Here is a 72,089-nt window from a genome sequence, read left to right on the forward strand (position 1 = left end):
CTGTACTTATATTTATTATAGCGTATACACCACCTTCTAAGCTAAATTGAAGGTTTCTGTATTGAAGCTACTGTTGATGCTTCAATTGCACAGGCCCATGCTTCTTCAGACGTTGCCATTCCTCCATTTCTGATTTTCATAAAGTTCTTGGGAATGTTCCAACAGAGCAGAAGCAGCACTTGCAGGCCCAGTTATAGTAACTGAATCACTTTGAACCACACCCATCAATTGCTTGAGTAATTTCCATTCCTGAGCCAATCTATAAGCAACATTAAATTAAAAATCCAGATTTTTTTTTATTGACCCTGAATTCAGAATGCAATTTTGGAGAACCAACCTATGCAGCTTACGTAGACCTCTCTCACATATGAAGCTTTGCTTTACCTTTGCCTGTTTAGGAAAAGCTCTGCTTACAGCATTGTGATCCCTGAAAACATCTACATCATTAAAAACCAGCAGTTTTGCTAAGGCCCATAGTCTGCCTGATTCTCTTACATTTATTGAGAGCTGTGCCTTTGCTGAGGTCACTGTGTTCTCATTTCTGCTTGCCAGGCTACCTGTGCCTGCCCATTGGCCAATGTCAGAGGAGTTTTTATTTTCTCCGTGAAATTTTTCTCTCTGTGATTTATTTTTAACTAAAACCAAAATGTTGAGATTTCCTAGGGGGACTAATAAATTGAGAGTTTAAAAAGGAATATTAGATGATGGTCAAATATCACATTTTTTATTTGGTAGAAGATGGAGTTGAGGGAGAAAGTCAAATTCACTTGCTGATCTTTTCCCACAATTAGGTAGATTTACCTACCAAGACACAAGTAATACTAAGTTTCCCACAGGCGGAGTAGAGTGGTAGGCAGCCCATTAGCAAGAGAGGAAGTAACCTAAAGGGCATTCCTGGGTTACATTTTTTAAATTTACAGATCAAATAAGTCCTTTCCCTCCTATAAGGGAGGATGAATAAAGGGACAGGGTTGGGTGAAGAGTGTTACAACTTTTGAATTCTCTTTATATGGAAGGAAACATCAGGAGTAAAGATCCCTGCCCAAATAAAATAAATAATTTTATTTGTCCTAATATTAAATAACTAATAAAAGTATTTAAGATTACAGTAAAAGTAGAGCTCAGGGAGCTAATAGAACTTTTAATAAAGGACTTGATCTATTCTCTTGATCATTATTTCTCAAGGAGAATCATTTGCATTTTGAGAGAGACAATATTTTTGTGTAAAATCAACCTCACATGTGGATAATTTAGCATTCCTGGTTGCTGAGCATTCAACAGCAGTATCACTTTCCTGGAGCCACTCTTACAATAAAAAATATTTCTGCATGTTCTTGGACATTTTCTAAGTGGTGGCAACTTCCTTAATCACTAACCACTATTCTAGGTGATCCAAAAGAATTCTCATACTTCACTTGGAATTCTGAAATATGAGTAAAAATTGGACTAGTAAAGAGGCAAGAAAATTGTATATCAAGCAGAGAAAACATGTTAGATGATGGGGAGGAGCACTGCCTGTTGAAGTAATAAAAGAACATCTTTGAGCCTAGAGCCCAGACAGTGGGAGAAGTACTGGCAGAGGAGGCTGATGAGTCAGGTGTTGTTAGTATAAACCACTGAAGGGGTTTTTTGGGTTTTTTTTTTTTTTGGTTTTGTTTTTTTGAGTCAGAGTCTCGCTCTGTTGCCTAGGCTGAAGTGTAATGGCACGATCTTGGCTCATTGTAACCTCCGCCTCCTGGATTCAAGCAATTCTCCTGCCTCAGCCTCCCGAGTAGCTAGGATTACAGGCATCTGCCACCACCCTCTGGCTAATTTTTGTGTTTTTAGTAGATAGGGGGTTTCACCATATCGACCAGGCTGGTCTGTTGGCCAGACCGGTCTCGAAGTCCTGACCTCGTGATCCACCTGCCTTGGCCTCCCAAAGTGCTGGGATTACAGTCATGAGCCACAGTGCCTGGCTGAAGTATTTTAATAAGGGAATGGATGGCATATTGAATTTTTTGTTTTAAAGGGAATCATTTCATTGCATGATTCTTATTTGCAATAAGCTTATTTTGAGTTGATATTCATTGTATTAACTTGAGCACCTTTCTAATTCACATGGGGTGTGTGTGTGTGTGTGTGTGTATGTGTGTGTGTGTGTTTGCTTTTTGCTCATTCATTGATTGGGGGGATTTTTTTAAAAATAGAATAAGAACCTTTCATATAAAATGATAACAAAGCATGTTTTAATTACCCATGCTTTCAGTCCTCATTGATTTCCACACTACGTTATTGCATATAAGATGAAAACAAATCCTATTGTTCCACACAGCACATACTGCACATGAGTCTCATTTTCACATTGCTTAGCCTTTAAAACTTCAGGAAACAAAGCTTTATAGATCTGCTAATGAAGGTGTTCAGTTAATTAGTAAATACTAAAGTAAGAAAGACTTGTTTTAACTACCACCCTGAGGACAGGTCCTTTTCATAAAAGAACATAGGTGCTGACAAAAAGGGAAAAAAGAAACCATAAATGATATAATGACTCCAGAGGAAATGTGAAGAAATAGACTGGATATTGCCATTTCTTCATTTAAACATTTAATGGAGATTAAAAATTCATTTTATTTTTAAGACAGGAGACAGAGATTAACCAGGAAACAGTGTATACCTTTATATAATATGTGTAGCAACGTCCCAGTTAATGCAGCTTATAGAATAAAGTCATTATGCTTAATCGAGAGACTATAATTTCAGTACATCTGGTATAACATAGCAAGTCCAAGGTTAATTTTTTTTCCCTCCATTTAACTAAATTTATCCTAATTGTCTGTAATATTCCTCTTGGAGTTCCAGAATTCAGCCTTTTACTAAGTCATTAGCTAAAACAAAGAATTTCCCAAAGTGTACAATGCTATTTTCAAATAAATACCTGACATAGCCTTCAGTATTCATTATATCAGTTTCTAGGAAACCAAACATATAATTATGCAGTAAATTTAGAGTCTAAACTTAAAATATTTTAATTTCTGATGTATGTTTCCTCCATAGTAATTACATAGTGTATAGAAAACTTACAAAACATATATTTTGGAATTCTTGTTTTGAGATGATTTGTATATTGCAAAGGAAATACCTAAGACAGCATCATGCTAAATAGATGCCTGAAACCAGCAGCAAATGAGATCCTTGGAGAACATGAGCAATTATCATTTTATCTGAGGAATGCCTCAATACAACTCCTACATAGCCTTTCTGAGAATTCTGAAAATATAATAGATTCAAAAGTTTATTCATATAACACGTATTGAGAGGATACTATGTGGAAGGAGAAATAATCAGAGAGGGAACAGGCTGTCACTAAACACTGCAGATTTTGGATTTTATTTTTAATAAGTTGAAGTTTCCAAAAAGTTTTAGGAGCAAAGTGACAAGCTAAAAGTTTAAGAAGTATATTTAAACTATTGCTTATAATAAGCTTTCAATATAAAATATAAATTGATGTTGATTGGAAAAGAATTTATTCTTGTAATTACATATGTATGCTGCACATATGATAAAGAGCTACTGTTTTGTTACTCTTGGAAGTAAAACAAGATAAATCATTTCTTTATTCAAATTAACAAATATCATAGCCTTGACCTCTGCCATATATTTTAAATAGAACTGTTTTTTTTAATTGTTTATAAGTTCGTCTAACAGTGTTTAATAATTAGAACTACCAATTTGAAATTTTTTTTTACATGTCAAGAACTATTCCAACAACTTCACAGTTTAGAGGGAGGAATAGTTAAAAAAAAAAGCAGTTTATTAATATTCACTATGAAAATGGCTTTAGAGAAGGTATGCACCTGATTCTGTGAGTGTTTGAGTGGTTTTGTCTTTGAGTAATCTTTGCGGTTTTGTCATTGGGTAGTCTTCTCCAAGACTTTGAGCTAATTTTGAAGAAATTGAAGAAGCAATTATATTTATCCATGTATTTATTCAATAGTGTTGTATATATGAGTGTATTGAAAAAAGGTGGAAAGAGAGAAAGTTAATGAAGTTGATAAAGGAAATGGGAACTAGATGACTGAGCAATGTGTGCAAAGGCATGGAGGCTGGTATATATGAGACTGTGACATTGTATTTATGGCAGTAGAGTTGAAGATCCTGGCTGGCCAGAAATTAAGGTAGAGTTGCAAACTGGATATGAAGAGATTTCTGTTACAGACTAATGAATTCTGGACTTATCCTTAAAGATTTGATGACTCATACAATATGAAAAAGAAGTGGCATGATACTATTTGAATTTTAGGAAGATCATTCTGCCATTATGATGTCTTGGCATGAACAGCCTAGAAGGTGGAAAATAAACAATCAGCCAAGTAAGACATTATAAAGACTTTAATTAAGGCTGTCTGGTAAAGAGGATGGAAAGTAATGGACACTAAGGAGAACTACCAAAGATGCAAAACTGACGAGAGAGGGTGCCTGTACAGTGAGGGCAGGTGTTATCAAAGCTGGACATTAATGCTTTATTCAGCTAGGTGCATAGTGGTTTCATTAATTGAGGTAGGAAGTAAACAGGGAAGGAAAAGTGTCCAGCTATAAGGTCAGTAAAATTAAGGATTTGATTTTACACATAAGTTTGAAGTGCTGTGAATCAGCCTGTCCAGTAGGCATCATGTCTCGAGAAAGATTTGAGCTGAAAATATAGACTTGAGTTTAACAGCCTGGGCATGGAAACTATATGAAAGTGTATGCCATAAAAAAAAGAAAACTGGGGCCAGAAACTTGGGACAAGTAACATCAAAAGGTCATGAAAAGAAGACAAAATCCTGAAGAAAAGCAAAACAAACACAAAGACCATGCATGCCAGGAGTAAAAAGGCAGAACGATATATTGCTTTATAACCCCAGGAAGATACCAAAGGGCGGAAGAGGATCAACACACTCACATGCTATCGGCAGGATACAAGCAGTTGTTCTTAAATCAGAATCTTGTATTTCTAACTGAAGCCTAGGAGTCTGCTGGTGGCCAGGGATCTTGTTTTTATAGCTTCCTTTTATTCTATGGAAAGCCTAGTGTATTATGTATGTGTTTAAGTGCTTTATGTGATGATAAGTGTAAGATAGTCTGCATTTATTTTTAAACGCTTTAATTAATGATATTACTTTTGTGTATATAAGTAATATATGGCACAAATACATTATGATTTTTAAGATTTTTTAAAATCTATACATGTGTTATATGGCAGGGCAGGCTAGTTACATTTATCTTAATAATAACTTGTTCCTAATTAGTCATGATTCTTATTGATATATTAAGTATGCTTTTTCATATTTATTCCTTATATTCAGATATACATGGATTCTTCATTTTGTAGTACAAATATGGTAATTTTAGGAGCTGAATATATTCTACTTACTTACTAAATAAATATTAACTACAAATTGACAATGGTTTGGGCAGACTTCCCAGCAGATAATCAGGAAGTTATAATTCATCAAGTTGACTTGTAATAACAACTTAATAATATCAAATAGAATGCTAACTAGTAGCAAAAACTTCACTAGCATTCTTAAATTAATATTTAAATCTGCATGGCTTATTCCTACAGGTCAATTATTATTAACAGTATTAAAAGTGACTATTTAAAATAACTTTCAGACTTACTTTGTTCTAAATATTGCTGCTCTTGATTTGGGTAATGGAAATACAAATGACATTTTAAGATGGGATTGCAATCATAATTTGTAATCTCAATTGCTCAAATGAAACTTCTGAGAACAAAGCAGTCTGGGTTTAACACGAGGCTGTGGATCCAATGTGCCAAGGAGATCATGTCTAGCTGACAAAGGAGCTACCATTCAGCTCCAGGCAACATTTTTGTCCCCATGCTACGTTTTTAAAATGCTGTATATAAAATACATTCCCTAATGGTTACCATGGAGAATAGGAGTATTTCTTTGGGGTATAATTCATATTTATACATAATGTCAATTATTAGACATATGATTTTGTCTTCTGTCTTCTGTGCTTCTGGTATACTTGGTTTTTCCTCATGGCATTTGGTATTTTAATGAAATAATGCCTTTCTTCATTCTTTGCAAACATGAAAAAAGTTTGACTATGTAATTGCAGGGTTCCATTTTATTTTCCTTGTTTAGACTACCACTTTATTTTAATTGTATATCTTGCAGAAAGAATTATAAGCATAAGTTTGAGATAGTTATAATTATAGTGGCAGTTAGGTTAAATAGTGGATAATGTATTTTCCAAGTTTAAAAGCACACTTAGTTCTCCTAGTTTGGCGATTCAGAGCATTGGCCTGAAATGGGTGCTGTACTGAGTGAGTTGTTATATTTTTGCTCAAACTTTTTAAAGGACCAATGAAACAAGCGTGCTTCAGGAAGAAAAATTTTTGAGCACATAAGTTTAAAATCTTTTTTAATATGTAAACCAAAATGTGGAGCTTCAGCAACCTCTAAGTCACTTATGTATGACTTTAAATGTCTAGTACTCCTCATGAGTTCATCTGGCACTCATCTGTACAGGAACCCTCAGCTCCTTGGGAAAGGACAAAGGGGAAAGTGCTTTTCTATTTTAGTGAGGCTGTTGCTGAGTCTAATTGGTAAGTGATGGGGAAAAGTTCTGTTTTGTAGTTCACAAGATGGAATTGTCTACTGGGAATTGTGCGTAAGGCTAGAAGGAGTCTTATTCACCCACTGTGCCCGTTTCTTAGGTTGAAGTTAAAAATTGAAAGGCCGTCCTTTATTAGAAAATAGTATCCTTAGAGATTTTTCCCCCAGAGGCATTTTAAAGTTCAATGTTTAAGAATTTGGTTTTTGCATTTGTGTGAACCGGGGTTCTTTTCAGCACCTTCCAGTACGAAGTGCAGGACACATGTCCTTGGATATTACCCACATTATTTTTCAGCCCAAACCTTGATGTAACCTGTATCTTTGTAGTTTTCCTACACTCACTCAACTCCAAGTATTACAAAAAAATGCAGATGCTCAGACTCTTCAAAATTCAGCCTTTGTTCTTCAGAATTTTTCGAGATAATCTATTCACACTTGGGATTTTGGAGAGTAGATGGATTTTGGAATTAATCTCACAAGCCCAGCCTACTCCAAACCCAGAAAGCTATATAGGCATGCTTACCCCCACCCTCCTTTCTCCCTTCCTTCCAGTAATGAGGACCTGCCAGAGAAGTGGGTTTCTTCCCAATCACTGATTAGTGTTTCGTTCCCCTGCTAAGACAATACACTTCCCATGAAGCTTAGGCTTTTTGCTGTGGCTTTCACAACCTAGTTCGTATCTCAGTTTTTCTGTGGGGAATATTTATTGTGCCCATAGTCAATGCCTCTGGGTTTGCTTTGAACAGGAATGAATTCCTGGAAGAAAAGTACTTGCTGCCTGACTCTTATGTATGATGTAAGTGTGTTGCCAGGAGATTGCTGTCACAAAGGCCCAGCCCCAGATCAGATGCTGTAATTAATAACAAGCCTGGAAGATTCTAAGTCCACACTGCCTTGTCAGCCTTCAGTTGAATTGGTAGCACCCCTGCGATCACCAATGCCAGTCCTATAGGTGTGGTAGACCCCTCATCACTGACCCATGCCCATTCCTATTTAATATCCTGCATATTGTCTGCTGAAAATATACCCGACAGACTTGGCTGAGGCTTCACTGACTATGACACTATCAGCCACCTGAGATTTTAATAAAAAATAAATCACTAGCTGAAAGAGCAAACTAATAGGACACATAGATATGAGCACTCTGTCAATAGGAAACAAACTTATAGAAATATACATAATTTAACATTCCAGAGCTCTCCAATATGGCAGTAAAGTCATTATCTTCCCTTCCAAATCTATCTCCATCTTCCCTCATTTCAGCTGCCAGGGGATTCCTCAGCTTCTCCTTCTATCCCAAATCTGAAGTGATTTTACTTTTTCACATGTTTACTACACATATTTTTTCTCTCCTATCACAAATGTATACTTAAAAACAACAGACATAATAAAGCCTAGAATCTTCTTTGGTACCCATTTTCAAACGCCTTCCTCTGAGGCATCCTATTTTTAATAGAGGAGTTTGCCCTTTGCAAATAGATATGGGTCCAGAGAAACTGATGGCCAACCTTAGCTGATTGCAACCCATGCTCCTAACTAAATTCTGCTTGTGGATGCTTACTTTTCACGTGGCAGCCTCACAAACTCAATGGTGAATTAAACTGAAGAGAACACTGCTTTATTTGGTGGAGAAACAGAAATAAAGCAAATGTTAATAAATGCCTCAAAAATATCTGTCTGTGTATCTGTATTTATCTAAATCTCTATACCCTGTATTTAATCTATGTACCTATATCTATACCAGAAACTTCTAGAAGATTATGTAGTTATTGTCCATTATCAGAAATAACACTGTTCACAGTCAATAATCACAGCCAAATTCACAATCCAGAGGATGGTGCAAGGTAATTCGTTACTGATCCCAATGCATTGCCTTAGAGTCTGGACAGGATCCAACTTGAATGAGTGCCTAGGAGCAATTTCCCCCTCAGTCTCCATTCCTCTTTGGTGAGTCCTCTACTCTGACCTCTGTGTCATAATTCCATATTTCTGTAATCCCTTGAAATCAAGTCTGGAGTGACAAATTTGTAGTTTTATCCTGACATGATAGCAGTGGGTTCCTTCATTTTTCAGATTGGAGCAAATACAAGAAAACTATGTCAATACAATAACAAAACACAAAGTGCCACGAAAAACAAAAAGCTTCTCTTTTGGTCATATTGATCACCTTCCTCCTATGAGGTTGCACTAACCTGGTAACTTATTGTTCTAAAAGGCCACGTTGGTGAGGGAAGGAGAAAAGATGTGGAAAGAGAGTGAATAGGACAGAGGATTCTGTCTTACTCAGTCTCTTTCTCCCTCTCTCTTCTCTTTCTTCTTTTTCTCATCACTGTATCTCTACAACTTTCTCTGTGTGTTTACATGTAAACAATACATCGACCATGCACGCAATACAGATTATAATCAAGTTACATTTTACTTTTGTCGTCCTCTGTCCTTTTAAAATATAGTCAATGTTAGTAATCTTTCTCTTCCTCCCAGTGATTACTCCAGCATGTCGAATGACTTTTTTTTGCCCACTTACAGACGACACTATAGTCAGAAACAGAGTCTCAGTCTGGAAATTATAATGTCCATTTTATATTATGAATAAAAAATTTGAAGTAGTCTTTTCTCCAGAGTCTCTGTAAGCTAACATGGTGTCTCTGTGCAAATCAGAAAAAAGTGCCCTTTCCTCTGAGCAGACCCAGGATCCCCAGCCAGGTGAGAGGGCTTGGCCAATGTAACACTGGCTGAATTTCAGCCCCATCTCACCAGTTCAGGGGATTCAGAGAACAATGTCAGGGGCACAGCCATACAAACACACCCCTTGTCCCTGCCCCTTTCCCACAGTGGGAGGGTGGGGACACAGCCCCTTTACCATTCACTCTCTTCCTGATCACTTCCACCCCCAAGAAACTAGCAGTTGTTTAATTTGACAAGGTCAAAAGGGTAGAGGGAGGAGAAGGTAAGAGGTAATACAGTACTACTTTACCTGGGCAATTCTGCACTCTGACCATGATGGTAATTCAAAACTGACCGTTCATTTTGTGAGTTGCTGTTGAAGGATCTTCCTTGGTTCTCTGTTGAGCCCCTGTCTCCTGAAGCTCCTTTCGTCTTGCCAGATGCACTTCTCTTCTTTGTGGTCATTGGAATGACAGGGCATCCCAAGACTGTAGCCTCTTTCTGCTGAGACCATCTTCCCCTTCCATGAGGCCCTATCAAGTGGGACACACGATGCACTCTCAACACTTCTTTCATCCCACTGGCTCTCTCTAGTGCTCTGTCGACGAAAAGGATCAAACTGAAAAATATCTGAAGAGATTTATTCTGAGTCAAAGTTGAGTAATCATGGCCTGTGACACAGCCCTCAGGAAATCCTGAGAACTTGTGCCCAGGGTGGTCAGGCTGCAGCTTGGTTTCATACATTTTAGGGAGACATGAGACATCAATCAAATACATTTAAGATATACATTGGTTTGGTGCAGGAAGGCAGGAAAACTCAAAGCAGGGTGAAGCAGGGGCTTCTACATAAAAAGTTTCTGATTGGCAATTGGTTGAAAGAAGTTTGGTTTTTTGTTTTGTTCTGTTTTGTTTTGAGAAGTTTCTCTCTTGTTGCCCAGGCTGCAGTGCAATGGCACCATCTCAGCTCACCACAAGTGATTCTCCTGCCTTAGCCTCCTGAGTAGCTCAGACAACAGGCATGTGCCACCACGCCTGGCTAATTTTGTATTTAATAGAGACGGGGTTTCTCCATGTTGATCAGGCTGGTCTCGAGCTCCTGATCAGGTGATCCACCTGCCTTGGCCTTCCAAAATGCTGGGATTCTAGGTGTGAGCCACAAAGCCTGGCCCAAATAGTCATTATCAATAGAAAGGAATATAAATGTATTTTCATCAGACATAAGGTCTGTGTTGATATTAATGCTGGTATAATGAGGCATGTTTGACCCCCACTGTGGAAGCCAGTCTTTCAGGTTAAATTTTAGAGTGCCATGCCCAGGTGGAAGTCCATTCAGATGATTGGGGTCCTTATAATTTTATTTTTGGTTTATAATTCCAAATATACAAATGCATCTCTTGTCCAGACAGAAACTGTAGGACTTAAGGCCTGCAGATCCCAATGAAGTAGTGCTCTTCTCATTCAGCCACCAATTAGTATTTTTCTTGCTCTCCATATTTCCTGACAAAAGTCAGATCCCAATCCACAATCCATTCCATCTTTCACAGGTAGGATTCAGGCCTCAATACTTTGTGTCTCCCAACTTCAGTGAATACATTTCAAGGTTCTCCGAGTATCCCTCTTGAAGCTCTCTAGCTGGCCTTAGCATTAGAAGGTAGCAACACATCCACCCGCCTCCTCTGAAAATGTGTGGGAGAGGGCAGAAAAACACAGCAAGTGACCTTCATTGATCACTTCACAAAATTAATTATGTTTCTTTAAAAATGATCTTTTTTGGGAGGCTGAGGCAGGCAGATCATGAAGTCAAGAGAGTGAGGCCATCCTGGTCAACATGGTGAAAACCCGTCTCTACTGAAAAATACCAAAGTCAGCTGGGCGTGGTAGCGCACGCCTGTAGTCCCAGCTACTTGGGAGGCTGAGGCAGGAGCATTGCTTGAACCCAGGAGGCGGAGGTTGCAGTGGGCTGAGCTCGTGCCACTGCACTCAAGTCTGGCGACTGGTGACAGAGCAAGGCTCTGTCTCAAAAAAAAAAAAAAAAAAAAGATCTTTTAGCCGGGCACCAATAGTCACAGTCACTAGGGAGGTTAATCTGAGAGGATCACCTGAGCCCAGGAGTTCAAAACCAGCCTGGGCAACACAGCGAGCCCATATCAAAAAACAAATAGATATAAATAAATAATAATCTTTTAGACTCTCCAAATGGATATAGGATTTAAAAACATGCAGTAAGCTTTGGCTACTTTCTTTAACATTCTGCACAAGTCACTTTGTCTCTTTCAGTTGGTCTCTCATATCGGTGGTAGAGTCATAAATGAGGCAGAGTCATAAATGAGACCCTTTCTTAAACACTGTTTATAAAACTTGCCATGTGTGTCAGTCAGTAGAGGTAAAAATAACCCAAAACGTCTTAGTGGTTTAAAGAAAAAATGGCTTATACTTTGCCCTTGGTTTGTGATCCTAGGCTGAGGGTCCTACTCTGCATTGTCATCACCTTTACTGCATGACCCAGGATAACAGTCCCATTATATGAAACACTCATAGCTTCAGTGGCAGAGGAGATGAGGAACATACTACAACATATTCTCGCTTTTATTTATCTGGCTAAAAAAAGTTACATGAACTCACTTGAGTTCAACTGGTAGAAAAGCATCATTCTCTTGCAGGAAGGACACTAGATATTGGTGAATTCTACTACACCACCCTAGGCATCCCAATCTTGGGGAGAAACTGGAGAGAAGGTATTCAGTGGTTTAGTCACTGATTATATAAAAGAATGACAAATGATCAGATAGGAACCAGGAAAGAAAATTTCACCAATTCTGACTTTGGGCTTTCACATCTGATAGAGTGGCTATTTTAAGTTTCTTTTTATAAAATACTCCTTTCTTTCATATATGATAAATATAATTTTTCAATGGTTATGCCATCTTGGTACTCAATGAGGTTAGGATGTAACATATAGGCCAGAAAAAAAAAATACCAGTTATTAAACACTTCTTATGTGATTACCTATCAAGTGTAGGCGTGTTACATCACTTTATGTAGTTAATATGGTTAATGTTTTCCAAAAAAAGCTTATAAACCAGTAACTATCATCCCTGTTGAAATATAAGGACACTTACATTTTAGAGATTACGTGATTGCTAAAGTTTAGTAAATTGTTTAAGGTAGGGACAGAATTCAAACTCAGTTCTTAATCCAAAGTCTTCGGCCCTTCCGTTGAACCACCAATGGTTGATTTCCTGGGACTTGCACTGTTTTTTAGTAATCTAATATTGTTCCTAGAAGACTCTTTAAGCTGAACTTTCTAATCAGGATTCAGTAAGTCAACTTAAGTAACAGCAGGGGAATTTTTGTTTTGGTCTGAGTGGCTGTTTTGTTTTAAACACTAGTTTATGAGCCAGCTGATGGAAATTTTATTATTCAAAAAGCTGCTCATTGTGCACTGGAATATGCAGGACCACCACATACTCTGCTTTCCAAGAAAGAGTCATTGAACTGAATATAAATTAGTAAGAGGCTGGCTGGGAAACAGAGGATTCCAGCAGACTCTCCCTCAGTCTTTGAATATGTTCTCTTTGAGTACCATAGGCCTAGTCAAAGAAGAAAATCATGAAATTGTAGAGTTAGAAGGGAATTGGAGTTCATATGGCAAAATCTGCATATTCAACAATTGAGGATACTGAAAGGTTGAAAGTACAAAGAAAGTTAATGCTTATGGTAGTCAACCTCTGTATCTGTGAACTTTATCTCCTGGTATTCATACCCTTGAGCAATCCCTTCTCATATTGAATGAAGGCTGGCCTGTGTGGTCAATAGACTGTGGTAGATATGACCATGTATGAAGTTCAACTCTGGCTCATAAAGGTACTAGAGCTTTTGGCTTAGTTTCCGATCACTTGCTCCAGGTGAATTCAGCCACCATATTGTGAAGACACTCAAAAAGCCCTATGGAGAGGCTCACATGGAGAGGATGCACCTTGTTAGCACTGACTTATCAGCCATGTAGTGGGATCCTCCGGCCCCAGTGGGATCCATGTAGTGGGTAATGGATCCTCCGGCCCCAGTCAAGCCTTCAGATGACTGCCAGCCCAGCTGACTTCTGACTATACCTCATGAAAACCTGACCCAGACCTCAACTCAGCTCCTCACAAATTTTTGGCCTACATATTCTGACATTATGAGATAGTAAATGACCATTGCTGTTTTAGGTCATTAACTTTTAGGATGCTTCATTATGCAGCAAAAGATAACTAATATGAAGACTTACTCTGGGACAACAAGGTCATTGGAAGAAATATACAAATAGACTTCTGTTCATATTCTGAACTCCAAACATACTCGGATGCAAAATAGACTGTGTTTTTTCCATGGCCAATGCCACCATTCTCACATAGTTATATCTGCTCTCATTATTTAATCTTCATATTATCCTTCTCTCCAGCATATTTCTCATAGCATGAAATCAACCTATCACTTTTCCTATTTAAATTAACAAGACAAAACTATTTTTCCTGTATCCCAGCATTCTCCAGCTAGCAACTCATTTCTAGGATCTTCTTTATAGAAACACTTTTCCTTAGAATTATTTATAATAGCTGTTTCTGTTTCCTCTGTTCTAATTCTCTTTAAACCCACCTCACTTACTCTGGTATCCACACTTTTCTGAAAGCATTTATAATAAGATTACCAGTGACTTCATGTTGCCAAACCCAATGGACAATTTTCAAGACATATTTTATTCAGCTTTTCCATAGTGTTGGACAGAAATGATAATAGATTTCTTCTTGAAATAATGTCTTCATGAGGGCTGCTGGACACCACACATTCCTGAATGATCTCATTCAAGTTGCTTAATCTTCCTCTTACTGCTTGCCTCTAAATGTCAGAGTACTCAGGATTCGGTTTGGATGTTTCTCCTTTATCAAAATTCACTCTCAGTGATTTTAGCAAGGCCCATGGCTAACAACTCTGGAATACAGATCTATATCCCCAAACTCTCCACCAAGCTCTAGATCAGGTACCCAACAACTCAATTGATAGCTGCACTCAGCTGTAGGCCTCACACATTTAACATGAACAAATCTAAACTATTGATTTCCCACCCTAAGTTTGCTGTCCTCAGCCTTTTTCACTTCAGCAAGTAGAGTAAGCAAATCTGGTCCTCCCCATTCTTTTCCACCTCCTAAAGTGAGAAACAACCCTGGAATCATGATTGTGTTCTGTGGTTCTTACATAATCCCACCCCCGAACCATCAGTGATTTATGCAATGTCTACCTCTTGAATATCTCCTCAATGAGACGTCTTACAAGTTTGATAGTCACTGCCCCAGCGAAGCCACCTTCCTACCTTCCTCAGAGCAGGGTGCGGGTTCCAGTTGGTCCCCTTAATGCCTTCATACACCCTCACAGTCTATTTTATGTAAAGCAGTTAAAGGAATCCTTGAAACTCTCCAGAGGCTTTCTGCAATAGGAGAAATAAAAGTGAAACTGCAGCCTAAAAGGCCCCAGATGAGCTGCTTTGTTTAAAACTAATCTCATTTTAATGCCTCATCCCTCTCTGGGCTCACTGGCCTTCCTGTATGGGAAACACACAACAAAACCCCACCTCGAGACTGCACACACCACATTCCTGCTGCTGGAAATAACCTTCTACCATATATTCATATGCTTCACTTTCCAATTTCCATCAAACTCTCCTCAAAAAAAAAAAAATCTTCTTTCAAGCAGGCATTCATTAACCACCTTATCTGAAAATGGCATCCATGTCTTTCAATCTCTACACCTTATACTAATTTAATATTCTTCATGACATTTATAACCTTGTCATATTATTTTGCTCATTTATTTTGTTGTCCATATTTCCTACCATAATATAAGTCCCATGAGTACAGGAAAATTTCCCTCTTTACCACTGTCTAAACTATTGCCTGATATATGTTTTTGATAAATTATATTTTTGAATGAATAAATGAAGGAAGGATTACTTGAGTTCTCAAGAGTCCTACATTTTAAAGTGTTCATCACTGTTTCTCTAGGACTGAGTCTTGTAGCATACATGGGTGTTTGGTATTTATCAAATAGCTAAATGGGAATATGACTGTCATAGAAACAGATACACATCCAGAGTGACTGCAGAGCCCACACCTTGCCTGATGCCCCAGTGCCATTGCTCCCTCTGAGTACTGCCTAACTCATACAGTACCCTGAGGAGTACATGTTGAGGAAGCGAATGAATGTTCTAAGGAACAAATGAAGGAATACCTGGTTCCAGAAACTATATTAAGAAAGAGGAGATAGCTTCCAACCCTGCGTATAGCAGAAAAGTTAAAGAAGATAATAAGTGAGAAGAGGGGTTGGATTTGGTCACTAGGAAGTAATGAATGATTTCTAAAAGAAAAAAAGTAAGAGAAAGGTCAGGGAAAAAACAAGCTCACGTTAAGATTAAATTAGTTAAACATGTTGGTATTAAAATCAGACAAAATTTAGATGAGGTTAGCAGAAAAGGAAGAAAAGACGGTGAATTACTTAAGTGAATAAAAGATTAGTTTAACATTATCTTATGTTCAGGATTGATGATTCCTAAGCTTGTTTCTATGTGGAGATTGTAATAAGTAATAATCTCTATATTTTGAAATAAATATATCTTTTCCTAACTGTTTACAGGGCCCTGGGTAACCGATTCACAATATTTAGCAACAGTAAAAGTCCTCTTGAGAGAAAATCTGTGATCAAAATTCATCTTAGATTTTTGTCCTGACTTGTCTCAAGCTTTGTTCTGTTGAAATTACAAAGCAATAATTAGTGATAATTTAGAATTACAATTTAAAAAGGGACTTTCAGTCTTCTTTAGAATTACTGACTGATACTTAGCCATGTAAATATAATATATGAGAAATAATACTTTGTGGTTACTATGTAACCTCAATTTATGACCAATAGTATTTCAGAAACATTAACTTACTAATTCTTCCAATACCACCTCAATATTAATCACAACTCCTGTAAGATAATTTAGTGTAGGATATTTTTCTTATTTCTTTCCTTGAGTAATATGAATTTTTAAAATTCAATGACAAAAAAATTGTCAAATAATAAGTCTCTTATGCCCACAAAATAACATTTGCCATGCAGTAGAAAATAATTTTTTATGATGGTTTCACTGGTGAAGCATTTATGATATCTTTATTCTGTTTTTTTCTTAGAAATGAATGATCAGTTAAGTAAACAATAGAAACACAAGCTTTTTGTTCTTAAAGATTTATTGAACATATAAACTTTATTGAAACAATATGTGATACATATACACTATAAATATTATTACCAACTTGCAAAATGCTGCATTTAGAACTAGAGTCTAAGTATTGGGGGAAAGTCAGTGTGTTTATAAGTACCTTAATTTATCTGTAACCCAAATTTTGTATTTTCTTTTTAACTTAATGAAACTTTATTTTTTGATATTGTAAGGAGATTTTTTATTATCTGCATATTTTAACATATATATGTTCTAAATGTGCACATTTATTTAACAAATAATCTGAAGTTTCTATTAAATGTGGCTTCAGATTTGCTAAATTTTACTATGTATAATGACATTACTGTACTTGTAGTAATTTTCCAAGTGAGGTATGAGACAAAACAAACTTTCTGCCTATATTCTCTTGTAATCTTAAATCTACAAACTTTGCATTAGTAAATAATAATAAAGTCCGAGTGTTTAGCTGAGTACAAGGTAAAACTAAATGAATAACCTGACAATAATGCTGAAGTTCTGAGAAACTGAGGGTCTACCTAATGCCAGATTCTAATACAGTAGAAGACATGTTACTTTAATTTTATAAAAATGACTGAAATGTAAAATGGTCAGATAAAATGCAAAAGAAATGTTTGTGTTCATGATTTTTTCTTATTAAATGTATGGCTAAATATCTCATATTCACATGCATGGTAGCTGACATTTAATTATTTTGTGGGGACAGATTGGCTAATCTCACGTGCTGTACTATCTCATTCATTATTCAGTCTGGTAGAAACTGCTACCTCCTTTTACAAATAGAGCGACTAAGTTGCCCAAAGATGCATATTTGGTAAGAGGCTGAGGCAAGACTCAAACACGTTCTCCTGTCTATGGGTCTAAACTCTTCAACTCTGCCTGGCCTCTCAATTGCATCATAATGATCCCAGAGCCCTAATAGTAAGGCTGTCCACAGCTGGGAGTAAAACGTGAAATAGTAATGGCTTTAACAAGATGGCGTGTCTGTATCTCTCTGCTGAAAGGTGCTCTTCTTGAGAGAGTCCCTGGCTGGAAGAGCTAATCCTTTCAGTTCCAGAAGCAGCAGCCCCTTCTCCTTTATTACTCTGCCTGTGCATGGAAACATGGTATCTTGATTTGCATGATCATGTGCCAAGCTAAAAAATGTAAAGAAAGGGCACTGGGGTAGGAAATCTACAGTCTCTTATACACATACAAAAAAAGTAGATAGATAGATACATAGATAACCTGGAAGTTATCCAATTCCAAGATTTAAAATTTGACATCATTTCACAGTTTTGGTTGTAATGAAATAATAAGCTTGCGTATTTGTGTATTTTCCTTTACCGAGACTCAAAATAATTTTTTTGAAACAAGTGAAAGTCTCCTTTTACTTTCTGTCTTTTGTTGTTGTTGTCGTTTTTCATTTGATTTGCTTGTTGTCCGGGAAGAATAAAGGAGTGGCAATGCTCAATGTATACAGAAAAGCAGCCAATATTGGGAAAGCTCACAGGGAGCACCACCTCCCCATTCGGTCCTTGTTTCCTTTGAGCTGTGGCCAGAACACCTGGAGGAAGCTGGTAGCCGCCTACAGGCTGAAGGGGCAGGCAGGAGCACTGAGGGACTGTAAGCTGCTGCTTTATTCCCCCGACCCCAACTTCGATGCAAGATGGCCCCTGTTTTTTAAAAACGTTTCTGTTTCTGAACTGTTTATTTATTACAATTTGTTTCTTAGTCCTAAGGAAACAGAAAATTTAACTCCAAATAGCAAGGTCTATTTTGTAGGAAGATGTAGGGAAGATAAATTAGCAATTGTCATAACTTAAACACTTCTAAATTCATAATGTTTTTTCTTTCCTGTACCAGCTGATTTTTCTTCATTGAGGCTGAAGAATTCATGTGGTATTTCTGGTAGTGATAGTACAACTTTTGTGAGACAGAGACTGTGTTGCCTTTCTGCAACACTTCGCTTTTTGCTATTAAATACCAGCCCTTAAAACATTCCTTACTGGAATGGGAAGTGGATTAAAATAATCCAAAATAAATTAAGTAGCAATAGCAGATTAACACTAGATCACAATCTCTGCCAGACCTTCTAATAAAGGTTTCATTCTATGCAGTCATTAAAACAATATGGTCAAGAAAATTTTGTGCTAACTTCTACTTGCCACAGGGAGGCTTTAATTAGCCTGTCTTACGAGTCACTGAGCTTTTATGAATTCCATTTATTTATTTATTTTTAATGTGCATATTTTATTGTATGTAAATTTTATATAGAAATATTACATAAAAACATTTGTTTTACTGTTAACGAATATAAAACTCTAGATAATATACTTACTAAGTATTTAGGGCTAAATGCATGGACATCTGTAATTTACTTTGAAATGCATGAAAAAAAGAAAATAAAATAGATTAATGAATGGGTAGAAAGATGATGGACAAATACGTGATAAAGCAAGTACAATAAAATATTGATGGAACAATCAAGGTGGAAAGTATATGGATATATATATGTTTTTATTGCATTTTAGGTTTTGGGGTACATGTGAAGGACATGCAAGATTATTGCATAGGTACACACATGGCAGTGTGACTTGCTGCCCTCCTCCCCTTCACCTATGTCTGGCATTTCTCCCCATGCTATCTCTCCCTACCTCCCCACCCCCTGTCCCTCCTCCATTTCCCCCCAACAGACCCCAGTGTATAGTGCTCCCCTCCCTATGTCCATGTGTTCTCATTGTTCAACACCAGCCTGTGAGTGAGAACATGCACACGAATGTTCATTGCAGCACTGTTTACAGTAGCAAAGACCTGGAGCCAACCCAAATGCCCATCGATGATAGACTGGACAGGGAAAATGTGGTACATATACACCACAGAATATAATGCAGCCATCAAAAATGATGAGTTCGTGTCCTTTGGATGAACCTGGAAACCATCATTCTCTGCAAACTGACAGGAGCAGAATTCCATTTATATTGCATTGTGGGAACATGACATTTACTTCGCACTTTTTTTTTTTTTTTTTTTTTACTTTTTTCAATTATTGCCATGAAAAAGCTTATTGAGCAAATGTTGCTGCAAAAGGAGCCATGGCCTAGTAGTGGCCATACCTCCTTGACTGCTAAGAAAGAGCAACAGCTTAATACCTAGGTGATGGATCGTTAGATGCAGGAAACCACCATGGGACACGTTCACCTATGTAACAAACATGCACATCCTGCACATGTACCCTGGAACTTAAAACAAATAATTTTAAAAAAGAAAAGAAAAGGCCTGGAGTTTCCTAATGGGGCCTTTAACACCCAGAAGTGGTATCCTTATCTTGTTATTTAAGTGACTTGGAAAACAAACATATCAAACCCAAAGGAAAAAGCCAGGTTGGTCATTTGCAAAAGTCTGAGAATTAGAGGCTGGGAAGGGTAGGGGAGAAAAGGATGGGGAGAAGTTGGGTAACTGATACAAAAATCACGGCCAGATAGGAATAATGTTTTCTTGTTCTATAGCACTGTAGCGTGAATGTGATTTACAATAATTTATTGTACATGTTCAGAAAGCTAGAAGAGAGGATTTTGAATGATCTCAACACACAGAAATGAAAAATGCTTCAGGTGATGGCTATTATAATTTCCCTGATTTGATCATTAGACATTGTATACATGTATAAAATGATCACTGTGTGCCCCATAATATGTACAGTTATTACATGTCAACTGAAAACAAAAGGAAAAAAAGTCTTTGACTTCTCAAAAGTAGCACAGTTATTTTTCACCTATAAAAGATCAAATCTACACTTCCTTGATTTTGATATTCATAACACGAAATATGTCAAGCTTATGCTTGATCTCTCTTAGGTACAATAATGTATGTCAGTGACCAGTAAAGTCACTGCGTCAAAGCCATCTGCACAGCTCCAATTCCCTTAACACCTGGTACAGAGAAGGTTATTCTGTATATATCCAGAGCCTGACAATCTTTCAGTAATTAGGGCAACTTTTCACTATTTGTGGATACTGAGAAAGAAAAATATTAGGAGTGTCTCATGAAATGCGCCATGACCTTGCCCTAAGATAATCTCATTTTCTTATAAAATAAAAAAGAAAAGGCAAATACAATTTAAAGAGGTAAAATAAGGGCAAATCTCAACACAATGCACAAAGTAAATATCAGGTGAAATACAAAGGCTGGAAGAATTGATTATGCCACTTGGTTGCTCTCCTGAGGAAGATAAAAGAGGCAGGGACATGCTCTGTTACTCCTTGTGTATAGAAGTCGGGCTTGGAAACAACACACTGACATCTCTGCCATGCAGATCACTCCAACAAGCTAGTGTGCTGAATCAACTATTATCATTTAGGAACTTCCGGGGCCTCCTGATTGACAGCCTCACAGTGTATCTTAATGGTCTTTTTGCAAGCCAATTTTAATGAAAAAGAAATAAAATTACATGGAAGAGAATGGGATCAAAAGTAGAAAAGAAAAAAAAGTATCAAAAAGGTTCACCAATCATTTCACTTGAAAATAGCAAGTGGATTACTCTACTTCTAGTTAGATGATGACAAAAATCCCGTGACCACTGTCATGTGTTTAGATGCTTTGCCAGAAACACCAGCAGAGTGCATGTTATTATAGTGTTTAGCATAGTGCTCTCTTGTGACAGCTTTCATTAATAGATTCTTATCTTAGATTCTTTCTTAATGATCACAACTACTGTCATCAGCCCAGACGTGAATGCTATAGGCCGGATCACCATCAGCTCGTTGACATTTGACTGATTAGCAATTCTCAGCACGAATATCAGAAATCGGGTGGTTAACAAATTTATTTGTATTTTTACATACACTTTTGCTACTCTTCCAAACTCAAAAGCTTTTCAGCTTAGAAAGAAAAGCAGTTACTCTTTCTATCATGTTCTGTTCTAGACTTCAAGGGCATCCAGTGCCTCATCTCAGCGCATAAGAAGAGCCAATATTAAAAAACAAACAAAAACTTCTGCTTAAAGGTTCACAGTATTTATGTATTTTAAGGAAAATTCCAGATGCATCAGAAAAGGTAGAGATATCAGACTTCCTGGAGATTTTTAACTTGTTAATAATTCTATTTTAGTAATTTCAAATATGAATTTTAGTCCCAACATGAAGAGCTTTTATGGGTCTTGATGAAAAAAGGGTTAACAGATTTACTTTAATAATATTCTATTTTCTGTAAAGAAAAAAAAAGTAATAGTGATAATATTTATAATTTATGTCCCACATACTTCTATTAATACTGTAATATTAATTCTATTAATACTACTATTAATAATGTAATATGACTTCAAGAAGTAGAGTCAGTGGTATATATAAGAACAAAATATATTGTCTGAAGACTGTGGAAGCAGACTCAGAGAGGGGTATTTGAAAGGCCAATATTCTGGCAAGTCTTGACAGTGGTTTTCTTTAAATATGTATTAAACATTCATTAAGAAAAAATGCTGAGTACTTTGTGGAGGTGTTGACTGCAATGCTTACCTCCCTTTTCTCTCTACTCTATCATTATCCTTAATTCTTACATCACGTCCAAATTCACATGCTGTCTGCTTAGCAAAGCAAGACTAGAGGTTAACTGGTCCCACACATCTTAAAAGAGTTTGCCATCTATTGTCACTTAACAATCCTCCTTGAGTATCTCTCTCCCTCAAAACCCCAAACACCCTTTTTCTTATAAACCCATATACTACTCATCTGGTTTATCATAAGTCAAATTGTTACTTCCTCATTTTTGCAACCAAATCATGTTCTGGCACGATTTAGAGTGTCCCCTGGGCAATTAGCCTTTGCCAAGTTCTTTAATATAGCTCTGGGTTCCAAACTACAGGAATGGTCACCAATGCGGTTCAGGAAATTTGACCCCAAAATATGGCAGCTTAGCATTTGCGAAGACAACAGAAGCAAGAAAATCTCTCTGACCTCTTACTGACATTTTCCCCTGAAGCAGGTCATGAAAACATTCTCCGACCTTCCTCTACAATAGGTCATAAACAGTATTGCATATGAAAAAGAGAAAATAAGTATAAATACATAAAACAAAATAGGTTACAAGACCTTATTCCAGATGGGCCCATTCTTCTAGTCAGAGGAAAGATATAAAGACACAGGAACACAGAGAAGAATCTGAACAATCAGACCTTGCTAAGTCCTCCCAGTTAAGTGTGCTGTGAATGAAGAGACCACCCAAACAGGCTTTGTGTGAGCAAGATGCTGTTTATTCACCTGGGTATGAGAGTGGGCTGAGTCCAAAAAGAAAGTCAGCAGAGCGTGGTGGGATAGGAGTTGATTTTATAGGTTTGGGGTAGGTAGTAGAAAGTGACAGAAGTTACAGTTCAGGGAGGGTTTTGCAAGCTGGTAGGTGGGAGTGTCAGTGGTGAGGGGGGTTGTTACAAGGTCCAAGGTCCAGCGTCACATGGTTGGCTTATCAGTCGAGGCAGGAACTGTTGAGGCAGGAACAATGGCAGAATGTTGCAAGGCCAGTTAATCAGGTGCTGCAGAGCTAGCCATTCTTCTTTTGTGGTTTTCCTGTTACCTCAGACTTTCTGGCTCTGGGAGACCATCTGGAGGTGTACATGTGGGTCACAGGGGTCACCGTGACTTGACTATGGTGAGGTCCATTGTACAGTCAGTTCAAAGAACTTTTCATTCCTGTATTTTTATATTAATAATATAAAGGAAAAAATAATAAAAAGATGGGGCATTGAAATTTTGGGGGCAATATGGAGGAGTGATGGGTGATATTTCTCAGGGCTTCTTCAAGCAGGATTGGGAATAGCATAGAAACCTAAAAGTGGGAGAGATTTTAGACTGCTGAAAGATTTTGGGGCAAGGGGTGATATTGTGGGGTTGTTAGGAGCATTTGTGGTATTGACTGGTTATAGCTTGGATACAATTTTGTAGGAACTGAGAGATTAGTTGGAAAAGACAAGGTCAAATAAGAGAATGAGAAGGATAGATATTAAGGGGCCTGCTAATGGAAGGAGACATGATACCCAGTTACAGAGAGGCCAGTTAGGTCTAGAATAATCATTTGGCTGATTAGGGATCTTTTGGGCCTTGTCTTCAAGTCTTTTGATGATGTCATATATGAGGCTGGACTTGTTTAGATAAAAGCAGCATTCTTCATTTAGGCATAGGCAGACTCCTCTTCTCAGCAGTCAATAGATTGAGGTCTCAGTGACTTTGGAAGACAGCTGCAGCCAAGGAATTAACTTGGGCTTGGAGAACAGATAATTTGAGTTATGTCTGACATGCTGGCAGAAAAATCATTAGAGAGACTGCAGAATGTGTTGGTGGAAGTAGTAAGGCCTGCTATACCCGTCCTGATTGCAGCAGTGGAGACTCCTAATCCTACAAGCAAGAGGACTTAATGGAATGACTTTTTGTCATGTAGGAGTTACAAGGGAGACGGGAAGGTATTCATTTCCATTGGCAAACTGGATTTTTGGAGTAAGGAAAATTAAGATACAGGTGCCTGTCCAGTTGATAGGAAGGCAGAGGTAGGTGGAAGAGCCACAGAGGAAAAAATGTCCTTGACTGAGGCAGAACTGGAAGTGTAGACTGAAGAGATGAGAAAGTGTTCTGGGGGGGATGGGGTCTTGTACCCAGACACCAAGGGAACCAGCAAGGGCCATGGCTATTAAAGGTTGTAGTGGGGTTTGATAGGGTAATTGTGTGGAAGGAGAGGTCTTGCTTTCATAGCGTATGAGAAAGTGTTTGGTATCTATGAGTAACCATTCACTTTTAGGTTCATACCTAACAAGGTTAGGTATGAACAGGCAGGAAGAGGGATCTGGAGGAGAGTCTGATGAGCAAGAGGAGGGCAGCAAACACTGGAGTGAGAGACAGGGTAAATGCCTACCTAGACAAAACTTGCTATTGACATTCTTAAGAGTGCTTGAAATGAGAAAGGACCTTTCTGTAACGTGAAGCTGGTATGTTCCTGTTTCTTGGTTAACGTGGGTGACAGGGCCTTGGAGGTGAAGTGTAAAGGAACACAAAGAGAGTGGGAGGTCTCCTAGGGGAATTCTATTAGGTGATTGCCAAGAAATGCACAAGGGAGCGGCAATATGGATAGTTGTTTGTGTGGTTAGTGGTCCAAAAATGGGTGGTGTGGAGTTGGCATTAGGGGAAAGATTACATAGGTAGGTGCAAAGAAGAGCAGTGGCCTGTTGGTATGAGATATCTCAGGTAATTTGTTGAATCTTTCTAGAAAGTAGAGGAGTTCTTCTGGAGGGTACAGCTGGGGGCTATTGAAGGAAGTTCAGAGGCGTAAAGATGGGAGAGTTTGCCCAGTCTACTAGTTGAAGACAGCTGTGTAGTAGGAAGAGGAGAGGGATATGCATAGCCAACAAGCGCTGGCTAAGGAAGTGTTTGAAATAGCTAAGAGGGAATGGGTTAGGTTGATGGTATGTTGGCGGTAACTAGGGAGGGGCAGGAGATAGCAGGAGAACGGGAGCAAGGTTAAGAGTGAGTATAAAAAAAAGAAGAGAACTTCATCGGGGTGGAAGAACTGTAAAGTTCCTTGCCACTGAAAGTCATCTATCCACTCTAAAAGACAGTTAAGAGTGGCAGCGGGAGGGTAAAACCATGAAATATTGGCTGTGATTGGTTGGAGGAAAAGTGTAAACCAGGAAAGTAAGCAAAAACAGGGCATGTAAAAGTAGATGAGAACAGTGAATATGAGTACAGTTGGCTTAAGCCATTTAAGGTGTGGCTTAATGAAATTAAAAGATATACCAAGTTTACGTTGGGTTATCCTTCCACTTCGAGGATGAGGGTGAGTTTAAGGGAAGTGGGGAGAGTACTTTTGACTTCCAAGAGGGGGTGGAAGAGTCAGGCTGCTTGTCTGGTGGACATAGCTTTACTCTTGAGTGGTGTACCTACTGGGGGGATCTTGCAAGTAGATGGTGGTTGGGGTGCTTAAGATGACCAGAAAGGGGTGGGGAGATAGTGCCCCATACCCTAGGGTTAAGGTAGGGGTATATAAGGAGAGCTATTGGGGGAGGTACGGGTTAGGGGAGGAGGGCAGCAATGAGGTGTGTCTGTAGCCTGGGAATTATCAAGGAGGCAGACAATTTTGTTAGGATCCTAACAAGGGAACTGGACAAGTGGAGATAATTAGGAAAGAATGTGGAAAGAATGTAGAAAGAAGTGCTGGCCCAATTGACACTGGACTTGAGTTTTGAGAGGCCTGGAAGCCTTGCTGTCAATTCCCACAACAGTTACGGAGGCTAAGGAGAAAGGTCCTTGGAAAGGCAGCATGGAGTGGGTGGCCCCCGTGTTGATTAAAAAGGATGTGGACTTACCCTCCACTGGAAGAATTACCCAAAGCTCGGCATCCATGATGGTTCAGGGGGCCTCTGAGATGTTTGGGCAGTGTCAGTCTTCTGCCACCAAGCCAAGGAGACCTGGGAAGGATTCAGTCCAGGAGCTTTGAGTTGGAGCTCCAGGAGCTCTGAGAGCAGCAACATAAGTTAAGACAGTCCGGCTTTCAGTGGGAGCCCACACAGATGGAACAGGGCTTAGGAGGAGTCTTGGGCGGTGGGCATTCCTTGGCCTAATGGACAGGTTTCCAGCACTTGAAGCAAGGTCCAGGAGGGGCGGCTGGTTGCTGCAGTCTGGGCATTTTGAAGTCTTTGTGAGCCAGTGGTGTGGCTGGGGTTTGTTTTACAGCAGAGGCAAGCATCTGCAGGTCTGAGATGCACTGCTGCCAGGCAGCTTCTTCCCTATTATTGAACACCTTGAAAGTGAGGTTGATTCCTGTTGTGGGGGTTGAGGGCTAGATTTTAATCTTTGTAGCTTTTTTTTTTGTAATGTCAGGGGGCAATTGTGTGATAAAAATGCATATTAAGCGTATTTTAGGGGTGAGAGAAGACGGATGATATTTAAGTTGCTCCAGGTGAGATTATAAGTAAACCTGTGTTAAGTATTGAGATTCTTGTGTATATTTGGTAGGGTCTGATGGGAAAGAGCCTAGCCACTGACTGATTTGGGAGAGGTTAGAGAGAGAAAAAGGAATGTGTGCCTGCACTATTTCTTCAGCTCCAGCCAGTTCTGAAGGGAAAATTGTTGGACAGGAGCAGGGGAGTTAGCCATGGTACTAAACTATAAGCTGGACAGGGTATGAGATGGGGAGGTAAAAGGAGGGGCATAAGGAGGTGGGTTGTGGGCAGAGGAAGAGGAGGGAGGCTTGGGGGCAGGGGGTTGGGGCCTGGTTTAGGGCCTTGTTCAGACAGGCAGGGAGGAGAAAGGTCAGAAGGGGTGATGGAGAAAGAGGATACTGAGTTACTGGCAGAGGCAGGAGGGGTGGATGCAGGGAAAGAAGGAAAGTTTGGGATAGGTTACATTGAGAGCAGAGATTAAGGAGGGATTGGAATGGAAAGAATGCCTGGATGTACGGCACTTCAGACCATTTGCCCATTCATCGACATAAATTGTCTAGAGCCGGCAGAAAAGAAAAATCAAAAGTGCCATTTTCTGGCCATTTGAAACCATTGTCTAATTTGTATTGGGGCCAGGCCATATTGCAGAAGAAAGTGAGATGTTTAGGTTTCAGATTGGGCAACAGTTGAAGAGGTTTTAGGGTTTTTAGGATGCAGGCTAGAGGCAAAGACAGAGGAAAAGAGGGTGGAATATTGCCCCTGGTGAAGGAGATAAGTTTTAAGGAAAGGCATAGAGATGAGGAGAACGAGAGGAGGACAGCTACCAGTGTTTCCGGTAGGAGTCCCTGACTGAGTCCTGGGCTGTACTGTGGGTGAGTGGTCAAGGCAGGTGTCCCCGCTATTGACCAGACACCAAAGGAAGACTGCCTTTCTGAGTCCATGACCAATGTTCGAGTTTTTGAGCACACAAATAAAGAGTGTCTCCTTTGCTTCTACTTAGAAGGAGAAGGATTTAAAGGAAGAGAGAAAGAGAGACTGCTTACCTGATCTGAAGGTGGTGAGAGGATTTGCTGGTCTGGTCTGATGCACTGAGGTCTTAGGTGGGTCTCTTCACAGAGGGAGAGTGGGGATGGGGGTTGGTCTCCAAAAGGAGTACCTCTGTCCCGGGTTTTGGCACCAAAACCCGAGACAGAGGTACTGTTAAGCACTCTCTGAATGAAGAGACCACCCAAACAGGCTTTGTGTGAGCGACAAGCCTGTTTATTCACCCAGGTGTGAGTGGGCTGAGTCCAAAAAGAGTCAGCAGAAGGAAGTGGGTTAGGAGTTGGTTTCATAGGTTTGGGGTAGGCAGTGGAAAGTTACAGAAGTCACAGTTCAGGGTGGTTTTTGCAAGCCGGGGGGGGTGTCACCAGCAGGGGGTGTCACAGGGTCCAAGGTCCAAGGTCCAGTGTCACAAGGTTGGCTTATCAGTTGAGGCAGGAACGGTTGAGGCAGGAACAATGGCAGAATGTTGCAAGGTTGGTTAATCAGGCACTGCAGTAGCTAACCATTCTTCTTTTGTGGTTTTCCTGTTACCTCAGACTTTCTGGCTCTGGGAGGCCATCTGGAGGTATATGTGTGGGTCACAGGGTTCACCATGGCTTGACTATGGTGAGGTCCATGGTACAGTCAGTCCAAAGGACTTTGCACTACCCCCTCCAGTTTATTATCATTAGATTATAGCCTCTTTTGTCTCATCACTTCTACACAACTGTCTGCCCTTCATGAAACCTAAGCATACAAATACACAATTTTTCCTGTTTGGGGTGATCTTCATTGCTGAAGGCTCCTGTGTCATATAACTTATATTACATAAATTTTTATGGTTTCCTCTTATTACTCTTTTTATTACTGATGCCTCAGCCACAAGCCTTGCAGTGGCTGAGGAAAGATGATGTGACCTATTCTCTCTTACACCACACATAAATGTTACTGGGCTTATGACCAGAAAAATGAAGAATATATATATATATATACATCTTGTTTTAATAGCTTCTTCATATATAAATATATATACATATATATGTGTGTGTGTGTGTATGTGTGTGTGTGTGTGTATATATATATATATATAAAGAAATCAGGTAGAGAAATTAAATAAATAAATTAACCAAATAATAGAATGACCTATGTCATACTTTGCTCTTTCCAACAGCAGACCCTGAGACAAAGATTCAGGACAAGTGGTTCATTTGAGGGGTGAAAGGAACACCCACAAGAAAAAAGGGATGTGAAAGAAGGAAGGGAATACCATTAATAAAGTGCAACATTTTCTAGTCAGTCATCACTGCAGGTGACTAAGCTTAATCTTGAAAGGGACACTTGAGAGAAAATGGAAAATATATAACAGCAAAGTGAAACTCTCCAGGGAGGAGCAAGGAAGATGGGTAATAGTATATCAGCTCTTACCAATCATTGGTTGAGGGCTGGTGACAGAGGTATTAATTCCTCTGCACTTTTAGCATGCCAGACAAGAGGCGATGTGGGCTGTAGGTGCACAAGAAAGCCCACAGCCTGAAGAATGCTGCCCAATAGAGTAGAAAGGGCACCAAATACTGATGCGTCATTAGATCATTAAATGCTTCTCTACAGAGGCCTTATGGGGCCTGATGAAAACACTGACTAGAGATAGATAGAAATATATTAAATGCGCAAATTTGAATCTATAAAAGTGAAAGACTAATCAGCCGTACCAGGGCTAGGTTATGTCTCTAAGCCACTGAAAACATACTTATTTTTTCAAAATGTCTTTAATATTTACTGAAATGAAAAATATATGCGTCATCAGAAAACATGGCACATTAGATTTCATGCCCTACAGTAAGGGAAATGAAATTTTTAATAGTTCAGAGAGACAAGAGACTCCTCAATTCAAATTCCTCCATCACAACTGGATAAGGAAAACGCATACAGAGAAAGTAGCAACTGACTCCTCAGCCTTCAAGCATACAGCTGTATGAATTAGAGGTCTAATTTCAATTCCTGGGGGATCAGAAGTCTTTAAATGCTAAAATAAATGTCTATTCTTGGAAGCCCCAGTGGAAAGCCAACAGTGGGGGAATCCCCTGAGGCAGAACAGTTCCACAGGATGTTCAACAGCCAGGCCGGTGTGGGGGAGAACAATTCACACTCCAGTGCTGCATCTGCTCTCAGCCTAAAAACAGAACCACACCTACCACTTCTGTCCATCTGCCACCCACAACAACACTTAGTTCATTTCAAAATAAAGCGTACATGCTCACATTATAGAAACAATTTAAAAATAATTAGAGAAAAACACGTTTCTTTAATGTGATTACATTTTTCTGAGACAGGATTTTGGAGGCTAATACAAGTATATCAAACTAAAAGATCAGATAATGTGGTCAGTGAAATGATTGAACTTAAAAACTTGTGTTAAAAATGTGATACCTGACATTCTGGCCAAATGACTCACTATAAATATGTTACTAATAGCTTTAGACTTATATTTGGTTCCGTAACTTTTGCATCTACTATAAATAATTTAAGAAAAACTATTAGTACGGATTTTAAAAATTTATTCAAGAAGGTAAAAATTAAAAAATAAAGAAACAAACTCAATGACTGAGTACTGCCAGAAGAGTTATCACTGCCATTCTAAAGCCCACAGATAAATCACAGTTTACCAAATTTACCAGTACATCCTCTAAATGTATTGGCAGTTATGGTTGGTAGCCATAGGTGCCTGAAAGCCACATGTATTAGCTATTACTACTTTTCAAATTAGCCAAAAAATTGGGTGGCTTAAAACAATAATAATTATTTTCAGTCATAATTTCTTTGGGTCAGGTGAGAGCTTAGGCAGGAAATTATGCCTCCCCATCAGCTAAAAGACTTAAAATCTTGGCATCGGAATCTAATTTTCTGAATTCACTGAATGTCTGATAGTTGATGTTGACTCTAGGTTCCAGGCCTACCTGGTGCTATGTGCCAGAACACCCACATGTGGCCTCTCCAGGTGGCCTGAACTTCTTTGCAACACTGTGACATGTGTCTGAGAGAGAGAAATCCAGGTAGGAGTTGTGTTGCCTTTTAAGAACCGGCCCTGAAAGTCATGCAGCATCATTTCTACTCCATACTATTAACCGAAGAAGTTACTAATGTCTTCCCCACTGTGTTTCAAGTGAGGAAACATAGATTCTATCTCTCAACAGAGGAGCATTTTGGTCACACTAGAAGAAGAAAATGTGGAATGGAATATACATTAATGCATTCATCTTTGGAAAATGCAATTTGGCACCCTACAAAATAAGATCTCTTGACCCTATACTTAAAGGCTCTTTCCCCCATAGTCAAACTGTATCGACCATCTGTTTTATAAAGACTGCTTGTAATTTTTGATGAGTTAGGAAGTCTTCAAAGAATTTTCACTGGAATTGATTACTTCCAAACACTTGATGGCAAAAGAAAACTAGGAAACTGAGGACTAAAGCACTGACATTTTTTTTCTCTAGCTCAAATTGCTATCTTAGAGGTGTGGGGAGTCATGCACTGCAAACCATAAATTCTCATCAGATGGGTTTGATTTAACCCTATATATCATGACTTACTTTCCAAACTAACTCTGGCATAACGTTTGCATCTGTAAAGAATCTTTATTAACATAGCGAACTCTTTTTCTTCCAGGTCCTCTCAATACTGAAGAGATTAACTGAGAGTAGCATGTTTTAAAGATCTGAATAGGAAACGTGTCATCTATTGCCTCTAAGGGCAGCCACTGTGAGACTTCCAAAGAACCTTGGTCTCCAGAATCTTTTATCTTAACCTGAACTTTTCCTTTCTGTTAATCCCAGGTCTTCAGACAAACTCAACCAATTGAGTTTAAATTTAAACCAGAAAATGTTTAAATTTACCATTCGCCTGGAAACACCTCCCCACTCCACCATCCCCCCCCGACTTCAACTTCTCTTGCCTTTCTGGACCAAACCAATATATTTCTCAAATGTATTTGATTGATGTCTGATGCCTCCCTGAAATATATAAAACCAAGATGCACCCCAAATAACTTGCGCACATAGGTACCTCCTGAGCACTGTGTCGTGAGCCATGTTCACTCATATTTAGCTCAGAATAAATCTCTTCAAATGTTTTACAGAGTTTGACTCTGTAATTTCAATTAAATAGCTTATGCATTTGATGCTATTTCCCTCTCTAGATTATTATAGTATTTCAAATAATATCGTATTCCTTTAAAATTATTATAGCGTTCAAGTAATCGAGTTACTGTATTTCATATATTTAATTTGAGAAGAAAACAAGATGGCTATTCTTAGAAATAAACTCCAGAGAAATAATATTTCATTGTCTGAACTCCTAATAAGGAGGAAAATCCTTCATCAAAGGGAATGCCCAATTAACTCATACTCCTCCAGTTTGATCAGTAGTTCATTATGACAGGTCAATCATTTTTCCCTCTTTACTGAATTTACTTCCAACAATTTCAAAAAACTCTATGGCTTAGTTGCCAACCATGTTTTTGATTCTTGAGTGAATTTAATGGTGTTAGATCAGATCTGCTATAAGTCTAGAAAACACATTAACTGGAAAACACATTAATTCAGTTGATTCTTATTGGTTGCATTTGATACCAAATATAGTTGTCTTATTTTTAAAATTTCCTGTTTAATATTTCAAAATAATAATAAATCTCTCCAAAATATAATCAATTTAAATTAAGAGAATCGCATTCTGAAGTCAATAAAATACTGAATGCTGAAAAGTGAGCTCCTTTAAAAAACGTTAAAGCATTAAAATAAGGCAACTGTTAATATTCATATAAAAAGGAAATCATTAACCAAATTATTAATAGGTGAGAAGATAAGGAACCATTGACACATTCATTACAATTTATTTCATCTAAATAGTATACAAATGTATTTGCAACAGACCCAGAAACAATATAACAGGCTAAGAGAAAATGAGCTGTATAGGAAATTTTCTCAGATTTTTCCTAATTCATTTCATTCCAGCATTCTGGACTATTCTCCTTATTTCCTATTTTCTAGGCAGATTGCTCATTACATGTTACACATTACCGTCATTCCTTGAATGAAAATTATTTTGGATGTTTCATATTGCTTTGTAAATCCTCACTCACCCAGAGTGAAATTGACAGTACTGCTGTAAAGGCCATTATTCTTGGTAATCATAAATATTCTCCAAACTGGGTTCCTTTTCTCCCTCGCTTTCTTCTCATTGCATATAGTTACCAAAAAAAAAGCTCAAATCATTTCCGTAATCTCCTTAAAGATGACTACTACGTTTTTTTCTGTTTCATATTGCTTTTTCTTTTTTACTTTCCAATTGAGTCTTAGAGCACAGTCTGCTTTGTTAGGATAAATGTGTTTTGTTTACTTTTCTGAGATGAAGTCTCTGTTGCCCAGGCTGGAGTGCAGTGGTGTGATCTCAGCTCATTCAGCCTCCACCTCCTGGGTTCAAGCAATTCTCTTACCTCAGCCTTCTGAGAAGCTGGGATTACAAGTACGTGTCACCATGCCTGTCTAATATTTTTGTACTTTTTTTTTTTTTTTAGTAGAGATGGGTTTCACCATGTGGGTCAGGCTGGTCTCAAACTCCTCACCTTGTGATCCTGGCACCCAGCCAGGATAAATGTTTTGTTGCTATAAGAGAACAAGAAATACTGTGTTCATAACTCTGGATGGAGGGTATGACACATGGCAACCTCATGGAGCCAAGAACCTAGCTTATTTTCTGACTTATCCCTCTGCCATGCTGAACACTCAGGTTTGATCTCAAGTCCAAGTGGGCTGTTATGGCTCCCTCCATTATAACCATATTCCAGCAAGTGGCAAAAGAGAAAGCAATAAGGGAAAGCACTTTCTTTCTCAATGTGATGTTGGCCCAGAAGTTCTACCACCGTGTCCATCAAGTAGAACCTAAGTCGCATGGCCTTTTCTTGGAGCAAAGAAAGCAGTTCAGACAGTTGCTTATATGAAACTTTCATTATTATAGAGAAGGAAAGGTCAGATATTGGGAAGCAATCAATTGTCTCTCATATAACTTTAGATTCAGGTAGATTTAGCTTTAATTCTAGTTCTGCAGTTGATTAACTATTAGGTTTATTAGGCCTCATAAAAGTCTAAAAGCTTCATCTGATCTTCATCTGTGTCTGATCTGACCTACTTCAAAGAGATATTGAACATATTGCATGCAATAATGAATATTAAACGTTTAGCCCTTTGTTTAGGATAAAATATTTTCTCAGTAAATGAGAGTGAGGAAAGACAGAAAAAGAGTAGTAACAAACAGATGTGCTAAGGACTCTGAGCTGGATATGATGTATACTCATTGAATGCCTACAGGCAGGAATTGTGATGGAGAGGTTAGATTGGAGAGAGAAAGGCATGTAGAAAAGATCTTGGATATTTACATCATGAGTAAATATGCCAAGGACATCAAGATTGAGAGTAAAGTAAATAAGTAAAATGTTGGGAGTTAAACTCAGGGTTAGCTAATTTCTTTATTGATTTAGCTAATTTCTTTATTGATTTTTGTTTTCTTCAAGTCATTTGTAACCAGTCATCAGAGGTCAACATTTTTCCCACTTATGTATATTAAATGAAACATTCTGTATTAATCATGATTTTCGAATATAGATTGAATGAAAAAATTACAGCAAGTTCAGGAAGAGTCAAAACTTAGACCAGATATAGTCTTCCTCTCATGGCTACTAAATTGTGTGGAAAACTGACATAAATCTTCACCAATAAGGAAATTAAGGCAGGGGATAGAAACACATCATATATGGTATCCTGGGTTGGTAGCAAATAGAAGTCTTCACTAGAGCTCTTAACAGATGGCACAGGAGAAATTCTAGGCAAAAGGAAAAGGGCAAGTAGGCCAGGTTTTCCCCACCCTTTCGAGCAGAACCATTCTTCTTTAGCATATATAGATCCTTCTTGTTTTCTTGAGGTAAAGTCTTTGTTCTCCTTTAGGAAATAATATGAAATATTTTTTGTCACAAGGTTCAGATTCTAAGTGCCAAATAAACTTATATAAATTATTATTATTTCTTCTAAACATTTATCTGCATCAACTATAAAGGGTAGTTTCCTCTACAGAAACGTTTTTATCTCCTATTGACTCATTAATTTCTCCCTAAATTTTTCACTTGCTCCTCTGTTATGCCTACTGTACTTAACACAGTGTCTGGTATATAAGAATCTCAACACATTTTATTAAACAATTGAATCTGAGAATAAATGAATATTAACTTATACTGACTGCACAAAAAAATTATCAGAGAAATCTCAGTAAGAATCCTGCCATCACTAGAATGATTTAGAATTATAGCAAGTCCTTGAATAATGTCATTCAACATCCTATTGTTGTAACGTTGATGAGAATAAGAAAAAGATTCCTGGCTGGGGCCACTGTCTGCGTGGGGTTTGCATGGTCTCCCATGTCTGTATGGGTTTTCTTCATGCACTCTGGTTTCCTCCCAGAGGAGTAACTATCTCAAATATATGGACATCAGGTGACTGGGCATGTCCAGTGGTCCCAGTGTGAGTGACTGAGGGTGTGTGTGAGTGCACCCTGAGATGGAATGGTGTCCTGGCCAGGACTGGTTGCCACCTTACACAAGGAGCTGCTGGGATAGGATCTAGCCACCCCACCCTGAACTACAACAGGCGGGTAAATAATTACCTTACTTGTTTTTGTTAATCATTCTTTAATGTATGTATGGCTCACATATATTTCAATGTTTCATATTAGAAGTGTTTGGGGTCATTATTTAGGAGTCTGGTGATGTTTCGTGACCAGGAATATATTGTGGGAGCTAAACTCTTGTTTTTATATCAATTAGCCAATGGTAAAATTGTTTTTTTTTTTTTTATATACTTCATTTCACTTAAAGTCACTATTTCCAAGAACCCTGGGGATTCTGGGGTCAAATTTTAAAAAATTGTTTTTGATTAAATTTCTCACTTCTAAAATTCATGAGTTCTGCCACTATAGAAAAATTCCTGGCAAAGTTTGAAACAACACTAAGCCTCACTTTTTTTTTTTTTTTTTTTTTTTATAAAATACAACAGATACTTCCTATAAAAATCCAAGTGAGATAGTAAATATAAGAAAAATTTGTTAATTATAAGTTGCAAAGCAAAATTAAGATGTTATTAAATGCAAACTGGAATCCCTTCCTATTGGAGTTGCATATCTCTTACACTGATGTAGTACAGTGAGATAAAAGTTTTCCTTTACTAAAAGCTTATGTCTGTGCTCAGTGCTAAGATGAGCACATAATAATATTTCTGCCATAGATATATTTTATAAATGTCCATGTAGATTCTTACTTGCAAGAGGAATTGGTGCTCATACAGTTAGACATGTGAACATGAATCCAATAAAACCAGCTGAAGGATGGGACGAATCATCTTACACTTGAAATCATTGTTTCATATTCCTGAAGCCTCCAGCGAGCTCCAAATATGAGATTTTTGTTCCTCTGTGCCTTCCCCACAGTTCTTTTCCATCAAGAAAGCCTTTTGATATCAGCATGGAATATGTGAAATTCTTTGGAATTGAAAAGTTGGTCTTTCTTTTGTGGCAAAATCCTATTTATCCAGTTGAAGTTGAGTAAAATATTTTATTGATACAATAAAATTAATAGGACCATTAAAAAAACAAAAGTTTCATTACTAAGATTTCAATCATGCTTTGTTTATAGGATGCAGAAAAATCGTCCTGTTCAGTTCTTTCCCAACATGTGTGTATACTGTTTCTCTTAGTACTTGTAAATGGGAGTTCCTGTGGCTTTGGTGTCAGACTCCTAGACTCGAGCCTTAACTCTATCAAATGCAACTTTTGTGATCTTGAGCAAACTCCTTACATTTCAGATCTTGTTTTCTCATCTGTGAAATGATGATAATCCTACCAAGGCCATCATAACTAAAATTAAGCAAAAATTTTAGTATGTAAAATCTGATCAACATAAAATAATAATTAAAATTATGTTCTATAAGACTGGAAACAAGAGCCAAAGTAAAAGCCATGGCAACAACAACAAAAAAAAAAAAACACTAAGTCTGTAAAATGGGTCTATTTGAACAACTTTATCAGGATGATTATAACACTAGTTAAAAATTATCTGCCTAGAAGTCGATCAGAGAGAATATTTGTATTTCTAATATAAAAACCATTCCCCAGGATATAGTATCACTTTACGCCCAGAGAAAGTTTTCATTATGCAGATGACAGGTATCATTATACTACTTTTTCATGCTTTAATCTAGCTTAATTTGGATACAGCTCTTATATTAAATCCCTCACTACATTTCTCATCTTTTATGTGAAGATGATATTTATCAATTTATAAAACATTTTATGACTACTGAAGCTCATCAGAAATAAACACAATAATTACAAATATAACTAGCACAATTACAGATGGGTAAGTATATTTGAAGTGTCTCAAATTAGCTTCCACTTTGGCAAACCCAAAAGACTCATATAATCACTACATACGTCATCACCTCTATCAACAAATAATTTGGTATTCATTATGCATTCTTATATTTTAGATCCTGTAAGAACCCTTAACATTTCTAAATTTTATCAGTTTATTGCCACTACTTTCATTTCTACCCCTGGTTTTCTTATTATTAGTTAAAATTACAGTTATACTTTTAAATTACTTGATCACATCTTGGAATGGCTTCTCCAAAGTGCTCAAAAAAGTTATTCTTTTGTATGGAAATATTTGGACATTGTAACAGCTAAACCTTTTTCTTTTCCCGAGATTCAAAACAATTTCTTCAACTATAAATCCCACCTTTCCATAAGTTATATTTTCACAAGGCAAAATTTCCTTGTATCGTGTTTATGTGTGTTACCTTTGTAGAAAGGATATTTTGTGATGATGAAGAATTTTCTTATAATTACCAGTCCCAAATTTGGGCTAGACACATTTCTACATGTGTCTTAGATAATACCAGAGTCTCTGCTTCAGTCTCTGAATTTAGCTTACTTAAATTATGCATGTCTGTTACAAAAGTGTGAGTGAATTTGGATGGATGAATCATAACTTTGCATGCAAAATACAACTTGAAGATCTGTGTATTTACAAAAATATGCATACCAAATGTTTTTGCTTGATATCAGGGTCTCTCTTTTGTGGTGTGAGCAGGGTGAAATATAATGCATAAACTAAGATTTTTTTTTCCTTTATAGAAGAAAACAGACTCCCTTTGAAGTATTTCCTATCATCAGCAAGTTTGGAGGCAACTCCTCAAATATTTAACATTATATCAATATTCAAAGATAGTAGAAGTAGAAAATGTCCAGTCTTTAAATGCAAAAGTAAATAACAGCCTCTACACTGGAAAATAAATTATATCATCTGAATATTTCATTTAGTAAGGAGTAAAGCATTGAATTTATGGGTGGATGTATCTTCTTTTCCTACAGTGATTGTTAAAGCGTCTTTTTGTTTATACGATGTTAAATTACTTCTTTAGTATAGGCCAAATGAATGATAGGTCTTCATAAAACACATTAATTGAATGATTGCTTGCAGGAGCAAAAATGTAGAGATTTTTAGCTAAGAATGGACCATGGAAGCATGTTGAAAAATTGCTGAACTTGTCTGTAGGAGAGTCACTTAGAATTGTGCTCCACAATAGCCTTAACTACTATGTGCTCATTGATTTATTTACCTGTTAAAAGAAAACAGCTATATAATGATTGCAATCAGTTGCAAATGGCTAATTCTTTTTATTTGTATCAATTTATGACCGATCAGTTATCAAAGAAAGATTACCAAAGCTTTGATTTTTCATATAGTACCTACGTTAAAAAAAATAAAACAGAAGTTGACATTGTCTAAATAAGCCCTTTTGATTTGAAATATGGTTCTTGAGGAATTAGGTAATTTTCTCTCTATCACTACTAGGTGGTTCTGAACTAAGAAAGAAGCGCTTGTAAATTGTTTTGAAGTTTATTGCCAGCAAAGTAGGACAGCTTATTATAGTACCACTTTTTTTCACAAAGAGTGCTTTGCAGTCTTAGAACACAATAGATATATTTTTTGTTAGCTGAGTAGATATCAAGCCAAATTGCACAAACCACTTTACCCAATGAAAACTGTGAAGCCAACTAATGTGTCTTTCCCTCCCACCTCTCTTTATGACCACAAAGCAATAAGGCCTTCTTTACCTATTTCTCTTGATCTTTCCTTTGTTCCCCCCTTCCTTTTCTATTGACTTATGCAGTCCAGGGAAGTGCCCAGATGTACAGTTGGGCCAATTTTCTCAGAAATCCAATGACAGCAACCTCCTTTGCAAATCCTTGGAAATGTCCTGTTCTTCTTGGACTCATTGGCGATCCTGGAGACCAGGCACAGCGGAGTGAGAAGTAAGACAGAAGTTGGTGAAATGAAACCAAATTTTTCTTCAGCTGATTAAAATTTATTCATCTATTCACAGCTAGCTATGGTCACTTTGTCTATTAGGACATAAAACACAAATTATATTCACAGGATTTTTAAAATAACACATAAATTCTTGGTGTCCCTGAATATTAAGCAACTTCCATGGAGAACACAATATACATATGGAATCTTGTAACAAAAATTAAGTTAAATTGCTGATTTCATTTCACTCATAAAATAAGCTCTCCTTTTTGTACCATATACTTTATTAATCACACATTTAATGTTCTTAGAGAAGATGATGGATATTTTCTAAAAGAAGATAAACATTTTATGAATTAGTTCCTCATTTTTGATGCTAAATGGATATTTTCTAAAAGAAGATAAACATTTTATGAATTATTTCCTCATTTTTGATGCTAAATGATAAATTAATAATAAACTATCCCAAAATATCTTTTAAAACTTTAGGTTATGTTAAATAAACAAAACAAGGCAAATGGATACTGAGATAACATACACAGATACATATTGATTAGCACTAAGAATTCTAATAATGGAAAAATATCAGTCTTGCTGTGGATTAATATATATTAAAAGTCATAAATATTTTATCATGGCTTTTAAGAAGAAATAAACCACATGCTACAGCAAAATGTATATATAAGATCATTATGCTCACAGTTTAAGGTCATTTAGAAAGTTGTTCGTGTAACTTAGACTCCTTGGGTTCTCAACAAGTGCTTCTACATTCTAATTTTTCTATCAAGATTAAAAGACATTGTGATGACAGACTGAGCCACATGCTTATTCTAATTTCCCACTTTGCTCCGCATTCTGACTAAATGACATCAATATATATTAATCAGGCACCTTCTATTGCTTTTGTTAGATCATATAAGAAATCGAGTAAAATCGTATTTTGTCCATAAGAAATTTATAATATCTCAAGGATGTTAGTTGTTTCCTTACTTTTTTTTTTTTTTTTTTTTGAGATGACCGGTTTACAAAAGACCAGGGACACCTGTCCAAAGAGAGATAAATAGAAGCAAGCTCAAGTTTTATGTTGCCATTATATCGCCTGGCTTAGGACATCCAACCTGCACTTCCTGCAACTCATCAATCAGATAATTCTCTTTTGTTTCACCAAAGTACAAAAAGATATAATATACATTACATCATAACTCTGACAGTTTCCAGGCTGTTCAGCAACTGTGTTCCCGATTTCTAAACCTATCCTACTTTTTTGATGCCATTCAATTAGGAGAAGTGGTGTCCTTTTTTGGTTAGTGATGAAAATGACTCCTCTTGATTTGTAAAACATTACATAACTTAAATTTGGCAGCCTTCCCTTCCCCAGGTCCTCCCCTTATCCCCAAGATTTTATATGGAACAATTATAGTATGTTTAACTGGTATCTTTCCCTTTTTAGATTCTGATGAAAAAAAATCCTTCCAATACCTTCTAAGAATTCATCTTTCTTTGTGGCTATCTATAGAGTGCTGGGTTCCAGAGATACATTGTCAAATAAAATCAGATTTCTACCCTGTACCCTGTTTTAGAATAGGTGTGGCTGAGAACAAGTAACTAGAGATTTAAAAGTGAAAAATGAATCCTAGAATCTAGGTCACATAACAAAAAAAGCAAATGCGGGAGTGAAGCCTGGATTTGAGCTCAGGAAGCCTGGCTGTAAAGCCTGTAGTCAGAGGGGCACTGGGAGCATCAAAGTAAAAGAGTTAGAAAGAGAAAAGTTGATTGTCATATGAAATACTAGAGATTTAAAATTTTCAGAGCTGAAATGTTTCAAAATAAGACACCGTTCATGTTGTCACAGAGGTTGTTTTGATGAAGTACTTTATTTTAAATCAATAATTACTTTATTAATGAACATTTACAGATTTCCTAGTATTCGTAGTGATAGTACAATCATTTATTCTATGCCTTTAATTTTCTCATAAAATGGAATATTCTCTAGGATGAGTTTGGGACTGTTTTATGGAATAAGCATCTGAGAATCAGATGGCTTAATTAACTTTCTCATAATTCCAAAACTAATACTAGGTAGAGCCAAAATTTAAATCTAGGTCTCTTTGATTTTAGGAATATTTTATTGAAGTATACAATACATAATATTAAAGTGCACATACAATAGATTTTCTGCTTGATTACTTTTCAACAAATTAATACACCCATATTACAAGCACCTAGATTAAGAAACATAACATTGTAGCACCCCAAATACCCGCTGATGCTCCATTCACTTTTCTGACTTCTAACTTCAAAGTTTAGTTTAGTGTGTTTTGGCGTTCTTTATTATTATTATTATTATTATTATTGTACTTTAAGTTCTGGGGTACATGTGCAGATCTTGCAGGATTGTTGCATAGGAACACATATGCCATGGTAGTTTGCTGTCTCCATCCCCCCGTCACCTGCAACAGCCATTCTCCCAGTGTTATCCCTCCCCAACCTCCCCGCCCCCTTGCTGTCCCTCCCCCGAGCCCCCTTCCCTGCAGCATACCCCTGTGTTGTGATGTTCCCCTCCCTGTGTCCATGTGTTCTCATTGTTTAACACCGCCTATGAATGAGAGCATGCAGTATTTGGTTTTCTGTTCTTGTGTCAGTTTCCTGAGAATGATGTTCTTTGTTGGTGTTATTTTAGAATGGAATAATAGAGTATGTACTTTTTGTGTCTGGATCCCTTCCATTAATGTAAAACCTAGATCTGTTGGTCTTGACTGTCAATCTTTCTTCAAAACACTACCAGAAGTGATGATTTTAGAGGTAAGTTTAAGAAACAGAGGCTACTGTACTAATTGAATCACTATGAATATTGGAATAAGATCAGGATGTAAATAATGACAGAGCAGTTGTCTGGTAAGGGCCAAATCTAAGTTTATAGGAAAAAGATAAGGGGACTGGAAGAAGACAATAGCGCTGAAAAAAATAGACTGTGTAATCTGATTGCAGAACATTAAATGGCACATATTATGCAGAGATAGAGGAGTATTCATTTAGAAAATCAATGGAGACCAAGATTGTTGCCAAATTTCTTCCTGCCTCTATAGTAGGTGGAAAGTGAGAGAAGCAGTATTTCCAGAGAAGACTCAGGCTTCATTTATGACCATGAAAGGATCATTCAGAAGGAGCTAATCTTCATTAGCTCACAAAATAAAAATATAAACATATCTAGGAAGATTAATATGGTAAAAGAAGACTCAGTCACTTGGAACAATGAATTAACTCACAAATCCCTCATTGTTCAAATTCACCCAATTCCCACAGTCCCTGAATATAGACAGGTTATGGCTCTGCTCCAGAAGTCTCTGATCTGATATTCTCTCTGCTCCCTTCTTCCAGACTTTCTGATCATGAGTACTCTTTTATATATTCTTTCCCATTTCTCCCTATTATCTCTCCCATATTCTTATTAAATCATGTGACCTCTATGCACTTGCATTCCCTCCTCGGAGCCTCGCTATCTCGTTTCTCCTCTTGGTTGGCTTCTCTCACAAACACATAATAAATTGTCTTCCTACCCATAATCTTCTGTTTCCAGTGGTGTCATTTTTAAAATTAATTTTTAAAGGTAATTTTTATTGCAGCTCAAAATCACACATAGGTATCACAATTCATATTTGGAGAAAATAAATATAATCAACAGAAATCACTTCCTTAGGCATGACTATGGATTAGAAAATGAAGAATGACATCTCATCAACTCTGGCATATGTCAGTATAAAAGTGAGTCAATGCTAAAATGCTGATGTGTGCAAAGCATACCAAGTAAATAAAAGTGGGTTAAGAAAAATTATCTTGAGAAAAGAATGTAAACAATGAATAGTGATCATAGGTAGGGATTTGGATAACACAGATATCTTATAGAATAGCAAACGTAACATATTACAAGCTAGGCTAGGCTGTCGTAAACTAGGTTAAGCTGTGGTAATGATAATCTGCAAATATCAATCACTTAACACCATATAACAATTTCTTGTTTATGTATATATGTTGATCCAGGTAGACACTCTTGGATTTGTGCTTTTCCTATTGTGTATCTCCAATGTCTTAAAATTATTTGCTTTCACCCACATGGATGAGGTTAAAAGAATATAGTGTAAAAGACCAATCCAGAAAAGGCTATAATAAGCTCTATCTAGATTTCTTTGGCCAGAACTGATCACACAAGAACTATAAACCTTGGAAATATGATTTATCTTTGTGTATAAGAAGAGAAAACAGAGAATCTATTCAATTGCTACCACATGTAGCATTTAAATAAATTACTGAATATTAGAATTGGCATAGACATCCGAGACTTTACACTGACAATCTGAGCTATAGTAACTGGGCTTTATTCTTAACGACTTAATTAAAGCATAATTTATATACAATAAAATTCACCGATTGTAAGTGTACAATGCAATGACTTTTTTGTAAATGTAGAATTTAATAACCTTTATCATCACTACAATAGAGTTTCATACATTGCCGTCAATCCAACAAGGTCTGTTATTTCCCATTTAAAATTAATATAATTTTCAAACCCAACAACAGGCAACCATCACTCTTTATTATTTTTTTCTTTTCTTTTTTTGTGAAGAAAGCATGTTTACATTTGTCTTTGGGGTAGAAGTACAACTATATTACACGCATAGATTGTATAGTGGTCATGTCAGGACTATTAGAGTAACCATTACTAGAATAACATACATTATACCCATTAAAGGAATTTCTCTTCACCCACTCTGCTCCATCCTCCCACCCTTCCAAGTCTCCATTGTCTATCATTTCATTCCCTATGTCCATATGTACACATTTTTAGCAACCACTTGTGAGTAAGACCATGGGATATTTGGCTTTTTATGTCTGGCTTTTTCATTTAAAATGACCCCCAGTTCTGTCTATGTTGCTGCAAAAGACATTATTTTATTTTTTTCACAGCTGAATAGTATTCCATTGTGATATGTACCTCATTTTCTTTATTCAGTCATCCGATGATAGACAGTTCAGTTGATTCTGTATCTTTGCTATTGTGAATGCTGCTGCAACAAATATATAAGTGCTGCTATCTTTTTATTATGATGATTTTTTTTTTCCTTTGGGTAGATATCCAGTGGTGGGATTGCTGGATCAAATGGTAGTTCTATTCTTAGTTCTTTAAGAAATCTCCATACCATTTTTCATAGAGATTGTACTAATTTATATTCCCACCAAGAGTGTATGCATTCCCTTGTCTCTACATCCTTCCCAATATCTGTTATTTTTTGTCATTTTAGTAATAGCCATTCTGACAGGGGTCAGATGATATCTAATTGTGGTTTTGATTTATATTTCTCTGATGATTAGTGATGTTGAGGATTTTTTCACATATCTGTTGGCCATTTTTTCATATATCTGTTCAAATTGTATGCCTTCTTTTGAAAAAAAAATGTCTATTCCTGTCCTTTTTCTACTTTGTAGTGGGATTATTTGTAAATTTTTTTTTTAGTTGAGTTCTTTGAACTTTCTGGATGTTAGTGCCCATCCTATAAATAGTGTGAAAATATTTTTTCCCACTCTGTGGACTATCTGTTCACTTTGTTGATTAGTTCTTTTGCTGTGTGGAAGCTTTTTAGTTTAATTAAGTTCAATTTGTGTATTTTTGTTTGTGTTACTTGTGATTTGTAGCTTTTAGTCATAAATTCTATGTCTAGACCAATGTTCAGAAGTGTTTTCTTTAGATTTTCTTCTAGTATTTTTACAATTTTGGGTGTTACATTAAAACCCTTAATTCATTTGAGTTGATTTTTGTATATGATGAGAGATACTGGTCAAGTTTAGATCTTCTAAATATGGCAATCTAATTTTCCTAGCACCATTTATTGAAAATGGTATCTTTTTCCCAATGGATGTTCTTGTTGACTTTGTCAAAGATCAGTTGCCTATAAATATGTGGCTTCATTTCTGGATTTTTATTCTGTTCCATTGACCTGTGTGTCTATGTTTATATCAGTACCATGCTGTTATGGTTACTGTAGCTGTATAGTATAGTTTGAAGTCAGGGAATATGATTCCTCCCACTTTTTCTTTTTGCTCATGTTTGCTTTGACTATTTGGACTCTTTTGGTTCAATATGAGTTTCATGATCTATTTTGTAATTTGGTAAAAATTCATGTTGGTATTTTGATATGAATCGCATTAAATCTTTAGATTGCTTGAGGCAGTATGGTCATTTTAAAAATATTAATTCTTCTGATCTATGAGCATGGGATGCATTTCCATTGATTTGTACCATTTGGAATTTCATTCATTGGTGTTTTTTAGTTTTCTTTGTGGAGATTTTTTAAATAATACCTCTTTGGTTAAACTTAGTCCTAGGTATTTTTTTGTTATTGTTGTTCCTATTGTAAATGGAATTGTCTTCTTAATTTTATTATCAGCTAGCTTATTTTTTTAATTTTAATTTTAAGTTATGAGGTACACGTGCAGGACGTGCAAACCAGGTAAACGTGTGCCATGGTGATTTGCTGCATCTATCAACCCATCTCCTAGGTATTGAGCTCAGCATGCATTAGCTATTTTTCCTAATGTTCTTCCTTCCCTCACCTCACCCCCCCAACAGGTCCCAGTGTGTGTTGTTCCCACTCCTGTTTCCATGTGTTCTCATTGTTCAGCTCCCAGTTATAAGTGAGAACATGTGGTGTTTGGTTTTCTGTTCCTGTGTTAGTTTGCTGAGGATTATGGCTTCCAGCTCCATCCATGTCCCTACAAAGGATATGACTTCATTCTTCTTTATGACTGCATAGTATTCCATGGTGTATAGGTACTACATTTTCTTTATCCAGTCTATCCTTGGGGGGTATTTGGGTTGATTCCCTGTCTTTGCTATTGTGAATAGTCTCAGCTAGATTATTACTGGTGTATAGAAACACTACTGAATTTTACATGTTTATTTTTTATTCTGAAACTTTAGTAAAGTCCACTTATCAAATCTAAGATATTTTTCATGGAGTCTTTAGGTTTTTCTAGTTGTAAGATTATATCATTAGCAAACAGTGATAATTTGACTTCTTCCTTTCCAATTTGGATGCCTTTTATTTCTTTCTCTTGCTTGATTCCTCTGGCTAATAATACCAGTACTATGGTGAATAAGAGTAGTGAAAGTGGGCATCCTTGTCTTATTCCAGTTCTTAGAGGAAATGCTTTCAACTATTCCCCATTCCATAAAATGTTGGCTATGCTTTTTGAACAGTTCATATTAATGTATTCATACAACATGTTAACTTTTGACTCTTGCTTCTTTTAATTAGCATAATGTATTTGAGATCCACCCATGTAGTAACATGTGTCAGTAGTAAGTTCCTTTTTACTGATGAATAGTATTTCATTCTATGGATATACCACATGTGTTTATCAATTCACCATTTCATGGACATTAGATTCTTTCCACTTTGGGCTATAATTTAAAATGCCATTGTGAACACTTGCATAAAAATATTCATGGAGATATATATTTCCTTTCTCTTGGCTAGATACTTGTAATTGGAATTGCTGAGTCATATGGTAAATTTATGTTTTTTACTTGTTTGATGTATATATATATATATATACACACATATATATGTGTATATATATGTATATATATATGTATACATATATATATATACATAAAAACAGAGCACATATATATCTATATATATATATGCGCTCTGTTTTTAGCTATACATTGTTTATACTTTTTTATGTTTCTTGTGATTATTTTATCTTTAGTATATTTTTTCCTTAAAGTCTGTTTTTGTGATATTAGCATAACTACTGTAGCTTGCATATGGTTATTATTCCAAAGGCTTATCATTCTCCATCCTTTTACTTTCAGCCTGTTTGTGTCTATGAATCAAAATTACTTCTCTTGTAGACAGCAAGTATTGTGATCCTGTTTTTTAATTCATGCTGACAATCTCTGTCCTTTTATTGCACCACTTAGTCTGTTTACATTTAACATATTTATTGAAATGGTTACCTATACATCTCCCATTTTCTATTTGATTTCTATATATTTATGTGATCTATCCCTCTGTTATTCTTTTAATACCATCTAAAATTACTAAAAATATATTTTTATAAAGTATACAAAATATGCCAAAATACAGAAAGCTCCAACATAGCTCCATCTTCTTCTTCTTTCTTTTCACTATGATTACCATTAACAGATTAAATGCACCAATAAAAAGGCAGAGATTGTCAATATGGATTTTTTTAAAAAAGATCAAAATATAAGCTATCTATAAGAGAAATAATTTAGAGTCATAGATACTAATAGGCTGACAGTAAAAGAATGGAAAATGATAAGCCTTTGAAACAGTAAACTTATGTAGTATGTTAATATACTAATTGTACTTATCACAAAAATAGACTTTAGGGAAAAATATTATTAGAGATAAAATGATTACAAGGAACATATCAAGTATGAACACATGCATATCTAGAAACAGAGCCTCAATATACATAAAGCAAAAAAGTAAAAGTGTAAATGTATCATATTACCCAGAATTCCACTTACAAGTATTTACTTAAAAGAAAGGAAATGTGTATCTTCATAAAACTTGTATGTTAATTTACAGGAACATAAAAAACCATCCAAACTTGGGCAAAAGAGATGAACAGACACTTCTCAAAAGAAGACATTTATGCAGCCAACAAACAGGAAAAAAAGCTCAATATCACACATCATCAGAGGAATGCAAATCAGAACTACAATGAGATACCGTCTAACACCAGTCAGAATGGTAATAATTAAAAAGTCAGGAAACAATAGATACTTGCGAACCTCTGGAGAAATAGGATCGCTTTTACACTGTTGGTAGGAATGTAAATTAATTCAACTATTGTGGAAGACAGTATGGTGATTCCTCGAGTATCTAGAATCAGGAATGCCATCTGACCCAGCAATCCCATTACTGGGTATATACCCAAAGGAATAGAAATCATTCTACTATAAAGACACATGTACACATATGCTTATTGCAGCACTATTTAGAATAGCAAAGTCATGGAAGCAACCTACATGCCCACCAATTATAGACTGGATAAAGAAAATGTGGTACATATACACCATGGAATACTACACAGCCATAAAAAAGAATGAGGCCTCATCTTTTGCAGAGACATGGGTGAAGCTGGAAGCCATTATCCTCAGCAAAATAACACAGGAGCAGAAAACCAAACACTGCATGTTATCATTCATAAGTGGGAGTTGAACATTGAGAACCATGGACAAAGAGAGGGGAACAATATACACCAAGGCCTGTTGGGGGGTGAGGGAAGGGAACTTAGAGGATGGGTCAATAGATGCAACAAACCACCATGGCACAGGTATACCTATGTAACAAACCTGCACATTCTGTACATATATCCCTTTTTTTTTTTTAGAAGAAACAAAGAAAAAAATTTGTATGTTATAACTTTACATATTATAAACCCAACATTAATTTTATAACTATTGTTTTATGTAGCTTTCTTTTAAATAAATTTAGAAAAAAGATAATTATTATACTGTCTTTCATATTTACCTACATAAGAATTTATAGCAGCACTGTTTACTTCCATGGATTGCAGTTATCATTTGGAGTCATTTGCTTTTCATCTGAAGGACTTTGTCTGGAATTTCTTATAAACCCAGCTTGCTAGAAGCAATTCTCCCAGTGTTTGTTTATCTGAAAATGTCTTTATTTTACCTTCAGTTTTGGAAAGATTGCTCTGCTGGATGTTGAATTGCTGGTTGATAGCTTATATTATCATACAACCCTTTAAATACATAATTTACTGCCTTCTAACCTCTCTTGTTTTCTTAATTTATTTTTTATTTTTGAGAGTACATAATAGATGTACACATTGCACAATAATCACAACAGCATAAATGAGTTATCTGTCAAGTATTTATCCTTCCTTTATGTTACAAACAATCCAATTATACTCTTCTAGTTACATTTAAATGTACAATAAATTATTTTTGACTATAGTCATCCTGTGTGCAATCAAATACTAGATCTTGTTCACTCTAATGATATGTTTGTACCTGTTAATCACCCACTCTCCACCTCTCACTACTCTTCCCAGCCTCTGGTAATCATCATTCTACTGTCTATCACCATAAGTACAATTGTTTTAATTTTTTAGCTCCCACACGTAAGAAAAACAGTTGAAGGGGGCAGATCCAAGATGGCTGAATAGGAACAGCTCTGAAGTGCAGTTCCCAGTGAGAACAATGCAGACGGTAAGTGAACACCACATTTTCAAATGAGTTATTACTGCCCACAGATGAGGAGATTCCAAAAGTGAGATTGCCATGGATTTTCAGCACAGCTGTTTCAAATGGTGCAGTCTCTGCACAAAAACTCAAAAAAATCTGGGTGGACATTTCAACTGGTGCCTGAAACACCTGGGAGACAGAGCAACCCATTCAACTGAAAGAAAAGGGACTGAAACAGGGAGCCAGGTGATCTGGCTCAGTGGATCCCACCCCCACAAAGACCAGCAATCTGAAATGCTCTGGATTGAGAGTTTCACAGCAAGCACAGCTGGACCCACAATGGTCCAGCTCTGTTGGGGAAAGGGCATCCGCCATTACCAAGGTAGTCTGCCACTACCAAGGCAGTCCACCATTACCAAGGCAGTCCACCATTACTGAGGCAGACTGCCATTACTGAGGCAGTTCTAACTATACCTCTATAAACAAAACCACAAGGAAGCTCACATAGCAGCTGGGCAGAGCCCACAGCAGCTCAGCAATTCCTCTGCTGGCACACTGTGACTAGGCTACCTCCTTGCTGGACAAGGCAACTCTAAAAAAAGGCAGCAGCACATCAGGAACTTATAAATAAATCCTCACCTTACCAGGACCGAACACTTGGGAAAAAAGGTGGTTATGAATTCCACTGCAGCAGACTTAAACGTACCTACCCAAAAGCTCTGAACACAACAACGGAGCTCACAGCTCAGCACTTGAGCTCTTATAAGGGACAGACTGTCTCCTCAAGTAGCTTCCTGACCCCCATAGATCCAAAGAGTCACCTCAGAAAGGAGCGCTCAGGCTGACATCTAGCAGGTATCCTTCTGGGTTGAAGATAACAGAAGAAGAAAATGGAGGCAACCCTTACTATTCTGGAGCCACCGTGGGTGATTCTGAGGCAAGCAGGGTCTGGAGTGGACTTCCAGCAGCCCTACAGCAGAGGGGCCTGCCTGTTAGAAGGAAAACTAAAAAACAGAAAGCAATAACTTCATCATCAACAAAAAGGATATCCACTCAGAGACCCCATATGAAAGTCACCAACTACAAATACCACAGGTAAATAAATCCACAAAGATGGGAGGAAACCAGCACAAAAGGGATAAAAACATCCAAAACCAGAATGGCTCTCCTTCTCCAAGGGATTACAATTTATCACCAGCATGGGATCAAAGCTGGATGGAGAATGAGTCTGATGAATTGACAGAAACATGCTTCAGAAGATGGGTAATAACAGAGTTTTCTGAGCTAAAAGAACATGTTCTAAACCAATGCAAAGAAACTAAGAACACTGAGAAAAGGTTTGATGAAATGCTAATGAGAATAAACAGTTTGGAGAAGAATATAAATGACTTAATGGAGCTGAAAAACACAACATGAGAACTTCGCAAAGCATACACAATTTTCAGTAGCCAAATTGACCAAGCAGAAGAAAGGATATCAGAGATTGAAGATCAAGTCAATCAAATAAAATGAGAAGGCAAGACTAGAGAAATAAAGAGTGAAAAGAAATGAACAAAGCCTCCAAGAAATATGGGATTATGTGAAAAGACCTAATCTATATTTGATAGGTGTACCTGAATGTGACAGAGAGAATGAATCCAAGCTGGAAAACACTCTTCAGGATATTATCCAGGAGAACTTCCACAATCTAGCCAGGCAGACCAATATTCAAGTCAAGGAAATATAGAGACCACCACAAAGATATTCCTCAAGAAGAGCAACCCCAAGGCACATAATCATCAGGCTCACCAAGGTTGAAATGAAGGAAAAAATGCTAAGGTCAGCCAGAGAGAAAGGTCGGGTTACCCGCAAAGGGAAGCCCATCAGACTCACAGCAGATCTCTCAACAGAAACCCTAGAAGTCAGAAGAGAGTGCTGTCCAATATTCAACATCCTTAAAGAAAAAAACTTGCAATCTAGAATTTCATATCCAGCCAAACAAAGCTTCACAAGTGAAGTAAAAATAAAATCCTTTAGAAACAAGCAATTGCTGAGAGATTTTGTCACCACAAGGCCTGCCCTACAAGATCTCCTGAAAGAAGCACTAAACATGGAAAGGAACAACCAGTACCAGCCACTCCAAAAATGTACCAGTGGTAAAGAGCATCGACACAATGAAGAAACGGCAACTAATGGTCAGAACACCCAGCTCGCATCAAAATGGCAGGGTCAAATTCACACATAACAATATTAACCTTAAACGTAAATGGGCTAAATGTCCCAATCAAAACACAGATTGGCAAATTGGTTAAAAAGTCAAAAACCATTGCTGTGCGGTATCCAGGAAACACATCTCACTTGCAAGGACACACATAGACTCAAAATAAAGGGATGGAGGTAGAAATACCAAGCAAATGGAGAGCAAAAAAAGCAGGAGTTACAATTCTAGTCTCTGATAAAATACACTTTAAACCAACAAAGATCACAAGAGACAAAGAAGGGTATTACATAATCCTAAAAGGATCAATCATAAAGCAACTTCTTAATAACCTAGAAAGCGACTTAGACTACCAAACAATAATAGTGGGAGACTTTAACAACTTCTTAACACCTAGAAAGAGACATAGACCCCCAAACAATAATAGTGGGAGATTTTAGCACTCCACTGTCAATATTATTAGATCAATGAGACAGAAATTTCTTAACATAAAGTAACTTGTTAACAACCTAGAAAGAGACTGAGGCTCCCAAACAATAATAGTGGGAGACTTTAACACTCCACTGTCAATATTATTAGATCAACGAGACAGAAAATTAACCATGATATCCAGGACTTGAACTCAGATCTGGACCAAGAGAGCCTAATACACATATGTAGAACTCTCCACCCCAAATCCACAGAATATACATTCTTCTCAGCACCACATTGCACCCACTCTAAAATTGATGGCATAGTTGTAGGTAAATCACTCCTCGGCAAATACAAAAGAATGGAAATAATAACAAACAGTCTCTCAGACCACAGTGCAATCAAATTAGAACTCAGGATTAAGAAACTAACTCAGAACCGCACAACTTCATGGAATCTCAACAACTGGCTCTTGAATGTTGGCTGGATATACAATGAAATGAAGGCAGAAATAAAGATGTTCTTCGAAACCAATGACAATGAAGACACAGTGTACCAGAATCTCTGGGACACATTTAAAGCAGTGTCTAGAGGACAATTTATAGCAATAAATGCCCACATGAGAAGCAAGGAAAGATCTGAAATCTACAACTTATCATCAAAATTGAAAGAGCTAGAGGAGCAAGATAAGAAAAAAAAGCAAACTCAAAAGCTAGCAGAAGACAGGAAATAACTGAGATCAGAGCAGAACTGAAAGAGATAGAGACACACACCCAAAAAAAAAACCACTTCAAAAAATCAATAAATCCAGGGGCTGTTTTTTTGAAAAGATTGACAAAATAGACTGCTAGCCAGATTAATAAAAAAGAAAAGAGAGAAGAATAAAATAGATGCAATAAAAAAGGACAAAGGGGATATCATCACCTATCAGAAATACAAACTACATCAGAGATTACTGCAAACAACTCTATGCACACAAACTGGCAAACCTGGAAGAAATGGATAAATTCCTGGACAGTTACACCCTCCCAAGATTAAACCAGGAAGAAGTAGAAACCCTGAATAGGCCCATAACAAGGGCTGAAATTGAGGCAGCAAATGATAGCCTAACAACCAAAAAAAACCCCAGGTACAACTGAATTCTACCAGAACATACAAAGAGGAGTGGGTACCACTACTTCTGAAACTATTCCAAACAATCCAAAAAGAAGGAATCCTTCCCAGATCATTTTATGAGACCAAAATCATCCTGATACCAAAACCCGGCAGAGATTCAACAAAAAAGAAAACTTCAGGCCAATATCCATGATGAACATAGATGCAAAAATCTTCAATAAAATACTAGTAAACTGATTGCAACAGCACATCAAAAAGCTTCTCCATCACGATCAAGTAGGTCTTATCCTGGGGATGCAAAGCTGGTTCAAGTTATGCAAGTCCAGAAATGTAATTCACCACATAAACAGAACCGAAGGCAAAAACTATGTGATATCTCAATAGGCGCAGAGAAGGCCTTCCACAAAATTCAAGAGCCCTTTATGCTAAAAACTCTCAATAAACTAGGTATGATGGAACATATCTCAAAATAATAAAAGCTATTTATGACAAACCAACAGCCAAAATCATACTGAATGAGCAAAAACTGGAAGCATTCCCTTTGAAATCTGGCATTAGACAACGATGCCCTCTCTCACCACTCCTATTCAATATAGTATTGGAATTTTTAGCCAGAGCAATCAGGCAAGAAAAAGAAATAGAGTATTCAATTAGGAAAGAAGGAAGTCAAATTGTCTCTATTTGCAGACGACATGATTATATATTTAGAAGACCCCATCATCTCAGCCCAAAAGCTCCTGAAACTGATAAGCAACTTCAGCAATGTCTCAGGATACAAAATCAATGTGCAGAAATCACAAGCATTCCTATACACCAATAGCAGACTTAGAGCCAAATCAAGAATGAACTGCCATTCACAATTGCTGCAAACAGAATAAAATTCCTAGGAATACAACTAACAAAGGATGTAAAGGACCTCTTCAAGGAGAACTACAAACCACTACTCAAGGGAATAAGAGAGGACGCAAACAGATGGAAAAACATTCCATGCTCATGGTTAGGAAGAAGCAATATTGTGAAAATGGCCATACTGCCCAAAGTAATTGATAGTTTTAATGCTATCCCCATCAAGCTACCTATGACCCTCTTCACAGAACTGGAAAAAAACACTTTAAACTTCATATGGAACCAAAAGCAAGCCCGCATAGCCAAGACAATTCTAAGCAAAAAGAACAAAGCTAGAAGCATCATGCTACCTGACTTCAAACTATATTACAAGGCTACAGTAACCAAAACAACGTGGTACTGGGACCAAAACAGAGATATAGACCAATGGAACAGAACAGAGGCCTCAGAGGCAACACCACACATCTACAACCATCTGATCTTTGACAAACCTGACAAAAACAAGCAATGGGGAAGAGATTTCCTGTTTAATCAATGGTGTTGGGAAAACTGGCTAGCCATGTGCAGAAAGCAGAAACTGGACCCCTTCCTGAAACCTTACACTAAAATTAATCCCAGATGAAATAAAGACTTAAACTTGAGACTAACACCATAAAAACCCTAGAAGAAAACTTAGGCAAAACCATTCAGGACATAGGCATAGGCAAGGACTTCATGACTAAAACACCAAAAGCATTGGCAACAAAAGCTAAAATAGACAAATGGGATCTAATTACACTCCAGAGCTTCTGCACAGCAAAAGAAACAATAATTAGAGTGAACTGGCCACCAACAGAATGGGGAAAAAAATTTGCAATCTACCCATCTGACAATGGGCTAATATCTAGAATCTACAAAGAACTAAAACAGATTTATAAGAAAAAAACCCGACAAACCCATTCAAATGTGGGCCAAGGATATGAACAGACATGTTTCAAATGAAGACATATATGGGGCCAACAAACATGAAAAAATGCTTATCATTACTGGTCATTAGAGAAATGCAAATCAAAACCACATTGAGATACCATCCGATGACAGAATGGCAACCATTAAAAAATCTGGAGACAACAGATGCTGGAGAGGATGTGGAGAAATAGGAACACTTTTACACTGTTGGTGGGAGTGTAAATTAGTTCAGCCATTGTGGAACACCGTGTGGCAATTCCTCAAGAACCTAGAAACAGAAATTCTGTTTGACCCAGCAATCCCATTACTGGGTGTATATCCAAAGGATTATAAATTGTTCTGTTATAAAAACACATGCACATGTATGTTCATTGTGGCATGGTTTACAATAGCAAAGATCTGGAACCAACCCAAATGCCCATCGATGATAGACTGGACAAGGAAAATGTGGCACATATACACCATGGAATACTATGCAGCCATAAAAAATGATGAGTTCATGTCCTTTGTAGGGACATGGATGAATCTGGAAACCATCATTCTCAGCAAATTGACACAAGACCAGAAAATCAAACACTGCATGTTCTCACTCATAGGCGGGTGTTGAACAATGAGAACACATGGACACGGAGAGGGGGGAGCACTGCACACTGTTGAGGGGGTGGAGGGTGGAATGTGGAGGGACAGTGGTGGTTAGGGAGGTTGGGGAGAGATAACGTGGGGAGAAATGCTAGATATAGGTGACAGGGAGATGGAGATGGCAAACCACATTGCCATGTAGGTACCTATGCCATAATCCTGCACGTTTTGCACATGTACCCCAGAACCTAAAATGCAATAAAATATTTTTTAAAAAGAAAAGAAAAAAAGGAAAAACAGGTGAACTTTGCTTTTCTGTGGCTGGCTTTTTTCACTTAACATAATGACCTCCAGGTCCATCCATGTTGTGACAAATGACAGGATCTCTCTTTTTTTTTTTTTGTCTCAATGGTATTCCATTGCATGTATATAGCACACTTTATCCATCCATCTGTTCATCTGTTGTGGACACTTACGTTGCTTCCAAATCTTGATTATTGTGAATAGTGTTCAGCAGTAAACATGGGATTGCAGATATCTATTCAATATGCTGATTTCATTTCTTTTGCACGTATACCTAGCAGTGGGATTCCTGGATCATATGGTAGCTCTACTTTTAGGCTTTTCAGCAACTTCTGAACTGTTCTCCATAGCAGTTGTACTAATTTACACTCCTATCAGCGGTGTACAAGTTGAAAAGAGTTCCCTTTTCTCCACATCTCAGCAACATTTTTTAGTGTCTGACTTTTGGATAAAAGCCATTTTAATTGGGGTAAGATGACATTTCATTGTAGTTTTGATTTGCATTTCTCTGATGATTAATGATGTTGAGTACCTTTTCATATACCTTTTTGCCATTTACATAACTTCTTTTGAGAAATACCATTTCAGATCTTCTGTCTATCTTTTAAATTGAATTAGATTTTTTTCCTATTGTGTGATTTGAGCTTATGTGTTCTGATTATTTATTGTTGTCAGATAGGTAATTTATAAATATTTTCCCCCATCCTGTGTGTTGCCTCTTCACTTCATTGGTTGTTTCCTTTGCTGTGCAGAAACTTTTTAACTTGATGTGATTCAATTTTTCCATTTTTTTCTTTGGTTGCCTGTTCCTGTGGGGTATTATTAAAATATTTGCCCAACCTAATGTCCTGGAGAGTTTCCCCAATGTTTTGTCTCAGTAGTTTCATCATTTCAGGTCTTAGATTTAAGTCTTTAATTCATTTTATCTTGATTTTTGTATATGGCAAGAGATACAGCTCTAATTTCATTCTTCTGGATATGGATATCCAGTTTTCCCAGCACCATTTATTAAGGAGACTGTCTTTTCTCTAGTTTATGTTCTTGCCACTTTTGTCAAAAATGAGTTTGCCAGGCCATGCACAGTGGCTCGCATTTGTGGTCTGAGCACTTCTAGAGGCTGAGGCATGTGGATCACCTGACCCCACATGGTGAAACCCTATCTCTGCCAAAAAATAAAAATAAATTAGCCAGGCATGGTTGTGGGTGCCTGTATTCCCAGTTACTTGGGAGTCTGAGGTGGAAGAATTGCTTGAGCCAGGGAGGTAGAGGTTGTAGTGAGCTGAAATCACACCATGGCCTCAGCATGGCTGACAGCCCGAGACTCTGTCTCACCAAAAACAAGAAAAAAAAAAAAAAAAAAAAAGAGTTTACTTTAGAGGTATGGATCTATTTCTGAGTTCTCTATTCTGTTCCATTGGCCTATATGTCTGTTTTTATGCCATCACCATGCTCTTTTGATTATAAGTTGGTAGTATAATTTAAAATCAGGCAGTGAGATTCCTCCAGTTTTACTATTTTGTTACAAATAGCTTTGCCTGTCATGAGTCTGTTGTGGTCCCATAGAAATTTTAGTATAATAGTTTCTTGTATTTCTGTGAAAAATGTCATTGGTATTTTGATAGGGATTGCACTGAATCTTTAGATTGCTTTGGGTAGGATAGAAATTTTAACACTATTGATTTTTCCAATCCATTAACATGGAATGTATTTCCATTTTTCATGTATTCTTCAGTTTCTTGCATCAATGTTTTATTGTTTTTAGTTGAGAGATCTTTCACTTCTTTGGCTAAGTTTATTTCTGGGCATTTAATTTTGTTTTTAGCCATTGTAAATGGAATCACTTTCTTGATTTCCTTTTCGTATTGTTCGCCTTTAACATATAGAAATGCTACTGATTGTTGTATGTTGATTTTACATCCTGCAACTTTGCTAAATTTGTTTATTAGTTCTAATAGGTTTTTAGTGGGGTCATTAGCTTTTCCCAAATATAAGATCATATTATGTGCAAATGGGATAATTTGACTTCTTCCTTTTCAATGTGGATGCCCTTTATTAATTTTTCTTGTCTGATTGCTCTAGCCAGGACTTCCAGTACTATGTTAAATAGGTGTGGTGAAAGTGGGCACCTTGTCATGTTCCAGATCTCAGAGGAAAGGCTTTTAGTTTTTCCCCATTTAATACGATACTAGCTGTGAGTCTGTTGTGTATGACTTTTATTGTGTTGAGGCATTCTTTCTATAGCCAGATTTTATTTTAGGGAGTGGTTAGCATGAAGGGATGTTCAGTTTTATCAATGATTATATGGTTTTAAAATGATTATATGGTTTGTGTCCTTTATTCTGTTGACGTGATGCATCACATTAATTGATTTTCATATGTTGGACAATCCTCACGTCACTAAGTTAAATCCCACTTAGTCATGATGAACAATCTTTTTTAACATTGAATTCAGTTTGCTAGTATTTCATTGATGATTTTTGTATCAATGTCCATCAGGAATATTGGATTGTAGAGGTTTTCTGTTTGTTTTGTTTGATGTGTCTTTGTCTGGTTTGGGCATCAGGATAGTACTGGCCTTATAGTATTCCTTCCTCTTCTATTTTTTGGAACAGTTTGAGTGGCATTGGTATTCTTTTTATGTTTGGAAAAATTAAACATTGTAGCCATTGTTCACTTTTTATTTGTTGGGAGACGTTTTATTATAGGTTTGATCTTGTACTTGCTATGGGTTTATTCAGGCTTTTTGGTTTCCATATGCATATCCAGCCATAGTTATAAGAAGACTTATTTTTTAAAATGCACTAATTTATCAATAAAAACAAGTACCTCAATAAAAACAAGTACCCTTCAAATAAGAAGCAGATTCAAAAAAGAGCAAAAATTATAACAAAATATCTTACAAAATAGTTTGAATACAGGCTCAAAAGATACTTAAGAGATTCATTTTTTAAAGACTACCTAGGATTAAGGCTTATAATACATTTCATTATTTCAAGTTTTTCATAAGTTATCAGGCATCAATTTATAACTAACATGTTCAGTTTTTATTCCTTTATCAAAAGAGAAAATTCTAGCTTTGATTCTATACAGTGTAGGAGAGGGGGACTAGAAAATAAAAATATTCAAACAGGTCCATGCAAATAGTATATTTTTCAAATGGAAGAACTTTCAACTGGACCAGAAGTTTATACTGCTAATGTAATTTTCATTGAAACAATTTTTAATAAGTACAAATACATAGCATTAAGATTCAACACCTAATATAGGCCTGACAATCAAGTTTTATGGTTCAGTCTTGATAGGTTGGATGTGTCTAGGAATTTATCTATTTCTTCTAGACTTTCCCATCTATTGGCATATAGTTGCTCAGATTACCCTCTATCGATCCTTTGAATTTTTGTGTTCCTAGTTTTATCTACTTTTACATCTCTGATTTTATTATTTGTGTCTTCTCTCTTTCTTCCTAGTTATTTGGGGTAAAGGTTTTTTGAATTTTTAAATTTTTGAAAAAAAAAAAATACTTTTCATTTTGATGTTTCTATTTTTTATTTCAGTTTTACTTATTTTTTGCCCTGATCTTTATTCCTTTCTCCTAATAATTTTGCATTTGGTTTGCTTTTTCTTTTCTAGTTTTTTAAGATACATCATCATATTGCTTATTTTACATTTTTCTACTTTTCTGATGTAGGCACATATAGCTATAAACTTACCTCTTAGAACTGCTTTCACTGTATCCCATAGGTTTTGATATTTTATGTTGAATTATTATTTGTTTCAAGAATTTTTTTAAATTTTCTTCTTAGTTTCTTCATTAATCGTTAGTCATTCAGGAGCATAATTTTAATTTCCATATATTTGTATAGTTTCTACAATACTTCTTGTTGTTGATTTCTAGTTTTATGCCATTGTGTGCAGTAAAAAGTACACGATATAATTTCAATTTTTAAAGAAATTGAAATTATGTTGTAGCCTATCATATGATCTATTCTTGAGAACCATTCATGTGCTAAGAATAAGCATATGTATTCTACATTTGTTTGATGAAATGTTCAGTAAATATTTATTTGGTCCATTTGGTATATAGTGCAGATAAAATCTGATATTTATTCATTGATTTTCTGTCTGAGTAATCTGTCCAGTGCTGCAAGTTGGTGTTTTAGCCTCTATTATTATATTGGGGTTTATCTCTCTCTTTAGCTCTAATAATAATTGCATTATATATCAGGATGCTCCCATGTTAGGTGCACATATAATTATAGTTGTTATATCTTCTTGCTACATGGACCCTTCTATCATTATTTAACAACCTTCTTTGTCTCTTTTTGTATTTTTTGTCTTGAAATCTATTTTGTCTGACATAAGTATAGCTATTCCTTGTCTTTTTGGTTTCCATATGCAGAGAATATCTTTTTCATCTCTTTATTGTCAGTCTATGTGTATCTTTATATATCAGCTATGTTTCTTGTAGGCGACAGTTCATTTGGTCTTGTTTTTTATCCATTCACCCACCATCTCTATATGTTTTGGTTAAAATTTAGTTCATTTACATTCAATGTTACTATTGAGAAGTAAGGATTTACTCTTGCCATTTTGTTATTTGATTTCTGGTTATTGTGTGATCTTCTCTTCCTTCTTTCCTTTATTCTTGTCTTCCTTTTAGTGAAGGAGATTTTCTCAGGTGGTATGTTTTCTTACCTTTTAATTTTGGGCATCTGTTGTATGTTTTTTTTTTGAGGTTACCATGAGGCTTAGAAATAATATATAAACAAATAAGTAAACTAACAAGCAAAGAGAAAACTAATAAAAACTCTACACTTTATCCTGTGTATGTCTTGAAAAGTTTTGTATAGTAGTATCTTTGATAGGTCCTTGTTTTAGACATACTCAACATGTGAGTAGTTTACACATCACAACTACAGTATTACAATATTCTGTGTTTAGATACTTAATATTTGCTAGTGAGTTTTGTACCTTCAGATCATTTTTTTATTACTCAGTAATGTCCTTTATTTTCAGATTGAAGAACTCCCTTTATCATATCTTGTTGGACAGGTTTAATGTTGATGAAACCCCTCGCTTTTGTTTGTCTGGGAAAGTTTTTATTTCTGCTTCATGTTCGAAGGATGTTTTCACCACATCTACTATTCTGGAATAAAAGTGGTTTCTTTTTCTTCAGCACTTTAAATATGTCATGCCACTCTCTCCTGGCCTGTAAGATTTCCCCTGAAAAGTTTGCTCCCAAATGTATTGGAGTTTCTTTGTATGTTGTTTCTTTTCTCTTGCTGCTTTTAGTATTCTTTCTTTATCCCTGACCTTTAGGGATTTGATTCTTAAATGCCTTAAGATAGTCTTACCTGGGTTTTATCTGTTTGGTTTTCTATAACATTCTTGTACTTGGTTATTGATATTTTTCTTTAGGTGCAGGAAGTTCTCTGTTATTTTCTCTTTTATAAACTTTCTGCTGCAATCCCTCTTTCTCTCTCTACCTCTTTCAGCATCTCAGATCCAAGCCTATTTTCTAGACCTTGTAGGCACACTTCATTCTTTGTTATTCTTTATACTTTTGGGACCTACAGTTGTGTATTTTCAAGTAGCTTGCACTCAAGCTCACTGATTCTTTCTTCTATTTGATCAATTCTGTTATTGAGAGATTTTGATGCTTTCTTCAGTATAACTATTGTATTTTTCAGCTCCAGAATTTGCTGAATTCTTATTAATTATTTCATTCTCTTTGTTAAATTTATCAATATGACTCTGAGATTTTTCTCTGCATCATTGAGCTTTCTCAAAACAGCTATTTTGAATTCTCCATCTGAAAGGTCACATATCTCTATCTCCCCAGGATTTGTCATTGGAGTCTTATTTAGTTCATTTGGTGAGATCATATTTTCCTGGATGGTCTGAATGCTTGTAGATGTTCATTGGTGTCTGGGCATTATGGAGTTAGGTATTTATTATAGTTCTTACACTCTGAGCTTGTTTGTAACTGTCCTCCTTGGGAAGGCTTTCCAGGTCTTCAAAGGGACTTGGGTATTGTGATTTAAGTTTGTGCCACTGAAGCTATATCTGCATTAGGGTATACCCTAAGTCCAGTAGTGCTGTGGTTTTTGCAGACTGATAGAGGTACCACCTTGGTGATCTTGAGTGAGATCTAGAAGATTTCCCTAGATTACCAGGCAGAGACTCTTGTTATTTTCTCTTGCTTTCTCCCAAACAAATGGAGTACCTCTCTCTGCTGAGCTGCCTAGAGCTGGAAGGACAGATGACACAAGTACCATTGTGGACATCACCACTGGGACTTCACTGGATCAGATACAAAACTAGCACAGCACTGGGTGTTGCTCAAATCCCACAATGACCACTGCATTGCTACCACTGAGGCTCACCCAAGGTCCAAGGGCTCTTTAGTCAGCTTGTGGCAAATGCTGCCATTCCTGAGCCTCTCCCTTCAGGACAATGGGCTCCTCTTTGGCCCACGGTAGGTCCACAAATGCCATCCAGGAAATTGAGAACCCCAGAAGCCCACTTAGTGTTCTACCCAACTGTGGCTAAGCTAGTACCCAAGATGTAAAACAAACTCCCCTTTGCTCTTCCCTATCCTTTCTTCCTCTAGCCACCACAGCTGGAAATGTGCTGGTTCACACCTGAAGCCAGTACAGCTCTGAGTCTCACCCAAGGCCTGCAGCAAGTACTGCCTGGCTATCACTGCTGATTATTCAGGGCTCAGGGGCTCTGTAGACAGCAGGTGATGAATTCTGTCAAGACTGGGTTTTTCATTTCAAGGTTCCCTCCTGGCCCAGGATGTGCTTAGAAATGTCATCTGGTAGCTAGTCCCCTGGAATGGGGACTTCAAGACTCTCCATGATCCCCTATTCTACCGTGGCTGAGTTGGTATCCAAGTTGCAAGACAGATCTCCCTTCCTGTCTCATAAAACAGGGAGAAGGAATCTCTCTGGTAGCTGTGAGTTGTGCTGCCTTGGGTTGGGTGAGGAGTGATGCAAGCACTCCCTTGGACACCTCAGCTGGTATCTCACTAGTTAATATGCACCCCAAGTCCACTGACTATAAGACCAGCATAGCACCAGTCCTTGCTCAGGAATTACAGGCCTTGTGGCTTCACTGCTTTATAAGTTTGTTAAGAACTCCAGGCCAACTTGGCCCATGGTGGCAGGGCTTGCCAGAACTCAGATTCCTACCTCTGGATGGATGCTGGCTGAGTTCTGCCCCATTTTGCTTTCCACTGTGACAGGGAAGCACTGAGTTCCAGTGCAGTCACACAATCAGTGCACTCTCCCTCCTTTGAGTGCACTGATTCTCTCTGCAAAATGTGACCACAGCTGGGGTGTGGAAGGGCATGGTGTAGGCCATTTAATTCTTTCTTTAGTAACCTCTTCAGGGCCTCTTTCCTTAACATGATATTAAAACCAGGTACTGTGATCACTCACCTGACTTTTGGTTGTTATGAAGATGCTATTTGTGTGGATAGTTGTTCAATTTGATGTTCATGCAGGGTTGGGGGAAAATCACTGGAGGGTTTCTCTACAGCATCTTGCTCCACCTTCATCCCCCTAATCTCCCTTGTTTCTGATAAGAAGTCATTGGCTATCTAATTGTGATTCCCTTGTATCTAATAGGTCATTTTTCTCTTGACGATTTCAAGATTTTTATGTTTGCCTTTGGCTTTTACTGGTTGACTATGATATGTCTAAGTTTGGGTTTCTTTTTGTTTATCCTGTGTGGAGTTTATTGAGCTTTTTGAATGTGTATATTAATTTTTATCAATTTTGGGATATTTCAGCCAATATTTCTTCAAATATTTTTGTGCCATTTTCTTTTTCTCCTTTCATTCTGAAACTCCCATTATGTGTATATTGATACACATAATGGTTTTCCAAAGTCTCTGAGATTCTGTTAACTTGTTCGCATTGTTTTTATTTTCATTTTTCAGATTTAATTATCTCTTGGTATATCTTTGGATTTCCAATTCTTTCTTTTGCTGGCTCCAGTTTGCTGTTGAGTCTTTCTAATGATTTTTTAAATTTGAGTTATTAGGGTTTTCAATACTAGAATTTCCATTCTCGAGTAGTTGTTATAACACTTTTTAAGTTTTTTTCAATGTGATTTCCTTTAGTTCATTGAACATTTTTTATAAGAATTGTTTGAATTTTTGTCTTCTTTCACCAAAATCTAGATTTTTTAAGAAACTATTGCTTTTGATTGCCTTTTTCTTTATATATGGGTCACATTTTTCTGTGTCTCTGTCTATTTAATAACTTTTGTTAAGTGGCCTGCATGGTGGCTCATGACTGTAATCCCTGGGAAGCCAAGGTGGGCAGATCATTTGAGGTCAGGAGTTCAAGACCAGCCTAGCCAACATGGCAAAACCCTATCTCTACTAAAATTACAAAAAATTAGCAAGGCATGGTGGTATGCACATGTAATCCCAGCTACTCAGGAGGCTGAGGCAGAAGAATAACTTGAACCTAGCAGGCAGAGGTTGTAGTGAGCTGAGATCATGCCACTGTACTCCAGCCTCAGTGACAGAGCACAATGCTATCTCAAATAATAATAATAATAATTTTTCTTAAGAATTGATCATTTTAGATTATATGTACAAGCAACTTTGGATTCTGAATCCCCCTCAGGAATTGTTATTGTTCTTTTTTTATTATTTGTCCGTTTAGTGACAATTTTGGATTTCTGTAGTGTATAGCTACTGATATCTCATGGTTTTCTTATTGTTATTATCCTCATTTTTATTCTTAAACTTGGATTTCATGGGATCACCCCTGGGTCCATATAGTCAATTGTTCAGTTAGTTGTCGGTCAGAAGTTATGCTTGATTACCTTAAGCTATTACACCTTCCAATCTTTGATGATGAATGTTTGGAGAATACATACGATGTTTACATAAACAGTGTTTAGGTGACTTTCAAGTGTTCCTAAGCTTTGCCTTTGTGTGAATACAAGTTTCAGTTCGGTCTAGGTAGTCATCCTCTCTGGTCTCTCCTCACCATGTATGTAGCCCTTCTGACTACCAGGAATACATGACACATACCAAGTTCTTCTATTCCTAACTTATTCCCCAACTTTTCCTGTAAAGTTTCTAGATGATCTGCTGATCTAGTGTATGCCCCATGTGTATCACAATCTCAGAGTAGCTACAATGTTAGCTTTCTCTGATTTTTGTGACCAAGGTCAAATTGTTTTTGATAACACTTTCAACAGTGGGGTTTTTCATGCTCCAAATCAAGTGATCTCTCCAGCAGAGGACCATTGCCTTCACAGTCTATCTTGACCTGGTAGAACTAGAGTACTGCAAATCTGGGGATCATTTGAGTTGCCCCAGGCTTCAGTACCACATGCAGTGCTTACAGTGAGTCATTTTTCTTGAATAAATACTTCTCTGCTTGTTTTCATGCATTTGGAAAATTTCCAAACTTTTTTGGAAGATTTAGTCATTGTATTTTGGGAAAAGAATTTTCAGAGTCCCTCATTCAGATATTTTGGAAGTCTCAGCTCTAAATATTAACTTTAATAAACTCTTTGAACATAGAAGCTGGCTTTTTCTCAATGTCTCTGCATTGAGGAAAATTAGCCACCCAGTTTTCTCATTGACCTTTATAATTATCACTTCTAGAAATATGTAAAGATCTCTCTGGATTGTTTATTCTTTATTTTTTACCTTAGATGTCTGGCATTAGATCTTCTGGGATTTCAAAGTGTAACGATTTTGTTTGATTGAAGCTGTGGAGAAGCAGCTTTCTCAACAAATGGGGAAATGGCTGCCTGAAAATAAACCCAACACTAGAAGTATTATATGAATTATAGTTTCTAGTTGCATACATACATAGTGACCAAGGCATAGTACACTGAGACTAAGTCCAGTCACATGCAAAGCCAGACCTAACCCTGGACATTTTAGGGAAGTTGGCCAGTAAGTTCCTGTATTAGTCTGTTTTTGCACTGCTGATAAAGACATAACCATAACTGAGAAATTTAGAAAAGAAAGAGGTTTAATGGACTTACACTTCCACTTGGCTGGAGAAGCCGCACATTTATGACGGAAGATGAAAGACACGTCTCACATGGTGGCAGACGAGAAAGAGCTTGTACAGGGAAACTCCTGTTTTTAAAACCATCAGATCCATGAGACTTATTCAGTATCATGAGAATAGCATGGGAAATACCCACCTTCATGGTTCAGTTACCTCCTACCAGTTCCCTCCCATAATATGAGATTTGTGGGGGACACAGGCAAACCATATCAGTTCCCTTATGTTGCAAACTAGCATGATCTGTAAAGTCTAGATTTCTATCACTTGCAGTTAAAAAAAATCCTGATCTATTTTATGTATATATTATACACACACACACACACACACACAATAATATATACCACTTCTTTAACATATCACAGTTTTAATATTATATTCCTATCTGTGATAATTTTTTCTTCTCTCAAACAATAATCTCCAAGGAGAAAAATACATGTTTTATCCAACATGCCTATTTCTATAAAATATTTATCATTTTTTCTCTCCAGCTTTCAGTAACCACTTTCTAGTTTATTGAACGATGCACTATGCCATCTTGCACAGAGTCTATGGAAACTGAAAGAGGCTGAGGCAAATTCTCCCTCTTCCGACCCTCCAAAACTCAGGGTGAAACATGTGACCTAGGTTGGGCAAATTAGACATGTACATTCTCACCTTTGAATTTTGCTTTAGTGACACAGGAACAAAGGGAGGGTTAGAATCTATTTCACAGCATCAACAATGACGTTGCTTAAGCATTGCAACATAATTTTGACCAAAATCTTATTGTTTACATGTTAGCTCTTGAGCAACCTTGGTTAATCTGGTTATCTTTCAGTCTCACTTCTGCAACTTCGAGTTTGTTTATTCTGTGTGCCCCTGCTACACTTCTGGAAAATTTCCTTTATATTTTAGACCGACAAAGTTTGTTAGCGTTGCCTGCTTCTGGAAAACCTGACTGATAAATCAAAGAAAATTCTGTGATTAGCACAGAATATGCAGTCAATAAGTAATTATTAGAGTTTTGATAAAGATAATGATTTAGGGGAGAAAATATGTTCTATTTGGCTGGATTTTTTTCTGTGCAGTGAATTCAATTCTGTAAATATGTATGAAAAAGTACTGTAATAAGCTCTCTGAAGTATACAGACATGAGTACCACACAGCAATTTATTTCAAAATGTTTATGTTATAATTAAAGACTTCTAAGAATGAAATTAAAGGGATAAAAGATAAGGCAACTACTGGTTAATTTTCCGTAGAATTCTATTTTTGCCAGAATTATGAATAACCAGAAGTGTGATACCTGCAAAGGCTCATCTGAAAGTATTTACTGAGAATCTCCTGGTTTCTAGGCACAGGCTAGAGGCTAAAGATACAGCACAGTGCAGGATAGGCAAACTCATGCTTTATATAACTTTTATTCTGATATTTTACTTATTTTTCAAAGATACAAGTTAAATATATGAAATATTATGAAAATCACTTTAAATGACAAACAACAAATTTGGAAAAACATTGGCAACTCTTTACATGAGTCATAATGAGTAACACCTTTAATATATAAATAAAATTCAGAGATTTAAAAAATGCTAATTCTCAAATTGAAAATGAGCATTACCCATAAATAATTTATAGAACTATGAATTCCTAATACCTACTTGATATCTCATTAGCAATCACATAATAATAAATAAGAGATAATTTTTATTTACCTAATTTGCAGTAACTTTTAGGTGGTATTAATGATTTTGTGGTCAGACCAGCATTGTCAGACATTACGTTGGTAAGAACTTTGGTAACATTTATCTGTGCAGCAGACATAACATATTTATGTTCAACATATAGCAGTCCTTAAATTTTGCTTTAATGTAATAATTCTAGTTCTGAAAATGTGTTCTAATAAAATTGGAGCAAAGCTTGCATATGAACATGTAATGAGAACAAAATGAAAAAACTGGAAAACAAACAAACAAAACATTCTACTCCAAATATCCAATGTTATAACTTTTCCTGGAGTTATCCCAGTATGTTTTTCTTCCTTCTCAGAGTTCTATAGGTCTAGTTCCTTGCTTTATTCTCACTTTGTCCACAGTTATGGGTTCATACTGTAGTGTGAGTCTAAAAGTTTTCCTACATTGAAAATGACTTGCATTCTGATTTATGTTTATGCTAATTATCAAATCAGTGTCTTCCCCTTTCTTTTGATGCATTAAAACTCATTCTGAACAATGCAAACTTCTTTTGAGTGGGTTCTCTAGACTCTTGTTATTTGATTGTGAATTCAAGGGGGGTACACAGATTGTTCAAAAAGTACTGTAAAAAGAACAAAGTACTGTTATTTAAGACAGCACCAGTTCAATGTTAAAAAGTCGTACCTTTCACTTACCCTTATTTTGTAAAAACTAGTCACCAGTTCAGTTATGTTAACATGTTTAATAGGGAACTGAAATTATTATGTATCAGGAAAAGGTTTAAGCCCCTTTTCCTTAAAATAGCAGTTTTCCAGAAAGCGCAGTAATGATTCTAACAACTATTATAAAAATTTGTAGGGCTTAAAAATCCTTAGCTCTTCCTTTTCTGCTTGGTAAATGTCATTTTGTTCTTTTTTTGGTGAAAATAAAAATGTTAAGAAATAATAATGTGCACAATATAAAATGTAGAAGCAGTTTTTATTCATTATGTGTGAAGCAAGAGACAGGAAATTGAGTCAAAGAATAAAAAAAAGTAACACAGGAAATATAAGGTCAGCTGCATCAAGGGCTATTTCTTACAGCATGGTACCTTTATTAAGTATTCTAAATTCATTGTACCATGGTACAATGGAGATGTTTCTTGAAGTAAATATTAATAGCATTCTTATTCACTTTACAATTCAAAAATCATGAAATTACTAAGGAGTTCTAGCTGTGCCATGGAATGACTTTTATTCCTTTTATCTTTTTCATAATGTAACGGTTTCCGCACTCACTAAAAGTCTGGATGTCCCGCACTAGAAATGAAGAGCTCTGCATTGTGTGTGTGAAGTGAAGGCTCAGAAGTTACAGCCTGTTCCTCCACCAATGTTCCAGTCTTTTCACATCGCCTTCCTTTATCCTTTTCACTACTCTTTTTATTTAGGAATGTGTCAGGCATTTTACAATTATTATCTTATTTGATCAACCCATTTTGTAGGTATGCGATCTGAGGCTCAGAAAACTCACAGACTGGATTCAAAGTTATACAGGTAATAAATGATATAATATAGGTTTTTTGGACTCAAAATTCTACTCTTTTAGTGGGACCAGAAGGAAATCATTTTTATGATTAAGTTTTCAATGGCTTAGTGTTGCAATGGGTTCCACTGCACTGGTGTTAGAGCAAACATTTTATTGAAAATAAACCAGTCTGGTGATTTTTCTTTAGAATAGATTCTGTGGAAGCTGAAAACACAAATACATATTAGGATTCACAGAAATTTTCAAAGACTGCAAATATTGGATCATGAACAAAGCAAAGCTGTTGTCAAGTGAATACTTGGGAAAATTAATTAAATCAAGTTAGCTATCAATGAGGTTAAGCTTGATATGTGTTCAATATAATGTTTATTGAAAGAAAAGCAGCTTCCAACACAGAAAGATTCTGAAAATGTAAAACAGAGAAATCAGGGTTGGTTAAATGACTGTGCATCTCCAACAGACACTTTGCCTAGCTATTTATATGCAAATTGAGCAAACTTTCTGTACCAAAAAGCCGTTGTAATTAAAACACTAGTTATTTAAAATGCTGACTGTAATATTTAGTTTACAAAACATAGTCTAAAAATATTTTCTTTTAAAGGCTCACAAAGCAGAATACCAGAGCATCATATTCCCCCCTTTTTGCCCAGTAAGTTCTAAATTTAAGACTTCCTGGAAATGTGTCACGAATGTCAATAAAATTTGCTAGCACTGTAATACCAAAGTGCTCTCTTGATTTACAAAGCAAAACCAGGTTCTCAAATTGTAGGGCTTATAAGAATTACCAATAAACCTCAGAAAAGCTGCAGGTTCCTGCATTCCCTATAAGAAGATTTTGATCCAGTAGAACTTTGAGGCCAAGGTATCTGCAGTTTAACACATGTCACAGGTGATTCTGATGAAAGTGGTCCTGGAACACATTTTCTATCGCTCTGCTTTATAAGACGCTGGCTGTTTTTTGAAATATTAACTTAAGTGGCTCTTCCTTTCACTTCTTAGCATCCTTGGCAGTTCTTCAATGTCATCTTAATCTTTGCAGTGATGATTTCATGCAGTGGCCAAATTTTCAATTAAACACAATTCTACTCAAATTTAAATCACACACACCATTTATCACAGCTGCTAAACCTGTTGGTTAAATAACTTTTATGCTTCACTCCAGAGTGTCTCATTTTTGTGATGAATTAAGAGGTCCCTATAAAGTAGCCTTATCCACTTGTTTCTAACTCTCATGAGTGTTTCAAGAGTATATGATCCTCAGATGCCGAGATTGAAAAGAGAAAGCAAAAAAAGCCTCACGATGGGCAAATTAACTGGCTACTTTGGCAGAACAACCAAAGTTGCATTCCATCACAGCGTAGTTGACTGATAATCTAACTCTCCAATTTGTAAGCTAAGGGGTTCAGTTTTGTCAGAATGGCTCAAATTCAGGAGGGAGGTGGAAAATTATTCCATCGCAACAACAGAAACAACAGCAACCAAGAAACAATTGTAATTAAAAATATCCACAATAATATACCTCAAGAATTAATGGGTACTATGTAAGGCATTCTAATAAGCACAACATATGCATTTTATCACTAATTTTAAGTTCAAGACTTCTGTACAAGGTACGTAATAACATTTTATATATACATACATATATATATATATATATATATATATATATATTTATTTATTTGGTGAATAAAAAACTAGATTAACTAGATATCCAAGAAACTAGTGGGTGAACTAGAATGCAAATTTGCAAATGTGCCATGAGAACTATAACTAGCAAAGTGACCCAAAAGTACCCTCTTTCACTAAATCAACCTACACTGGAAATAAAATTAATCAGAGCAAGGAGAGTGGTTAGTTGAATGAAGCTGATAGTTAATGGCATCAAACTATGATGGCCTGAGGCATTCATGGAGAGTGCTGGGGAAATGCTGACAAATTTTTCTTCTCAGACTCCCCTTTCTTTACACTCAGGCTAACTATCTTCAGGAATGTTAACATAATTGATCCACATATATTTCTTTCATATCAATTCCATCTTGTTATGTGTTTCTGACTGAACCCTCACCCCAGTCACCTTGATTAGGTGGACCTTGCTTAAATCTCCTCCAGGATAAACTGAGAGACCATTTCACAGGATGAGGTACTTTATCGAATGACTAATAAATATACTACATTACTTATTGGTTCTTACTAGTATGGGTCTCAGGGATTAATAAATCGATATTTTAAAAGCCTCTCACTTATGCCTATCTACTTATTACATCAGAAACCAGACAATGTAATAAGTACCCTAATCCATGGTGGAAAATAATTTGTAGTCCTAATCAATCAATTGATAAATATTAATTGAGGGTTTACTTTATATCACTAAGTGTTATTTCACTTATTCCATGCTATAAACATTCGTTTCTAGTACTAGAATGTGCTGAACAATGGAAATCTGCAAAGAATTTACTCATTAATACATTTAAAAACCAACTAACTAAATATACTATCTTATATGAAACATTGGTTGTGACTATAAAAACCTCTAGAATCCACCTTGATTTTTTTTCTGATATTTTTCATAACCTTTTTATTTTAGAGTACTTTTGCCTTTACAAGAAAGCTGCATTGATAATACAGACAGCCTTCATCTACCTCTTACTTAGTTACCTGTTAACATATTATACTACTGTTAACATCTTATACTACTATGGTACATTTGCCTCAACTAAAGAGCCAACATTGGCATATAAGTATTACCTAAACTCCACAAATTACTTGGAATTTACCAGTTTTTCCTTCATGTCTCTTTGTTATTCCTTGACCCCATTCAGGATACCACATTATGTTTAGTCATTATGTCTTCTGGTATGTGATAGTTCGTTTTATTCTATGTTATATTTTTGATGACATTGACAGTTTTGAATAGTACTGGTCAGACATTTTGTAAAATAGTCTCAATTTGGGTTTGTCTGATGTTTTTCTCATTTTCAGACTGGGATGATGGATTTTTGACAAGAATACCACAGAGGTATCACATCAGATCGAGGACACATTACTTATTACTCATGATGCTCACCTTGATGATATGATCAAGGTGGTATTTGCCTGCTTACTCCACCGTAAAATCATTCTTTGTTTTCCGCCTGTTTTATATGCAATTTTTGGAAGTAACTTATTAAGCACAGCCCACATCTTAGTGGGGAGAAGAGGCAGGAGGTGTTAATTTCTATCTCTGGAGCAAAATAGATAACCAATCCACATAAATTATCTGGACTTCTTCTGTATAAGAGATTTTTCCCTTCTTCCTCATTTTATTTGTATAAT

The 72,089-nt window shown here is 36.6% G+C and overlaps 1 long non-coding RNA gene across 1 annotated transcript; it reads right to left on the bottom strand.

Moving 5' to 3' along the window:
• Positions 1 to 45,955: 45,955 nt before the first annotated feature.
• On the bottom strand, positions 45,956 to 57,757 carry LOC116524544. Its single transcript, XR_004257383.1, has 2 exons — positions 57,649 to 57,757; positions 45,956 to 46,045 (listed from the first exon to the last, which is right to left on the bottom strand). It is a non-coding gene; the product is annotated as an uncharacterized LOC116524544 (long non-coding RNA).
• Between the last annotated feature and the right edge of the window lie 14,332 nt (positions 57,758 to 72,089).

This window comes from Sapajus apella, unplaced genomic scaffold, assembly GCF_009761245.1.
Source record: "Sapajus apella isolate SASKATOON/1434 unplaced genomic scaffold, GSC_monkey_1.0 scaffold45, whole genome shotgun sequence".
NCBI classification, from domain to species: Eukaryota; Metazoa; Chordata; class Mammalia; order Primates; family Cebidae; genus Sapajus; species Sapajus apella.